Below are 72,089 nucleotides of genomic sequence, written 5' to 3'. Positions count from 1 at the left end.
CTGCCTGAGACTGGATTTCATCAGCGTTCCTGCAGGGGATCCTGCCTGCTTCAGAGGTGGATTGGGACGTACACACACTGATTCCTGCTGGTTTCTGCTGGGTATCAGAAGGGTGCAGAAGCCATCTTGGGCCATGGTATTTCCAGCCGCCTGAGACTGGATTTCATCAGGGTTCCTGCCTGCAATTCTCCCCGCTACAGAGAGTTCTTGGCTGGCTACACCCTCCTGCTGTGCCTTGGATGACCCTGAGGACTTGAAGAGAACTCTTTGCTTTGCTTGTCTGTTTTTCCTGAATACCTGAAGCTCTCCACAGAGGCCTAGGAAGTGCACCCTCCAAAGAAACTGTTATCTAGAGGCTGCAGAAAAGTGCTGCCACTCCGCTTCGCTTCGCAACCACGCACTCTTTCTAACCAATGAACCACACCACAACACACAGGAAAAAAATCACAATACAAGCGTTTGACAATGGGGAAACCTCACAGGCAAACACCATGCACAGAGAATGAAGACAATAACTCAGATGACTCAAAAAATTCCAACCATCTGATTAACCTCTCAGATAAGGAGTTTAGAATAGAAATATGGTAGATGTTCGTTGAACTCAAAGAAAGCATAGATTGATCTGAACAGAACACAAAGACAGAAATCAGAAAACTCCAAACAGATATAACAAATCTGAAAAACACGGTAGCTGAACTGAAAAACTCAGTGGATGGCCTTGCCAGCAGGGTAACAGCGGCTAAGGACAGAATCAATGTGCTGGAAGATGAGATGCAAAAAAACTCAACACAACAGAAGAAATTGGAAAAGAACCTTAAGACAAATGATCAGGCAATGGAAAAAGTACTCAAGGAATGCGAACAGATGAAAATAGAAATATTTGATTAAACTCAACAGAAACAACATAAGAATCATTGGAGTTTCAGAGGCCCAGGTAGGAGATTCCCGGGAAGAATCATCTGTCAAAGACATCATCAAAGAGATACTCTCAGAGTTAAAGATAACATGCAATCAAATCCTGCATGCCCGAAGGGTACCAGCTAAAAGAGACACAAAGAAAAACACCCCAAGACACATCTTCCTTATAATGACAAACCCCACAGATAGAGATAGAATACTGAAAGCAGCTAGATCAAAAAGGGAAATTACATTCAAAGGAGTATCCTTAAGACTTACAGCAGACATGTCACAAGAAACTCTCAAGGCCAGAAGACAGTGGTGGGATATTGTGACAAGGCTGAATGAAATGAATGCCTCACCGAGAAAACTGCACCTAGCCCGAATCACATTCAGGTTTGAAGGAAGGATATATAGCTTTATGGATAAACAACAACTCAGAAACTTCACAGATGAAAAACCAGCCTTAAAAGAAAAACTGAAAGGTCTACTTTAAGACAAGAGAGTTCAACAAACACAGCAAACTTATCTACAAAAATGACATTAAATCCTATGACAATCATCTCCCTCAATGTCAATGGACTAAATTCACCAATTAAAAGACACAGAGTGGCAAAATGGGTCAAAAAGATGAATTCAACCTTCTGCTGCCTACAAGAAACACACCTGAATAATCAGAATACACAAAGACTCATAATCAAAGGCTGGAGGAAAATCATCCAAGCAAATAACACCCTTTAAAAAGCTGGGGAGGGTGGCTGACGAGGTGGCGCTAGAGGTAAGGTGTCTGCCTTGCAAGCACTAGACAAGGAAGGACTGCGGTTCGATTCCCCGGCATCCCATATGGTCCCACCAAGCCAGGGGCAATTTCTGAGCACCTCGCCAGGAGTAACCCTTGAGCATCAAATGGGTGTGGCCTGAAAAAAAACTTAAAAAAAAAGCTGGGTGGCTATATTAATATCTGATGACACCAACTTTATACTCAGAAAAGTGGTAAGGGACAAAGATGGACACTTTGTATTAAACAAGGGATATGTGCAACAGAAAGAAATCAGACTATTAAACATATATACACCCAATAAGAAACCAGCAAACCAGCAAATTATCTAATAATATTATTGACAAATCTCAAATAAGACATTAATAATAACACAATAATTGTGGGAGACCTCAACATGACCTTATCAACACATGATAGGTCAACCAGACTGAAACCTAACAGAAACATAATTGCCCTGAAAAGAGAAATGGAAGAAAAAGGAGCAGTAGACATATATAGGACATTTCACCCCAAAAAACCTGGATACACATTCTTCTCCAATATACATGGGTCATTCTCCAGGATAGACCACATTCTGACACATAAAACATACCTTCATAGAATCAAGAGGATAGAAATCTTGCAGGCTACCTTTGCTGACCACAAGGCTCTAAAATTAGATGTGAACTACAAAGGGACACAGAAGAAAAACTTTAACAATTGGAAATTAAACAACCTGTTACTGAACAACCAGTGGGTCCAGATGAAATCAAAGAGGAAATCAAAACATTCCTGGAAACAAATGATAATGAAGACACAAACTGCCAGAATCTATGGGACACAGCAAAAGCGGTCCTGAAAGGAAAATTTATAGCTCTACAAGCACACATCAGGAAGGAAGAAGGAGCATACCTGAATAACTTAATGACGCAGCTCAAAAAATTAGAAAATGACCAACAAAAGAAACCAAAAATAGGGAGACAGAAGGAAATAACAAAACTGAAAGCAGAAATCAATGAAGTGAAACCCAAAAAACAATCCGAAGTATCAACGAAAGCAGAAGTTGGTTCTTTGAAAAAATAAAAAAGATTAATATACCATTGACAAAATTCACAAAGAAAGAGAGAGAGAAAACTGATAACCTGTATTAGAAATGAAAAGGAAGAGATCACGACAGATATTTCAGAGATCCAAAGGGTAATCAGAGATTACTTTGAGAAACTATGCTACTAAACATGAGAACCTAGAAGAAATGGATTAATTCCTGGACACTTATAACCTTCCACGGTTAAGTAAGGAGGATGTAGCATATCTAAACACCCCCATCACTATGAAGGAAATTGAAACTGTAATCAAACAGCTCTCTAAAAAGAAAAGCCCAAGTCCAGATGGATTTACTAATGAATTCTTTCAAACCTTTCAAGAGGAGCAACTACCAAACCTAGCCAGGCTCTTCCATGAAATTGAAAAAACGGGAACACTCCCAAACAGCTTTTGTGAAGCCAAAATCATCTTGATACCAAAAGCAGACAGAGATACTGCCAAAAAAGAAAATTACAGACCAATATCCTTGATGAATGCAGATGCAAAGAGCTTCAACAAAATCCTGGCAAATAGGATCCAATGCATCATCAAGAAGATCATACACTATGAACAAGTAGGTTTCTTCCCAGGAATGCAAGGATGGTTTAACATCCATAAATCTATCGCCATAATACAAAATATCAACAAAAAAATCACATGATCATATCAATAGACACAGAGAAAGCATTTGATAAGGTCCAACAACCATTCTTGATAAAACTCTCAGCAAGATGGGAATGAAAGGAACCTTTGTCAATCTAGTTGAAGCCAATGGCAAATGTTATCCTCAATGGAGAAAAACTAAAAGCCTTTCCTCTAAATTCTGGTACAAGACAAGGCTGTCAGCTCTCACCACTCTCTTCAACATAATACTGGAATTACTTGCTATAGAGATCAGGCAAGAAAAAAATATCAAGGTTATCCAGATAGGAAAGGAAGAAGTCAAGCTCTCACTTTTTGCAGATGACATGATACTCTACTTAGAAAACCCTAAAGACTCTACCAAAAAGATTCTAGAAACAATAGATGCATATAGCAAGGTGGCAGGCTACAAAATTAACACACAGAAATCAATGGCCTTTTTATACACTAAAAATGATAGGGAAGAAATGTACGTTAAGAAGGCAATCCCATTCACATTAGTGCCACATAAACTCAAATATCTTGGAGTCAACTTGATCAAAGACATGAAGGACCCATACAAAGAAAACTATAAAGCCCTGCTCCAAGAAATAAGAGACGACACATGAAAATGGAAACACATACCCTGCTCATGGATTGGCAGGATTAACATCATTAATATGGCAATATTCCCCAAAGCATTATACAGATTTAATGTGATCCTTCTAAAGACACCCATGACATTCTTTAAAGAAGTGGATCAAACACTTATGAAGTTCATCTGGAACAATAAACACCCTTGAATAGCTAAAGCACTCCTAGAGAAAAGGAGTATGGGAGGCATTACTTTCCCCAACTTTAAACTGTACTACAAAGCAATAGTTATCAAAAACAGCATGATATTGGAATAAAGACAGACCCTCAGATCACTGGAATAGGCTTGAGTTTTCAGAGAATGTTCCCCAGACATACAAGCACCTAATTTTTACAAAGGAGCAAGAAATCCTAAGTGGAGCGGGGAAACCCTCTTCAACAAGTTGTGCTGGCAGAACTGGTTAGCCACTTGAAAAAAAGCGAACATAGACCCCCAGTTAACACCATGTACAAAGGTAAAATCCAAATTGATTAAAGACCTTGATATCAGACCTGATACCATAAGGTATATAGAACAAGACTTAGGTAAAACACACCATGACTTTGAGAGTAAAGGCATCTTCAAGGAGGAAACTGTGCTTTCCAAACAAGTGGAAGCAGAGATAAACAGATGGGAATATAATAAACTGAGAAGCTTCTGAACCTCAAAAGAAATAGTGCCCAGGATACAAGAGCCACCCACTGAGTGGAAGACACTATTCACCCAATACCCATCAGATAAGGAACTAATCTCCAAAATATATAGGGCACTGACAGAACTTTACAAGAAAAAACATCTAATCCCATCAAAAAATAGGGAGAAGAAATGAACAGACACTTTGATAAAAAAAAAATAGAAATGGCCAAAAGGCACATGAAAAAATGCTCCTCATCACTATTCATCAGAGAGATGCAAATAAAAACAATGTTGAGTTACCATCTCACACCACAGAGATTGGCACACATCACAAAGAATGAGAACAATCAGTGCTGGCAGGGATGTGGAGAGAAAGGAACTCTTATCCACTGCTGTGGAATGCCATCTAGTCCAACCTCTGGAAAGCGACATGGAGATTCCTCCAAAAACTGGAAATTGAACTCCCATTCGACCCAGCTATTCCACTCCTAGGGATATAGCCTAGGAACACAAGAATACAATGCAAAAACCTCTTCCTCACACCTATATTTATTGCAGCACTATTCACAATAGCCAGGCTCTGGAAACAACCACGATGCCCTTCAACAGATGAATGGCTAAAGAAACTGTGGTACATATACACAATGGAATATTATGCAGCCATCAGGAGAGATATAGTCATGAAATTTTCCTATACATGGATGTACATGGAATCTATCATGCTGAGTGAAATAAATCAGAGGGAGAGAGAGACGCAGAATAGTCTCATTCATCTATGGGTTTTAAGAAAAATCAAAGTCATTTTTGCAACAATCCTGAGATAATAAGTGGAGGGCTGGAAGTTCCAGCTCACTTCATGAAGCACATCACAAAGAGTGGTGAGTGAAGTTATAGAAATAACTACACTGAGAACTACCATAACCATGTGAATGAATGAGGGAACTGGAAAGCCTGTCTAGAGTACAGGTGGGGGTGTGGTGGGATGGAGGTTGATTTGGGACATTGGTGGTGGGAATGTTGCACTGGTGAAGGGGAGATGTTCTCTACGTGACTGAAACCTAATCTCAATCATATTTGTCATCAAGATTCTTAAAGATATTTTAAATAAAAAATGTTCAAGTTTCTTTGTCCCTTTACATTTGAGACGGCATTTATTCATCTATATTTCTGCCTTTTTAATTATGTGTGTGGCTTTTATGTTCATGAGAGCCATGATTTAAAGATGGTTTACCTAATTATTCTAACATAGAAATATTTTACTGTTTCCTTTTCTTTAATGTAAAAATTCTCATTTTATTTTCTCATTGTATTAAATTAAACATTTTATTCAATAAGAATTATTTTTATATCATAAAGTAACTTTAAACTCTCAAATAACTCTGTAAGGCAAAAAATTGTTTTGTTCCTTTCCCAAGATGACTGAGAAGTTTGACTCAAGAAAAATATGCATTGCTCTTAAAGAGTCCTTAAACTGATATTAATTACTGTTTAGGATTTTATACATACATACATATATGTATATATATATTTGCTCCAGAGCTACTCAATACAATGCTCTGGGTATAATTCGGTGAATTTAGTGACAAGGATCAAATCCAGGGCAATATGTATACACGCACATAAAGTACATCCTCAGAACACTAAAAATGAGTTTAGAACCCATAATATATTTATAATCAAATGTTAACTTCATGTACAAAAGTTAACTGAATAATTTTATTGAAATATTCTGTGGACATTGTATAAGTTCTTAAAACCATTAAGAACTCAAAAATATAAAATAAAATAAAATAAAATAAAAAAGCAAAACCAGTAGGAACTGAAAACATATAAGGTTAAAAGTATTGTGTAACTCAGTTCATTCAAATTCATTAATTCAAATTCAGTTCATGAGAATAAAACAGGTCACTACAGATGAATTAACTCTAATGGAGGAACATTACTAATCAAATTCCAGTACTTTGGGGGATCCGAGAACTTGAACTAATCACGTAACAAAAACAAAAACTAACAAAGCTTTGCATCATGATTATCTTGGCTAGCAAAGTAAAACATCATTAGAAATGAGGCCATTTAACGTGAACAGTATAACCAACGTGTATATTTTATAATAAAGTATTGTTGTTAGTGCCTGAGGGATAGTGCGGGCTTTAAGAGATAAGCTTTGTATGCAGACATGCCAGTTTCAATTCTCTACATCACGTGGTCATCCAAATAGAACTGGAGCATCCTTAAGCCCCTTGGGTACCACCAAGTAGACAAGAGGCAGCCTTATATTCTCCTGCTGTGCATTAAACCTCCTGCCCATTTGGACAGAATCTCTGGAATGAGCCCCCACTAGTCCCTGAGCATCTCTTGAAAAACCCCAAGTGAAGGAAAGACTTGTTAAAAAAAAAAAAAAACTAGCTTAGAAAACTCAGGAGTGGAGGGAGGACAACACGCAGTGGGATTACCCCTCATTTAATGTCATTAAATACCTTAGCTATCACTGTGAAAGATTTGTTATTTACTTTGGCCACAATAAAAATTAAAAACAAACAAAAAAAGAAAACTCTTCATTTTCTAAATGCATTGATAGCAATGGATCTTAGGCAGTTTCTCCTGCAAAGTTGCTCCAATTCTTCTTGTCTCACAGATTTATGATTAGAAATGGAGAAATTCACTTTCCGAAACCTCATTACCGTAATCTCTCTTCGAATTTTAAATTTGCAAGCGCAATGCCCCAGCTGTTTCCCAATTTCAACCTATCCTTTGCAGGGGGTAGCTTCTAGCTCTGCAAGGAAGGCAAGCGATCATCAAGGTTTCACTCCAACTCAGAATGATTTGGGGGTAGCCCATCCTCTCTGAGCTAAAGAAAGAAGTCAGCAGGGAGCTCTGCCCTTGGGGATGCTGGTGCTCTGAGCCAGAGAAAAACTTATTCCTTTCTGTTCATTATGGCTGTGACATTGCTCCAGATGTGCGCTCCCTGATGCGTTTGCCAGATGCCCTGTGCGTCTGGTGACTCCACCTGGTCTCTGATACTCAAGGCATTCCCAGCCCCCTGCTGCTGCAGGTGGACCCCTGGCTGCCTGCCAGCATCCCTCTTCTGGTACTCAAGCTGCCCTCCTGGGAAAAGTGCAGGATGGCTCTCCAGAAACATTTATGATTTCAGTCAAGAACCAGTCCCCAAGATCCAATCCAGGTTTGCTAATTGGGCACGTGAAGGGCATGTTTATTTCCTGGTAAACGAACCCCTTTGCAAAGTTAATATATCACCACAGAATTCCACAAAGGCATTTGCTTCTTGGAAAGTTTCCTTGTGGCCTTTCCAATTTAGAAGAGTGTCCATTTCAATGGAGGTTGTGCAAAACACTGCAAAAATGAATGCATCCTCTCACATCTTTCTTTTTAGATAACTCCTAGTGAAACTTGAGCCACTGACTCGGTATGTTTGTTTTATGTTACACTGTGCAAGAATTAAGGAATCTAAGTACAGCATAAAATTGAATGCAATATATTTTAGACGCCAGGGTTGAACACTTAGTTCTGTAAATGAGAATAGACTGTTTACTATAGTGTATGAAATTATTTGAATGTCTTTATTTATGCAGGTTTAAATCATGAGCAATCAATCATCAGACATTGATTTTCATTGATTTATTTTCTAATAATTCCACTTGCCATTCCTTTCAGCTTTGTTAGAATGAGTAATATGAAATAAAGTTCTTATTTTTCTGCCAAGGGGGCAAGCGTGAGGGTGGAAGGGAATCTGGGGACTTGGTAGAGAGAAGAGAATATTGGCTTTGAAATTGGCATTGAAATTGGAAAACTCTATATCTGGAACAACTCTGTTGTGAACAACTATGTAAAACATGATATTTTAATAAAAATTAAATTAATTTTTGAAAAAAAAGAAATGGGAGTTTCATCATTTTCTTAAGTTATGAAAAATTATATATACACAGTTGTAGGTACATTTAAAAAAAGACTTAGAGTATTCTAAGTTTTCAGAATTAGCTGTCTAAAAAATAATATCTTCAATCGAACTATACTTTCCTGGCTTTTGTGTAAGGGAAAATTTTTCTTTATTAGTTTTAGATTTATTGCATGTGAGGATTATTTAGACAACTGTTTCCCAACTATCCATAACTAGTTAATAAATAATTTCTTACAAACAGAATGTGTGCAGTTAGCATCATAAGTATGGTTTGAATTTAAACAAAAGGAATGTTTATTTGACAACAAATAAATTAATTTTCTGCTTAGAAAAAAATTATGATATCTATTGCATCAATTCTTCCTTATCACTTTGTAAAATTTTATGGAACATAAAACTTTCTTCTGTTAGTTAGAATTCTATTATTATAGTATATATTTTATGTCAATGAAAAAGATGATAAAAATTTACCTAAAAATATTGAAAAATAAAATGCGATGGCACAGACTATTTTATCATGAAAAATAAGCATATTAACATTATCATGTTCTCCTAATTAGCATATTAATTTATATAGGAAACAATAAGATTTACCAAAATTTTAATAATACATTTATTAAAACATTATTGTTGGCTTTAGGTAGCTGTATTAAAAATATAAGAAAGTCAAAAGTTTTCAGTCAATGCCACTAATTATTCTGTTTTAATCAAGGCATAATAAACCTTTCATCCCATAAATACAAATCACTTTTCTCATTTTATCTTGTGAAGAACATTCATGTGCTGTTAGAAAATTGTAGCTTCAACTCACAAACCACCGTATAATTATAGGCTGGGAAAATGTTATAAATGAATAAGAATGTTTATTAAAAATGGATGTAGCTATAAACTTACAAAGAATAAGGCTTTTATATTTCAGATATAGTATAGTTTTAAAGTTATAAAAAGAAATTCAGCTGAATCAATACTTATTAAATCCTTAGTTGTCTTATAATATTTACTTTGTGAAATAAACTGGTTTATTCCACTCTGGAGAAGCCTTGCTGAGCATGTATTCCTCTTTCTTTTTCTTTTTTTTTAATATATATTTTGGGCCACACCATTGGATGCTCAGGGGTTACTCCTGGCTAAGCGCGCAGAAATTGCCCCTGGCTTGGGGGGGACCATATGGGATGCCGGGGGATCGAACCGTAGTCCTTCCTTGGCTAGAGCTTGCAAGGCAGACACCTTACCACCAGCGCCACCTCTCCAGCCCCAGGGTCTCTCTCTCTCTCTCTCTCTCTCTCTCTCTCTCTCTCTCTCTCTCTCTCTCTCTCTCTCTCTCTCTCTCTCTCTCTCTCTCGTTTCTTTTAATAAAAACTGTTTGCTTCACCTAAAAAAATTAAAGAAAAAAAATAAACTAACAGTTATCAAATTTAATTCATTATTCATTTTTTGGAGGGAGGTCACACCCAGTGGTGCTCAGCAGTACTCTTAGCTCTGCACCTCTGCACTCAGAAATTACTCCCTAAAAATAGAGGAGGGAGGAGGAGAAAGAGAGAGGAGAAGAGAAATACATGCCCCAACGACAGAAATGGGAGAAGGTATGGGGAGGGCGAGAGGGAAACTAGGGATATTGGGGGCAGAAAACGTGCACTGGTGAAAGTTGATTCTAATTCAATCATGAATAATTTTATCTGTGAAAAAAGCTGTATTATGTACAACCTTCTAACTATAGGATTTAAATAAAACAATAATTAAACAAAAAAATCACTTCTGACAGGCTCAGGGGGGCCATGGGATGCTGGGGATAAAACCCGAGTCAACCTAGTGCAAGGCAAACAACCCACCACCTACTTTGCTGCCATTCCAGCCCCTCAATTTATTATCCTTAATCACATTTTCAGAGAATTTGCATCACTTTATCAAAAACAATGATTTTATGATTCCTCTTTTTTTCCAAAATAAACTTAAAAGCTTAAAAAACAGAAAATATAAAGTTTAGTGTCTATGATTAATATTTTCCATCCCGTATATTATATTCCCAATATTCCCAGGTCTTTTTTTTTTTTTTTTAGTATTTGGGTCACACCGAGTGGCCCTCAGGGGTTACTCCTGGAAAGCTTGGGGGACTATCCAGGATGCCAGAATTTGAACTACCATTCATCCTGTGTCTGCTGTATGCAAGGCAAATGCCCTACCACTGTGTTATCTCTCCGGCACCCCAAGTCTTATCTTAAAACTAAAACCTTGTACTTTATGGCAACTAAATTTGGGGGGGTCACACCCGGCAGTGCTCAGGGGTTACTCCTGGCTCCATGCTCAGAAATTGCTCCTGGCAGGCTCAGGGGACCATATGGGACGCCAGGATTCAAACCAATGACCTGCTGCATGAAAGGCAAACACCTTACCTCCATGCTATCTCTCTGGCCCTGGTAACTAAATTTTAACTTAGTTTTGAAACTAAGTTTCTCTTAGTTCACCTATTTTATGACATTAAAATTAATTTATATTTTATTATAGTTCTGATTATGTTACAATAGTGTAAACACATAAACAAAACTATAAGTAAAATAACTACATAATAAAATGATATATACACTGTGTATAGCATATATAAAATAAACATATAGAAAGCAAAATAGGCATATAGTAAAATAATAGTAAAAATCATGATCTTGGTAACCAGCACCAAAATATCTCCCCTACCCCCATGTCACTTCCAGTCCTCTCCCTCCCCACCTAGAATTCTTTGTATATACTTCATTATTAGTAAATAATTAGAAAACAGAGAAATTCTAGAATTGCAGCGAAGTTACAAAAATAACTCCTTTGATTCAAAAGTTATTTCAATATTCTTAATTTGTCAAATGTCTCAATCTAAATATCTGAATTACAACTATATTGTCATAGGTTCTATAACATGTAAATTAATTTATACTGGCTGGTGGCAATGCTATTTTTAACTTTTTAAAAATACATATGTAAAGATATATCTACAGACTCACATGTATGTGGATATTTATAAACAGTTGTTTTATTTTGAAAATATTCCAAAGCTCAGAAGTTTGATTGGTTTTTAGTGTACATGACTTTAATAAAAGTATTATTTTTATTTATTCTTTCTCATATATTAGCTATTTCTTTTAGAGTAAAGATTACAAATAGCTCTTCCAATAAAGAATTTATTTAGTAGAATCCATATTTAGGTGATCCAATTTACATGAACTATGACTACTGAATAAGGGTAATGAATAAATTATAGGATTTTAAAAGCATACAATAATTCAGGCTGATAATCTTTGTATATCAAAGTGAAAGTTAAATATTTAAAAACCACAAATGTTGTAAATTAATTACCATTTAAAGGTTTGCTTTAGAAAATTTGTGATCTAGCTGGGGTGATGTTAAGGAACGTAAGTTATATTTTATACAATTTATGCTAAACTATTTTCACTAAATTTCATTAGAAATTGCAATTTTCAGGGGCCAGAGATATAGTACAGTGATAGGGCATTTGCCTTGCACACAGCCGATCCAGGATGAGTGGTAGTTTGAATCCGGCATCCCATATGGTCCTCCATGCCTGTCAGGGGCGATTTCTGAGCGCAGAACCAAGAGTACACCGGGTGTGACCCAAAAACAAACAAAAAGAAAAGAAGTTGCAATTTTCAACAAACTTGAAACCTATAATTCTAATTTGTAATGATTTTTCTTTCATTTTGTTTCTACTTTAATTTTTCAACTTTCTTTTAAAATAAAACTTAAAATCACCTTTTCTTCCTTTGAGTTATTATTAATATCTCAAGTGTTTTTAATTTTATAAACATTTTTCTTCAAAAAAGTTTACATTACACTTGAGTGTTTTAGCCTTGTCATCCTTGTATCAACTTTAGACAATTGAAATAAGAAAATCATTACTGAGTAGATTCTAATCAAAATTCAAAATGTGAAAAACTTGGTTTTTGCTAGCAAAATGAGCACATGTATATGCTCATTTTTTTGCTAATATAGATGATATACAAAACCTAAAATGTATTGATTTTTTTGTGAGTTCCTAGGGCTTATTGACCATCTGCACTTTCACAGTATGCTACATTCAGACACTAAATAAAGATATCTATAAGGGCCTGACTTCAAGTTTCACACAATCTGCTGAGGAATGAAAATTATGAATACATGAGCATAATATAATTAACAAAGAGTCACAGTAGGATTATCTCTACATGCTATGAGCACAGAAAAAATAGTAGGAACATTTCAGAACAAACCTATAGGCAGTACTCAGATAAAAGTGCCTTGACTGAGATTTCCAAGAATAAGTTAGAGTTTAACATTTAATGTATCAATTAGATTCTTAAGTATTCAGGGAGGAATAAAAGGGAATGGGGCCAAGTGTAAACAAGCAGAAACACAAAAATTCTCTGGCAGGAAGAGTTCCACATCATTCCAGGGCACCATGTTCAAAATGTTACCTTGATTTAGGGATGGAGACCAAATGTAAACTTGAGTGACAGCCTAGGCTTGATTTCCTGCATATCACACACACACACACACACACACACACACACACACACACACACACACACACACACTGTATCACTGGTATATGTAAAAGAATGCTTTGAAAATTCAGATCGAAACTTAGATCAATAAGCGTTAATTTGTGAACATTGTTCTCTCCCTCCATGGTTTTAGGTGTTTAAGAATTTACTGGGCTCGGGCCGGAGAGATAGCATGGAGGTAAGGCGTTTGCCTTTCATGCAGGAGGTCATCGGTTCGAATCCCGGTGCCCCATATGGTCCCCCGTGCCTGCCAGGAGCAATTTCTGAGCCTGGAGCCAGAAATAACCCCTGAGCACTGCCGGGTGTGACCCAAAACACACACACACACACACACACACACACAAAGAATTTGCTGTGGTTGGTGCTAGCTGAGCCTCTGTGATCCTATTTAAGCTTGGTGGTCTTCTATGCAACTTTCCAATAAGATCTTACTGGGTTACCACTACTATACAATTTTGGTGGGTGGGAAACTGGAGACAGTGGAAGAAGGTTACAATGGTGGGAGATTCATATTTAAAAATGTAATGCCTGAAACAATTGCATGATGAACAACTCAGTAAATCACAGTGTTATAATAATTTTTAAAGAATTGATGAGATCCTGTTTGCATATGAGAGCAAGGTGACTTAAAAGGTGTAAAAAGATAAACTAAAGATAAGTTACGCATTATCGAAATATTAGTGAAAGAGAGATTGAGTTAAAATTGTAGAGGACATTGGGGCCGGAGTAATGGTGCAGCTGTGAGGCGTTTGCCTTGCACGCAGCTGAGGGACCACAGTTAGATCCCCCCGAGTCCAATATGGTCTCTCAAGCCAGGAGCAATTTCTGAGCATCTAGCCAGGAGTAACCCTTGGCAGTGAGGTCCAAAATTAAAAAAATTATTGTAGAAGACATCAAGAATGACAAATGCATGGAAAGACTATTTTGAAAAAACTTGCTGTATATTACAAGGTTTATTTTTCTCACATTAATAAATGAACTGTGGAAGCGAAACTTAACTCTATGCCATTAACACAGAAACATGCTTTTTAACAAATATTATGGGCATAAAAATTAATTCCCCAGTTTTTATCATAAATCTCCATGATATTATCAGAGAAGGAATGAATCTCAGGGAGAAAGAGAAGCAATTCAGTATCTCCTCTAATGAGACAAACTTTCTGCTGCAACTTGGATTCACTTTGTATAGTTAAACTGGTTTTAGAAGTTCAATTCTCTTGCCACTCAGATAACCCCCATCCCTTGACAAAATTCAGATATCTAAACTTACCTATGACTGAAGTCCTTTCAGAAGGGAATTGAAGAGGAAATGTCTATTGGTCCAACAAAAGCTACTTATATCCATATGCCTGGACATTTAAAGACAACAGTGATTCGCCACACTCACCTATGGTTCTATCGTGGTGTCAGTGTTTGAAAGAGGAAAGATATGCCCCCAATTTTCTATTTTCATGTAGTAACTACAGTGATGTACAGAGAGCTCCAAAGCACATAAGTACAAAAGAGGTGGTGCTGAACCTGTTGTCAGTTCCAAGATTTTTCCATTTTTGATCATTCATGATCATGAACTCAGACTGCCATTAAAAAAAAAAAAGAGGAAAATTGCAAGTCAGCACATTTTAGGATGTCATTTAAAGATTTTTAGAAGCACACACTTGAACTGTTATTTAAGTTATTTAGCAAATAGTCATGTTAATAGATAAGCATTAAAGATAGACATTTCAAATCAGTTTTATACTGTGTTTGTTGATTGATACAGATGATTGTCAAAGAGAGGGCCAGAAGAATATATTATGAAGAATTGGAGAACTAAATAATTGAAGCAAAAAGGATGCTCACAGGCAAGGAACACTTAAGGGTCAGAGTGATCATGGAGAAATTAAGACCTGGAGGAATTAATAATTGCCTTGCATGCAACTTACTATGGGTTCATCCAGACTCCATAAGAACTGCTAAGAGTGAATTCAGCATATAAAGCCAGAATTAACCACTGAACATTGCTGGGTATGACCCAAACTGTCCATCCCTAAAAGAAGAACATTTGAAAAGTAGTCATATATAATGTCAGTTAAATAAATGGAGGATAAAAACTAATCTGGTATAGATAAAAAAGAATGGGGCCTGAACACACAGAGAAATAGAATATTAGAAAATACCTGTTGGCTTAAGTAAAAAAAAAAAAAGTCTTCTCTGACACAAAAGTCTGTCTCTGTGGATGTAAAGTAGAATAGACTTCTATATTTTCTGATATCATAATTAGCATCTATCTGCTTAATGAGATTTTATGCAAAATACTCAAATGATAACAAATTCAACACTCTATGAATCTGTAATATTCTTAATTTATGAGGTACCATCTCCAACAGCAGAACACTCACAGGCTATGTAGGATGAAAGGTATGTGAATAAAAACAAGTTTGCTAACTTCCCCGGTAATCAATTCTGAGAGGTGGTTATGGTAATAATTTTTATAAATCAAAAAATAAATGGAGTAAGCAAGATAACTGGAACTAAGATGAGGGTCTCTGTTGCATTTGATTAACTGCCAGGAAATGACTGATTTCCCAGTAATCAACATGAAAAAGGCAATCAGGTGGGTTTATAATATATACCGCCACAGGTTCTGTGATATGTGTTATTCATCATTTAACATTCTTGGGTATAATTAGCATTGTGAATACTCAGCATATATTAATGGTTTTAAAGTAAGAATTTACAAACAGACTCCAGGTTTAAGTATTACCCAAAATAGGGCAAAGTGAAAATAAAAAGCTCTTGAACTGCTCCAACCTTTGTTTGACTGGACGCAAAGAAAGATAGATCAATAAATGCAAGCTTAGAATAAATGAAAATAGGGAACAATGTTCTCCCCCAGTCTTAAGGAAGGAAAAAGTGTGGATAAAAAATTGTGAATGACAACAATGAAGACCAGTTATGAGAGATGGACTTCATGAAAGCATCTTTTCCTAAAGGGTAGGGGGGTGTGCTGACACCATCACTGGGAAATAAATCAGAATTAATCTACAGAACTCTATTGTGCTCTTCACACTTTAGTGAGAAAAATGTTCAATCACATTATAAATATAAACTCAACACAACACTATTTACAATAGCCAGTATTTAGAAACAACACAGGTGCTGGACAACAGGTGAGTGACTGAAGAAATTTTGGTACATCCACATAATGGAATATTATGCAGCCATTAGAGAAATGAAGTCATAAAATTTGCTTAGACTTGGCTGGACATGGAGATTATTATGCTGAGCTAAATGAGCCAGAGAGAAAGGGATAGATATAGAATAATCTCATTCATTTGTGCTATATAAGAAAAACAAGAGATAGTACGGTAATAATAGTCAGAGACAATAGAAATAAGGGTCAGGAGGTCCAGCCCAGGGTAGAAAGCTTGCCACAAAGAGTGGTGAGTGCAGCTAGAGTAGAGTCTACTGCAACAATGATAGTTGGAACTGAGTACTCTGGGAAGAAAGCAAAATTCATGGCATTCCCTTATTAACAAAGTGCAAACCACAGTGTCAAAAAGAAAATAGAGAGACTGTGAGAGAGAGAAGCAAATTGTCTGCCCTAGAGACAGACAGAGGTGGGAGGGAAGCAGGAGACAGGTGGAGGGAAGGGTGCACTGGCAAAGGATTGTGTACATTGTATGACTGAAACACAGCAATGAACAATTTTTTAATCCTGGTGCTTAAATAGAGCAATTTAAAAAATCTAAGTTTCAGTAATTTCAAAGATCTATACACCTAGTTTTAACATAAATAATTTAATTGATCCTTAAGAAATCACTTTTCCCTTGCTTTTTAAATACTAGATAGGATTTTGTTTATAATTTGGTATTATCAGTAATTTCCATTGAAAAGGTTCAATGGAGCTATGACTTGAGTTTATGCAGGGGATTTCTACATCTGGAGTGTTCAATTTTGATTTTACTGATTATAAACCCAAAGAAACATAGCTTATATTTGGTTCAGCTCACTATCCCTAGAGATACAATAATAATCATTAAACTTTCTGCTTGAGCAAAATGATACACAAAGATATTGGCAAACTGCATAAGTAATTTATCATGAAATTTTACAAGCTTTCTTGTCAGGCTATTTTGATTCTTATCTTCCTCCAATTGAAGACTAGTTAGAAATAACACATTATTAATAAAATCTTCTCTATACATTGTGTTTTCTCTAGCTGTCCAGATTGCCAGAAGACCACTACAGACGTATTTCAGTACTGGGATATTAATAATCTGTTTCTTCATATTGGCACTGAATACATAAATGTGACCCTTGACCCAAAGCTTAAGAGTCTGTCTTGGCACCAAAGCAAGTGACTTGCTGTGTTGCCTGTTTAGGTGAACAGAAGCTGTAGCAGCAGGAACATGCAAAGTTACCCTGAACACGGAGAAACTGACTGGCCAGATCTATCCTGTCAAAACAGAACTTTCTATAAGAGCCTTTTCCCATAGAAAGTCTTCAAATTTAGAGAAAAACCTAGACATCACTTGATGTACAAAACTCTATCTAATGAGGTATCTGGATTAATATTTTTATACGATTTAGATTAAAGCAATGAATGGTGTTTGCCTCTTTGTAAAATGTGAATAATATATATGTGTGTATATGAGTATATGTACATTTGTGTAAATATAAATGATATATATCAATGTGCAGATGTTTGAATACAAACACAAAAGAAAAACATAAACAAGAAGTCAAGCTATAACCACATAGATGTTTGAAGATTTCAAAACAACTTTTTTATATCTCTTCCATTTTACAATATCCTGATGACATCTTTATGAATATTTCTATTTGCCATATTTAGAAACCAAAAGAGAGAAAATATAATTTACTAAAAGCCTTCATGGTTAATAAATAGTAGTATCAGAAATTAGCTTTGATTTTCTAACTTAAAATATGATTAATTCTCTAGGGTTAACTGATGCCAGTTTGTCTTTGGAAGATGGAAACGCTGACCAAAATTAGACTTAGAGAGAAGCAGATCCCTAAATGTATTGCACAAAAGAATAAAATTCCTAGTCAGAGTAACAGAGCAACTAAGAAATGTCAGTCATGTGGGTCTCCTTTTAAGTGAAAAGGCAGGAAGATATTCTTTCCTACCCCTTGATAGTAGCCCAAAACGCATTATCTATAACAATGACTCATTTTAAGCAAAGTTGGGATTTAAAAGGTTTACTTTCCAACTAATGAATAACAGTTTAGATTTTAAATGGTAATTGCAGTTGTTTGGGGAATATACAAAAGCAGGCACAGGCAATCTCAGATAAATGAGCATTATCTGAGAGAAGGATATGGGGCTTGTGTACTATCAGACTTAGAATTACACCAAAGCTTAATGTTTTACTCTTGAGTCTTCTTGACAATATCTGTGGATCATCAGGTAATGCCATCTATAAGTACCAAGAGATACCTATTTCCAGAGGAAGAGTGGGAGATTTCAATGAGACTAAGGGTGTAAAAGGCTTTCTACCTTTATTCTTTAATTATTAATTATGTATGACCAAACAAAATTTTTTAATTTATTTTAAAAAATTCATCATATAGGTGACATATTGATTATAATACTTTTGTTTCTGGATAAGAAAAATCAAAGTGATTGGAAAAAGTAGAAAGATAACAGAAAATAAAGAAAATAAAGTTTATAAAAAGAAATAATGAAAAAAAAAGAAGCACAGTAAGCCCATTTGTGAAAATTATTGCATCTCCAATGAAGTCATTACTTATTCTTAGCTGTCTATTTTGTTAAATTGGGGTATACCTATTGAAATAACAGCAGTAAACAAATAAAATAGTCCAGAAATTCAAAACATTATTACTATGACTTTTTATTATTACTGTAACTTTTTATTCCATGACTTCTAGGGACATGTATTCAGCTGCCAAGTCTCCTGAAAAAAGGAAGATATGGGTGAAGGGTGCCCTTTTGTTCCAAAATCCCTGGTGATATCAGACCAAAAAGGCTGTATACATGAAGTTTGGTCAGAAGGGAATCGTAGAGTGTCGGTAATGAGGCAGAGCCATCGGGGAAAACGGTATATCTGGGTGATGGAAGCAGCTGCTTGGCTTTGGCAGAGCGGGAATTGGACTCCCTCTCCTCCCAAGATGTCCAACTTTCTGCTGTACCCATGATTTTTCGCAGCTCAGTGTACATCTCATTCAAGAAAAGAGTCAGTCTCTAGAGCTAGTCCAGTTCGAACATGGTGATTATGGTCAAACACAATCTGTAGTGCCAGATAGAAAAGTTGAGGTACGCTTGCCATTAGGCACATTAGGTTTACATAACAGTTGAAAATTAGTAATATTTTAAACTTTAAATGCTATTTGTGCAACCACTATACATATTTGGTGTAAAAACTATAGGGTAAAACGTATATAGTTCAGTAACCAGTGTATCAAAGAAACCTCAAAAATTATATATCATTTTAAAATTTGCTAAAGTTGCCACTATTCAGCTGTAGTATAGTGCCCCAAACTATTGTGCAGTGGCTTTTTCATACAGTTCTGTAAAAGGTCAGCTACAAATATTACTTTTGCCACATTATTATAAGATAAAGAATATGTGTTGCTTGAGGGTTTCTATTAAGTCCAGCACCAATATGTAATGGCACTCACACACAAATAAGCTACAGAGATATTCTAGTTCTTCAGCTTCTACGTAGCTCCCTCTCCCCAGCAGTCAGGCGTTCGCAAAAAAGCCAAATTAATGAGAATGAGAACTTAATTATAGCTTCTGTTCACTTTAAAAAAACAGTCTGGATTTAAATTATTTAAATTTTATTTCTATTATTTTTGAGCTCTACATTTTCAGGTCTCTTATGGTCAGGACATAGCATGCAAAAATTAATATTTATTGAACATTTATTAGAAATTAAACTGAATGCATTAGTACTAAATTCTTGCCAGATCACGTAATATTGCTCTAAAAAACAAGTAGATTTCACAACTGAATGAATTCACAATCAGGCATTATTATTTCTTGCAGATGCAAGAGACCTGAGCTATATTTATGGTGGCTGAATACTTCTCCCTCAGGTGATAATTGGGAGAAATCTACGATTCTATTGCCCCTTTATCACGTGACTCCATAATAGAGGGAGATCATCTCCTAGTCATCTCATTATGGTCAGACCTGAAAAGGGCACATGAGACTTCCATTCATGATCTCCTAGAAAAGACATAGTCACACAACCGTACATCATGCAAGGTCTACTATGCATTCAATGGTATACATTGGGCTCTGAGTGTTAACTAATGTATGGTAATGATCAGGAATTGATTAGATATCTTCCAATTCTAAATTCATGTATTTAGCACCTCTCAGATTTTTAAAAGATCTATATGTGGTTCTATTTTTATAACTCAAAAATCCTTGTACTTTCCTTTCTTTCTCTATAGGGTTAAAGAATAAAATCAATTCCAAAATCAATATAATTAGCTAGAAAGGTTACCAATGTAATCATCTGCTTCAAATCTTTTTTGTATATTTTTTATTTGGGGGCCACATCCAGAAGTTCTTAAGGGTTCCTCCTGGCTCTGCACTCAGGAATCACTCCTTGTGGTGCTCAGGGAACCATATGGGATCCTGAGATTTAACCCAGGTCAGCCAGGTACAAGACAAATGTCCTCCCCATTCTACTATTGCTCCAGCCCCATATTATCTTCAAGTTTGATCTTTCATGTATGCAACAGCCAGCTAGAACCCTACTTCTATGTCAGAGATTGACTTGAGATATGCCAAAGGGAAAAGCTCTCTATAGAATTCCTTCCTTATACCAGAAAATCCTAAGCAATCTCTCCACTGAGGAAAAAAAAAATGCAAGCATCCTTACTTTATGTAAGGAATAAATAACTCCCATTTCAATGTTAAATTAGAAATAGAATGTGGTGGAAGCCAGAGAAATGTATGTTGAGTCATGGGGCAGAAACTGAACTAATAGAAGCACCAGTTTGATGGCCTTGAAGTCTATCTCCATCTGAAAAGAAGATGCACCCCTTCTCTCTGACTGCTCCCAGGAATGAACCTGAGGATTAGCCCATCCTGTAGGCTGGCTCATATCTTTGAATAGGATTCTTTGGCTCAGAAACTTTCTGGCATTATAACCAAATCTCTTAGAAATGCGTTGATCTCTAGATCAACTTGCAGCCAAATCTCTCTCTCAGCTACAATTAGTGAAGCACCACTCACTCATTCATCTCTCTTGGCTCTACAGCTCCCATTCCAGCACATATTGTTAATCTAATCTAGTCTAATTTTTTTTATTTTGACTTTCCAAATTACAGAAATTTGCACAATCATTGAGTTGAATTACATAGATTCTAAAAATGCATGTAGTAATACAACGGTGATAGGTGTTAGCCTTGCATGCAGAGGAACTAGTTTGATGCTTAGCACCCTCTTTGGTCCTCCAAGCCTAAAAGAAGTGACCCCAAGAGCTGAGAGGCAGAAGTAAGCCCTGAGCACTTCCTTGTGGGACCCAAACAACAACAAATAAAATAAAATATACTTATATGCATATATGTAATTAGTTATTAAAATATATACATTAAAACAAATATAGAGAGATCAATATCAGATATGAAGAGTCATAAAAATACTCGAATTGCAAAACAAAGACCCAATCTTACTAAATTCTGAAGGAAAAGCATTAGGATTTTATTGTCATCCATTAATGTCAATGAGAAGCTAGGTATGAATCAAATAAAATTAATTTAAATTTTAAATTAATTAATTTTAATCTTAATAATTTAGAATTATTACATTTAGAAGAATCTAAAGAAAAACTGTAAAAGCATCAATATAGCTAATATACTAATATTAGCTGAGAAAATCACTAAAAACAGAAATTTTCTAGAAAATATAATTAATATAATTAAATAATTTGTTTAATTATATTAAATAAATAGCTCATTAGGAAGCCAGAGCAGTGGCACAAGTGGCAGGGCATTTACCTTGTACGCACTGACCTAGGATGGACCGCGTTCGATTCCCCAGCATCCCATATGGTCCCACAAGCCAGGAATGATTTCTGAGCACATAGCCAGGAGTAACCCCTGAGAGGCACTGGGTGTGGCCCAAAAACATAAAAAAAGCTAATTAGATGACATAGTGGAAAGAAAAGCATTATACAAAAATAATAAGAAGCATATAAATATAATAATATCTTTGTAAGACATATATGTGAAGGCTACTGGGAAAAATAATTTTACTAAAAAATAAGACATAACATATTATTAGATAACAGTCAATATTTTCCAAAACTTAATTTTTACCAAATAAATCTGATTATTTGACATGCACTTAAAATGATGCCAAAATTTTGCTTTTCCATTAAATTGATTTAGAAGTTAAGATGAAGAAATAAATCAAGTTTATTTATACATCAATAAATAAATCAAAATACTTGAAAGAAATGAACAATGAAAATCCTTGATTACACTAAACATTAAGATAATTGATAGAGGCAGGATATAAATTACAGGAGTTAAGAAATTTGCCTTGCATATGGTCAAGCCTATTTTTATCTCTGGTACCAAGTACCCTGAGCATACCAGCATTGACCTCTGAGTTTAGAAGAATAAGCCCTGAATGCTGCCCACTTGCTTACTTTCCCCCCAAAAAATGGTTTGCTAAAACAATTAAGAAACATACCCATTAAATATATAATGAGGCAACACCAATAGAGTATTGATTCATAGATCATAAAAAATTATTGAGAATCTATATAATGTTTAAAATAATAATAAAGAGAATAATTTAGTATAAGGTAAAATTATATTAAACTTACAAAGTAATGAGGAAAGGGAAACCATTACGAAATTGGTCAGACCCTCATCTAATACCATGTATTCTATTTATGACTAAAACCCAACTACAAACATGCTTGTAATCATGGTGCTTAAATATTCATAATAAAAAAAATAAAGTTTTAAAAAAAAGTGGTCAGAATTTCTAGCTAGGCCAAGAGAGATAGTATAGGACTATGGTAAATTCGTAGCATGCAACTAACTGTTTTGATCCCTGGGACCACAAGGGCTTCTGAGCACTGCAGGGCACTACATTCTAAGTCTCCTTAACACCATCAGTGTAGCTCAAGTTTATCCCCAGCACCCAGTTCCCAGCAACACTGCATTTTTAGATGCCAATGTTGATCAGCTGGCCAAATTAATCAAGAACTACCAGGAGGGACCCTTAGGCCTCCTGAACTCTTCTTGATAATCCAACAATCCTCCCAAAGGACAACTAGGTAGATAAATATTTGGAAAGATATTTAAATTGGTCCCTTTAACACAATAAACAGTGTGCTGAATGGCCTCAACTCTATACATAAAATAGGCTAACCATTAAACTACTAGAAGAAAACATAGCTGACCCTCCTAACACTGATATGTAAGAAGTCTTTTTAACTAAAATTCAAGATCCAAAGGTCATAAATGAAAGCCAAGAAAAAATTGACTACATAGACATCAGAACTTCCTTAATGTAAGAAGTTTACACCAAAAAGTCAAACTAATTGCTATTAACTGCCAGGGAACTGAGGAACAGCGTTCAAACATGAGAATCAAGCACAAGAATTAATCAATGAATAAGAAATGGACCCAAAACCCAGTAAAAAGAATATGAACAGAGAAGACAGTATATGTGATTTCTAAACATACAAAGAGGTTTGGCTTCATGAATGAGAAATATCATCTAACAAATGTTTCATTGGAAAAAATATAAATTTTATCAATGTCCATATTGTGAGGGCCTAGGCAAACTGGCATTTTTATGTGTTATTTGTCTTATTTAGGTTAGCACCCTTCCTGGAGATAGATTGGTTCTGTCACCATTATTGAATCACACAACAATTCCATTCAGAATTAAACTGTACAAATGTGAAATGACACCAAAATCTTTATAGAAACACATTTTAGATGTGCACAATAGGAAATAACTCCAGTGAACATTAGAAGGAAATGACCCAACTATTTCATCCTTCCTAATGAAATCAAATGCTGCTTACATGAAAAGATGAAATGGAGGGAAATGTGGAACTATTGCCAAGATAGTTAAAAAGCAAGATGGAGAACTCATGTGCAGCAAGTACCTTATGTATGGACACAGAAGAAAGACTATACATGTGCATATGGGAATATGAGTAAAATGAGAGTCCCAAGGAAATGATGAAATATCATTGATGATGGGAGTTGAAGAGAGTAGAATGAATAGGATGCTTAACTTGTACTTGGTTGACCCAACTTGAATTCCTGCACCCCTCTCCATATGGTTCCCAGCATCAGATCAGGAGTCATTTCTGAGCACTAAAGCCAAGAACAATCCCTGAGCACTTCTGAGTGTGACCCAAAAGTGAAATATTAGGAGTTGGAGTGATAATACAGCAGTAGGTGCCTGCCATGCATACAGCTGACCTGGGACCTACCCTGGCATCCCATAAATCCCCAGCCTGCCAAAAGCAATTTTTGAGCACAGAGCCAGGATTTACCCCTGAGTGCCACCTAGTGTGATCTAAAAATCAAAAAAAAAAAATTTAAATAAAAACTATGGACCTTAGTTCCCATGTTTATGTAGGGTGAACAGGGATGGATATGCAAATGGAGGATGGAAAGGTTCAATTTTCTCCTATACATTTTTATCGCTTTTGATTTCACCTTCAATGTTTTTGATTATCTATTCAATGTATTAAATCATCAGGATATTGGAGCTAGCAAAGGTTAAAAATATATATTCATTTATTCCAAGAATATTTATTCAACAACTATAGTGTGTCAGGAGCGGCAGCAGGCAGTGGAAAATAAGCGTTGACAATCCAGTACTTAGGCAGCGCTCGGTCTGGTGGGAAAGCTGACAAGCAATCGTGACCTAGATTTAAAACTCGAGGGCTTGAGGAATGGAAGCAGCACCAAAAGAAGACAAGTCAAAAGGGAAAACCATTTTAAGAAATAAATAGCACTAATACTCTACAATATGATAGAATGAAGGATATATGCAAATAGAAAACTCCACAAGGGACCAGATAGTAGATTAGCATGAAAAGATGTTCTGGATATTGAATGTCCATTGGAGGCTCAAAGAAAGCCTTGAAGAAAAAGCCAAAAGAGAAGGAATCCAGACGGTACCCTAAACAATGTCAACACATATGCGGTTTCAAACATATTTTTGTTTCATTTTCTTCAAAATTCCCATTCAAGATGCTGCTCCTTAAAAGGTAGTCTGGATAAAGGTGAAATAGAAGTATTTTAAACTATTCCTAAAAGGGTCCTTAAAACGTAAAAAGAGTCTCTGGCAAAGCAACTAGCCTGTTTTAATAATAAATATTAAAAAGTCACACAGTAAAGACAAACCCAGACCGACAGGGACACTCTAGTCCTGAAACTGTCTGTCTGCCATCTGCTTAGACATCTGATACCATCTTATGATTTATGATGAAAGAAATTTGAAGGTCCTTCGGTTATGGTATAACTCGGGGAAACTAAAGAAAATAAGGTGCATTCATTTAAATCTATTTTATGTTTGATCACTCAGACAAATCAGTTTATGTGGAATATGGATTCTTCCCAGAGCAGCTGGTCACAGAGAAAGCTAATGAGGCCAAAGTTGCCTCGTGTCTCTCTGCACAGTGACAGGTCCCACACAGGGACACCATTTTTCCCTGCACCTCTAATCACGTCCAGCTGTCTTCCAAGGTTGGCATCAGGCACAAAGGGAGGCATTTGCAAAAAAAGGTGAATTCCTGATGAGAAATAATCAGCCCCCAAATATCGCCCACGTACCTAACCTAGTTCATCGTACATCTCCCAACATGACAGCCTGAGGACTCTTGTCACTTGTGTTTGTCCTTGAGGTGTTCTTTGCCTTTTTTCCCCTGCAAAACGAGACAATTCAAATGAGCAGTTTATGAATGAGTCAGAGAAAATAAAAAAAATCAACCAAGATGAGGTCTACAAGTGCCATCCAATTCTTCCCAGGACTCCCGGGCATTGGCATTCTCAACCCAACCATGTCAGATGTCTTCTGTTTGAAACCTCAGCCTCACTTTACAGGAAAAGAAACGCACACACAGAACTGCACTTGCTGTCTCCATCACAAGCCCTGCCAAACACAGAATTTACAAGTGTAACAACGGCAGCTGTTCCCACTAGCAGGAACAGCTGGGAAAATCAGAAGCAGTGTCGTTCTCACTCAGATTATGATCTGTTGGAACCATGCCCAAAATATCAACTCTGACACTGAGTGATAGCATTTAGCCTCAGATAACCCTGTTCAAGTTTGTGTTTTGGTTTTGAAGAGAGAATTGAACAGTCGCACATCCTCAAAGCAAACAATTGAGCTCAGACTTGATTCTACATTGGAGAAGGAAACTCATTTTCATTTGACTCTTTGGAGTTCCTTGAACTTGAGATAAGAATTAATATTGTTCACACTATTGAAAGATGACAATATAAAGTTGATATATGTTGGGGGAGGGAATTCATAGAACTGATAGACTGCTCAAGTTATCTACAAAAATAGAATCTACAAGGCTAGAAATAGGCACCCCCAATATTTAGATGAGCAAAATGAAGAAACATCTCGTCATCCTTAGTATGATGAGTTGGAAATCTCACATTCAGAAAGTCAGCTATGTTTAAAGGAGTATTGGAAAATTTTGAAAGAAAACAATAAATTGTGTAAAGGAGAGAATGCAACTCAATTGAAAATATCATTCAATTGGGATCAAAATTAGAGAATATTCTATTATCAACATGATATTGGTATCAAAAAGGAAACAAATAAATAATAATTTTTTCTCTTTTGTGTGAATATCATAGAACAAAGATTAATCAAGCTGGACATTGGACAATTGCACGGATTACGTTTCTACCTGGATATTTAGAAAATGTGCTAGAGAATGAAAGAATTTGATATGAAGAGAAATAAAGGCTAGCTGGAAAAGTTAGTTTAAGAATAATTCCACAAGTAGTACCTACAATAATGAATCCTTTTATGCCCTTAGAATCATATGATCTATAGGAAAGATGTACTTCTGAGGTTACATAGACATAGTTGACATAATGACTTACCAAATAATCATGAGTTTTATAATAAAAATAATAAATCAGGTGATAAACAGACTATATTTACTAAAACTTATTTCATGATTTTGATGTCCCAGGAATTTTCTGTAGCTAGAACAGGAATAACTTTCTGAAAAAAAAAAACTTTGGATTTTGTATGATTATTGGTCTCATTTTATTGATGAGAGGAGCCAGTCACAGGGTTGTTCAAGATCACTGAGATAGTAAGAAGCAGATCTAATAAGGAGAACATGCCACTTCCTCAAAATGTCATTAGCTGATATCTCTTGCAAAATCATTATTCTTGCTGTCATCTCAATTTACTCTTCTATATAACACAAAGAAATCTTCATGAAAGAGCACCAAGTGTAGGTATCAAATTTGCTGATTTCTGTAGAATGGTGACAGAAAATGAATTGACATTCTTATGACTGAGGCAGGCAGGTAGAGAAATCGGTATGCAATAGGGGCAGACATAGTAATGAGTTTCAGAAAGTTATAAAATCAAGATATGATCTTAGAAACTTCCTTACTCTTTGCTAGCTCGAAACCTTGAAGGCTGAACCTTATCAAAATGCTGCAACTGAGACCTCAATGACTGACTCAGATAATACTAGGTCCCTTCAGGAAAAGAGAAAGTTGAGAAGGACCAAAAGGCCACATGATAAAACAGAAAGAAGACTAAGAAAAGTTCCACGATCTTTGCCCTTGATAATACCTTAGCATGCATTAACTCCTCTATGGCATTTGCCATTTGTTTTGTCTTTTTTTTTTCAGATGCCTTACCTTCATGCTATCTCTCCAGCCCTACTTTTTTTTGTATAGTTTTTTTAATAATATCTTTATTTAAACATCTTGATTACAAATATGATTGTGATTAGGTTTCAGTCATGTAAAGAACACCCCCCCTTCACCAGTGCAACATTCTCACCACCAATGTCCTAAATCTCCCTCCATCCCACCACACCCACACCTGTACTATAGATATGATTTCCAGTTCCCTCATTCATTCACATTGTTATGGTAGTTCTCAGTGTAGTTATTTCTATAACTGCATTCACCACTCGTTGTGGTGAGCTTCGTGAAGTGAGCTGGAAGTTCCAGCCCTCCTCTCATTGTCTCTGAGGATTGTTGCAAAAATGACTTTGATTTTTCTTAAAACCCATAGATGAGTGAGACTATTCTGCATCTATCTCTCTCCCTCTGACTTATTTCACCCAGCATGATAGATTCCATGTACATCCATGTATAGGAAAATTTTATGAATTCATCTCTCCTGATGGCTGCATAATATTCCATTGTGTATATGTACCACAGTTTCTTTAGCCAATCATCTGTTGAAGGGCATCTTGGTTGTTTCTAGAGCCTGGCTATTGTGAATAGTGCTGCAATAAATATAGGTGTGAGGAAGGGATTTTTGTATTGTATTCTTGTGTTCCTAGGGTATATCCCTAGGAGTGGAGTAGCTGGCTCAAATGGGAGCTCAATTTTCAGTTTTTGGAAGAATCTCCATATCGCTTTCCATAAAGGTTGAACTAGACGGCATTCCCACCAGCAGTGGATAAGAGTTCCTTTCTCTCCACATCCCTGCCAGCACTGATTGTTCTCATTCTTTGTGATGTGTGCCAATCTCTGTGGTGTGAGATGGTATCTCATCATTGTTTTGATTTGCATCTCACTGATGAATAGTGATGAGGAGCATTTTTTCATGTGCCTTTTGGCCATTTGTATTTCGTCTTTGTCAAAGTGTCTGTTCATTTCTTCTCCCCATTTTTTGATGGGATTAGATGTTTTTTCTTATAAAGTTCTGTCAGTGCCCTATATATTTTGGAGATTAGCCCCTTATCTGATGGGTATTGGGTGAATAGTTTCTCCCACTCAATGGGTGGCTCTTGTATCCTGGGCACTATTTCTTTTGAGGTGCAAAGCTAGGATTGGTAGTCGCTCCTCTTGAATGGTTTGAAAAAAATCATTAGTAAATTATTCCAAATACTACATAACTATGAAAAGATATGAAACCTTATAGTGTTCTGCAGCTTGAATGGAATTGAAGGTTGTTGTGCTAAACATAGAGTCAAATAGGAAAAGACTAATGCCTCTAGAGTCAGTCATAAACACAGTAAAGAGAAGCAAACAGGGGTTAGACCTTCAGTGAGGTCTGTCTGTCCAGTAGGGATGGATTAGAGTGTGGAGAGCATTTTTTAATATTGATCCTTTTCTTCCACAAATTGTCCCCCAATTTAGAAAGTCTCTCTGGAACCTCTCCCTGGGAGAAGCTTTCCACTGATTCTACTGGATTGGTTGGACAAAGCAGAGGTTTCTGAACATTTTTGTGCTGATAATGATCCCAAGTCCCTGACTAGACAGAAGTATCCAATGGAAACCTGGTAATTGAATAGTCTTTCGCACCAGGATTCATCATACTAAAGAAACACCCTCTGCTGAGATTTTCCTGCAATGTTCTATATCTGTGATACATGCTCTTGGCATGGTTCTCAATGGCACTTACTAACTCTTTTCTTCATGATTCTGTATGAGTTTCCTACAGAACAACTGGAATACAGAGATGCTTTTTGTTTATTCCAGTGGAACATACAACCAGGTTCTCTATGCCTCTTTAACATTTCTCCAACCTGAGCTGGTGGATCTACTTCCCAACTTTAATTGTCTTGTTAATAGTTTCTTTTCTAGTCAATTGTTCCTGTGACTTTTCTAGGGCAGAAGGAATGGAAAAGATTGGAGATGTTGGAGGCAGAGTCCTGATCCTTTCTTTGCACTACTGGAGATAACACAGTAGTTTCCATTCTACTGTAAATGAGGATACCTCAAGGAAAACTGATTTGGAAAAAAAAAGAAGAAGAAGAAGAACTAAGATCATTATAATCTTCTAAACTGAGGAAGCTTCTTTAATTGCTGTTCACTGACAGGCTGAGCTTCAGTAAAATGACAAATGTGCTGAGCATGGTTTTGAAGAGTGACTAATTGCTTTGTGCTACCAGATATTAGCCTTGAGTGTTGACCCGCCCTTCTTCCCTCTACATTAATAAAGTAAACCGAGCAGTCCCACAAGAGGCACCAAGGGACATAAGGCCATAAATTCCACTGGGAAAAGTCTTACTGGCTAAATATAAAATTATCGATTGATTCTATTCTATTCTGCAGTGAGCAAAGGGACTTTACATTCCCCTGGGCTGGAGGAAACTTTAGTTGTTTTTTTTTTCCCTGTGGGTCATTCCCGCCCTCTCTTTTCTTAGAGCTTCCCTTCAAGAACACTTGCCATTGTAAATTCTTACTCTGCCCCTCTGAGACATAAATTTTCCCTAAGGTTTTTGCCAGTTTTACAACCCTGGAATATCTTTCCCAAGGATCTAGGAGTCAATCTTTTAAAATGTAATCAGAAAAATATATCTCTCAGTTTTATAGGAGAAAAGAATTCAACTTCTATAATTGTCTATTAGCCAACCAAGAAGCCCAAACTCTCCACAACATCCCACAGCATTTTCACTAGTTCATTCCAGCCCTTAAAACTGTGGGCCAGAGGGAAGGTTTAAGGGTTATAAAGCATGATCTGTCATCCCCAGCACCTCCTTGAGTATACAGTTTCTCCAAACAATCTGTCTCTTACCTTTTGTTTCAACAGAGTTCAATATCTCCTATAGTCTTAAACTCTAATGGAATAGCATTATTTTCAAATTGAAATAGTATTTTGTATTAGTACATCATCCAACTTAAACAACTGCATAAGCTACATTTAAGTTCATACTAGAAATTTAATCCTTTTCTTCACCTTACAATGACTCATTTTAACTAATTTGAACTTAAAAAATTAACTAATTTTCCCCATTCTTTTTGATCACTTCAATTTGACCTTAAAAACCAGAAGATTTTTGTTGGTTTTATTTAGTTTGGCCATATGGAAGGTTTCTCTCAAATCTGTGTGAGTGACATCATTATGTTCCCACTTTTGGTGTTTACCTGAAAATACAAAAACATAGATGAAAGAAAACCTTTCACTTCTGTTTAACTATACCTGGAACAATTTTGATGTGACAGAGGTAAAACGAGCAACACTAGGTAGGAAAAGAGAGGAAAAGTACATTATTAGAAGAAAGAACCAAGTTTGGGGCCAGGATGCCATGACGCAAGCTCTTCATGTGAAGACAGATTCAGCTCAGCTCTCTCCTGAGTAGGTCATAAAAGGAGACAGCCCTGAAGAAAGCAGAAATTACAGGAAGAACACAAAAGGGGGGTGCTGAATGGGGAAAAGTAAATGACAGCGTTAGAAAAGAACAATTATAAAATTTATACTCTAAAGGCATAATAATAGACTTTTATGCAAATTAAAATGCATTTGCATGCAAATTAAAGGCATATTTTATGCAAATTCGTGTGTGGCCTTCTCATCTTATTCACATATTTGGGGGTGACCTTGTAAAGACCTTAGCAACAATTCCTACCTCGTATTTGCGAGCATTTTGGGAAAGGAGAACTCTTGCGGATGGGTCTCCAAGCGATGAGGTGAGGGTTGGAAGAAAGAGGTGAAGTCTAATAATCAGAAATACTTTGCAGAAGTAGAGAGAGGAAAGATTCACAGGAGACTCCTCCATGCTTTGATAGATAAGTGTGGGGATCTGAGGTCTAGGGGACCATTAAACCCAAAAATCTGCCCTTCAGCAATAATGAGCTCTGGGAAGAAGACAGACACTATTTGGGACCTAGAGATCTTTGAAAGCACCTGCCAGGTCTTGCAAAAATGATAAGTGCCAATGCTCTTCCTTCAGACATGAGGACTTTTCAAATAAAGTATGTTGAACTGTGAAATCTCCGTTGAATAAAAGACTTCATTTCTACGAGGCTCAGGTTTTCAAAGCCATCAAAAATGCATGTCTTTAACATGTGATGCTTCAGTTGTGATAATACTTAAGTCCTTGTCAAGCACAGAGAAATCTTTAATCAGAAGCAGCTGTTCATGTTTTTATTATTACCATTTTGTGCTTTGCAGCTTTTTGTTCTCAAAAGCCTATGGATGGGCAGCTGACAATTCTCAGGACTCATTCTTGGCTCTGTGATTGAGGATGAGGATCACTCCAGACAGTGTTTGGAGTACTAAATGGGTGTCAGAGATCAAACTGGGTCAGCCACATGCAAGATACGTGTGCTCCCTATCAGTTGTCCTATCCCTCAAGTTCTCCAATTGCCAATCTCAAAAGCCATTCTCTACTTGACACTCTATGTGTAAATACATTGTACTTAGTTAAGTACTAAAATGTACTTACCTGAGAAATTTCAAATAAATTCTGAGTAAATTAATATCTTCTAAAATGTATTATAATGACATGTGCATAAAATGTCCTCAGCAATTATTTTTAACTGAATCTCCCATTCAAACCTGAGAGGTTTACTAGGACTAAAAATAATAAAAAGTGGGGCCAGCGAGGTGGCGCTAGAGGCAAGGTATCTGCCTTGCAAGCGCTAGCCAAGGAAAGGACCACGGTTCGATCCCCCGGTGTCCCATATGGTCCCCCAAGCCAGGGGCAATTTCTGAGCGCTTAGCCAGGAATAACCCCTGAGCAGAGACGGGTGTGGCCAGAAAAACCAAAATAATAATAATAATAATAATAATAATAATAATAATAATAATAATAATAATAAAAAGTACTAGATACTGGGTGATGTAAGCAACAGACATTTGTGTTCCCACAGTTCTGGGGCAGAGTAGTGTAAAATCAATTGACTTTTCTCAATTGAAGTCACTCTCCTTATAGGTAGTTGTCATAGTCTTTCTTGGATGTAGTATGTTTAACAATATGTCTTCCTTGGCTATGTAGACGACCATCTCCCTCGTATTAAGGATTCCAGCCATATTAAAATGGAATCAATCTAATGACTTCATTTTAACATATCTATATTTATAAAAGATCATATATGATCACAGTTGTAGGACTTCAATGAATAATTTTTGTATAGGACATAACTCAGCCCATAACACAGGCCCTGGTTTCATAAACATTTGTGAATCACTTATCCATTGAATATTTACAATATTTCTGTTTTTATATATATTTAATTACTCATATACCTTTTAAATTTAGCCCCATACAGAAAATCCCCAATCCAGGCATCTATTAATTAACCTGAAGTTAATCTAGTTTCTCGCATAGGATAGTCTGGGATGTCTATAAAAATAGATTTAAAAAAAGAATAAAACGATCAATTTCAGAGCATAAAGCCCAACATGGGCCGGTGAACTCAGAATAAAGTCCTGTTATATTAATAAATTAATTAATGAGTGAAAAAGGAACAATCAAAAAGCAAAGTTAATATCATTTTGTTTCTTCTAAGGGCATATGAAGTAATATGTTGCCTTATTGAGGACCCTTTAGAGCTGCTCATTGGGGAAATCTTTAATTTTAACAATGCCTGGGGACTCATATTCATAAAGTACCTTGAACTGCATCTTGAGAATTTCCAATGTTTTCATAGCTCAATGACTGTTGCCCCAGTGGTTATCTCAGAGAAGTAATCTGCCAAGATCTTGAGCTGACTCTAGTGAAAATAAAAAAAAAACCAAGGATATCACACTATTGAAATGATTGAAAGTATGAAATTTAATAATAAAAGTTGTGAGGTCATTTTCTTTCTCCTTTAGGAAAATTCTGTTTGCTTTGAACAAAAATAAAAATTTTAATCGACAAACTGGCAGGTCATTCATTATAATGCAAAAGTTAATGCAAGTAATGAAATAAATCAGTCTTTTTGATAGTGATTATCTGATACAGTGTGAAAGAGAGGATGGAATACGAGTGAATTTAGTTGGTCATGTTATATCTCAACATTAGACAGAGAGCCAGTTAAAATAGAGGATGGGATGGCTGGGGGAATGGTAGCAGATCAAAGGAGGACCCCAGTCCCCTCTCTCAGCATGATCTCTTTCTATTCTCTGTCTCTATGTTCCTGTCTCTCTTTCTATTACAACCGCGTGCATGCACACGCTAAGACTGATGCAAATTTTGGCCCATATATAAGGCCAAAACAGTTTCAGAATATAGGCAGGGCTCAGTTGTCCTGGGAAATTCAGATTCAATCAGGAATTGGATTCCCATGTAGGAACAGCTACTGAGTACAGAAACCTCAATCACCTGTACCAAGGCAGTGGTCAGAGACTAGAAAAGCTGAAACAGGATAACAAGTTTCTGTGTACAGATGAGAGGTCCAGGGACAGTATAGAGCACAAGAATCTTAACTACAAGTATGTGGCAGCATGCTGCAGACTAAGGAAACAGGATAAGACATCAAAAGACCTTGGGGTATAGTCCAGGAAAGTCCTGGGGACACTATTTCGAACCAGAAAAGCAACACAGGATAAGAGTGACATGGCAAAAAAAAAAAACCTGGTCATCTTCTACTAAAAGTGACTAGACCATATTGTTGGAATCCAAACATGACCCATGCCCAACATTCCTTGTGTTCATGAAAAAGCTCCAGAAAATAAGGCAAGGACCTTAGAAACAGCCTTCCCAAAAGGACATGGAGCCTGGCACTCATGCCTACAGAGATCTGATCATTCCCAATATAATTGATACAATAAGGCCAAACTAGGAAAAACAATCTCTTGGTTTTCTTATACTATATCTGATTTCTATTTCTGCAGCAGGCAAATATCTTTAATTTTGCTCCCATTCTTTTGACTTTGTTTCTCCATACTTTTTTTAGCCTTTATAATTAATTACTTTATTTAATATTTACCTGGACTTAGTCAGGTAGACCAAACTATAGGAGTGACTATAAAAAGCATAAAACGTCCTAATAATGTTGCTATTGGCCATTAGTCATTAGTCCATATCATTTTTCCAGCTTCATGTATTAAGATCCCTGTATAGCTAGATGATAAATACATACATGATATAGACACAGTGTCATACATGGAACAGAGCCGTGCCAGACATAACTAGTGATATTGTTTAAGGGTAAAGGAGAAGCCTGGACATTTTGGAGGAACCCAGCCCCAACTATTTAAGCTTTACAATAAAGTCTAGCTTACTAACCTTCTGAATTTGGATGCAAATCTCTCCTATAGTTCTCTAGTATGTACCAGCAGAGGAAAATCCACTTGTTACTAACACATTTATACAATAAATCCAGAGAACTATAGAGCTGTATCATTGTCCATTCCAAAGAAGCAACAATGGTCTAATTTTTTATATGTAGCTTCTCTAACTCTCTAATTTATCTCATGTATAATTTTATGTCCTTGCAATCAAATTTCAGTTTACAAACTCAAGAGTTGAAGTAGATCAAAATAAAAATTGACGCACAATATCATTGAAATGCTAAACACTCTCCAGAAAAGAATATATGTCACCGAATCTATTAGTTTTCTGATTTTGTGTTTTGTTTTGTTTGTTTTTTGCTGTTTTTGTTATTCTGCATACAGACAAACAGCAACTAAGAGAGGAAGAAGAAACTTCAGTATATGTCTAAATATTTTATCAGAGCATAAATTTGGAGGCTGGGTTACAATCCCTTGTGAAAATGTTTTTTCATCACCAACCACCTCACCGTACGAGGCCATTTATCATGATTGTCAGCCCTGGCTCAAGAGAGAGCAGAAATAGAATCCTCCAGGCTCTTTGTTGAGGAACCTGTGTACCCAAGAGCATGTTAAACTTCAATGAAAACGTTGCCTTGACTGAATGCTCACAGCTGCTCATTCTCTCACACATCAACAAGTAGACCGTTTCCCCAGCCTTAGACTCTTAAATTGACTAGAATGCAGATCAAAGTCAAGTGGGATGGGAGGAAAGTTCAAAGGTCTTCTGTCTTGCATGTGCAAGGTTCAGAATTTGATCTGTGGCACCACACAGTATCATGTAGGGCATCACCTCAATGGCCTCTAGTACCACTAAGCCTAAGGTCCTTGCATAAAATAAAATAAAACACAAAGTAAATAAAGGCAAACAAAACATCACCAAGGTGCATGTTTTGTACTTCCCCTAATTCAACAACTGCATTCTGTGTATGCCTTTAATTCTTGATTTTGGCCAGACATTTTATTTTACATTTGGTTCTTTTTTACCCTCTAACTGCTTTGCTGTGCCCCATGAGCTTTTAAATTTGTGTCAGAAATGTTGGCTTAAACCAAGATTTTATCTTCACTTTGAACACAGAGAGAGAGAGGTAATGTCTTCAATAGAAAAAGGAAATGCAGTAAGTTTTCTGCAATTAGCAATACAGAAGCCACTAAGGATGCCTTCTGGAAATCTCTAGTAGAGAGAGGTAAGTTAGAGTGACAGACTGCAGCAGAGGAAATAACACTTGGGCAATTTGGGAATGTTTTTTGGTGATACACTATACAGTAGGCAACTGTTCTGCCTTTTGTAAAACTTAGATAACTTGCTTTTATTATATCTGATTTTGATCATTAGCACAATTGCACATAGAGTTGACAGTTAAGTTAACTTCAGGCCAAATGGATGTCTCTGTTCCTACTTCATTCTTCTTTTAGAAATCTCTTCATCTCTTTCTGGAGCAGCATTGAAAGAAAAAGAATTGGAAACATTCCCATACTTCTCAACTTCTGCTTCCTCCTCCCCACCAATAAACTTCCTGCAGTAAAAGTTTTCTCATTTCATTAAATGGTCAGAGACCACATATGGTATCACCATGTCATTAATTATATTTAACCTGAAATCTATCTCCCCACAGATCTTCCCAAAGATCAAATTCAAGTTTCTGCAGAGAAGTTCATATGGCTAAACATAGGTATATATTCACGTTACTAAATACAAAAACAAGGCATTTTATTCTTAAAATATGCCCTTTGGGGCTATAACAATAGTACAGTGGGTAGAGTAGAGTTTGCTTTAGACACGGTTGAGGTAGGTTTCATCCTGATACCCTTTTGGCCTTCTGAGTCCTGAGCATAGAACTAGCATTAATCCCTAACCACAGCTGTGGTTCGTTATTCTTCTAAAAATGATATAATCATCTACTGAATTGTTACATTCACACACAAAGACCTTAATTATTTCAGTATTTTTAATTAAATTAGGTTTTGAATAAACGACTGGACGTAAAAAGTTCAAAAACCATATTATTTGGACTATTGAAGTTCCTGGTCTTCATATTTGTAAAATATTAGATAGATTCAACCTAGTCCAAATTGAACTTACATTTCTACTTAATCAAAATTGTTTAAAAAAATAAACACAACATAATAAGATTTCTCCACTAATGTGCATCTAATTGAAACTCATGGTTTTCTAATTAGTTTTCTTATAATTAGAAAAGCTATTACCCATACAAATAGCCATTGAGTATGAAAAAGATAGTGCAGAGAGCTCAAATATATTAATTATTCAGAAAAAAAGACATTTTAATGACAAGCAAAAGGAATTTGTTAAAAAAAAATTGGTGTAAGGACTAAAAAGAATAATTTTCAAGAGTAGGAGTTCTCTTTCAATCTGTATTATGACATTTGGGAGCAAACCATTCTTCTTTGCAGGAGTTTTCTGTACAGTATAAAATGTTTAGAAGCATGTGATCACCCCTTTTTCATTTGAACCCCTTCCCTATGTTTTGGCAACCAAAAAGTACATTTGCAAATACCCTCTTCCAACTCTACCAGTTTATATTTCATATGTTGAATGGTGAATAGCCAAGTGGTGATTTATATTTAAAGAAACAAAAGATAAGCATAGTGCAATAATTAAGAAGATAGAATTGTATCATATTTGATGATCCAAGAGAAATAGTTTTAGAAAGATGAATTTGAAGTGAGTGGACTTAAACCTGATCAAAACCTGATGTTTCAAGGATACCCAGATCACTCTGGTCAAATTAGGATACCTCTAGGCCTTTACTACATGATGTGCAGGGGAGCATGTGACTTGGGGACCAAGTTTGGGTAGGTCAAATGCTAGACATGTTCCCAAACCACTATATTATGTCTGGCCACAAAGACAAGTCCTAAAAATTTCAAGAATATGAGTCCAAACTGTGGAGAGAAGTGGGTCTGGGATTACAGTTCCAGCTGTAAATTTTAGGACTATTTTTTGCTCTAGTCTTCCCTTTTTCTTTCAAAACTTGGATACTAATAATCACCACATAAAGTATCAGCCCACAAGGTAAAAGTTGGGCAAAGACCAATGAAGTAAGTCTTATTTGTAAGCACTCCAGTGGTAACTTCAAGTCTTTATTCCATGTAGGCTGCAATGCAGCCTCACAATTCCAGATTTGGGGTTAGCTTGAAGGTTTTTCTCAGACTAGTTTCTGGGAATCAGTATAAACTAATGGTGCAATATCAAATTTTAGAGTCAAAATAGATAAATAACCCATCCTCCTGAATGGTCTTCTCAGTAGTGAAATACATTTTAGAGTTGAAGTTTCATTTTTTTTAAATTTAGTTCTTGTCAATATAGGTTCATTGGCATTTCAATAAAGAAACTGACGATTAAGAAACAATTTTTACTCATAAGAAAGGAAATCATGAAAAGAGAATAAATGAATCTCATGGGGACTCATTTTATGAGACTACCTGATTATCTATCTGCAGCAGCCTGCCCATTTAGAAGATGATTTCTGGGCGATTCTATGAGTGTTTTCTGTGTAAGAGAGACTTCTCCCTAGACTGGGGGAAGCAAACTAATCATACACAAAAGTGGTGGTGGGGGTGGTGGGGCATCTTCCAATCTTTGAAGACCTGAATCGAACAAGACACAGTTGAGAAAATAACAGGATTTTCATTCTGCCTTCTTGTTGGAATAGAAACATTTTATATCATCTTCTGCCCCTGATCAGAGAAATTCTCACTGAATTCTATCACTTTTTTTCTTGAATCTTTCTTCCTATTGCTGACAACAAATTCTGCATCTTCTAAGCCTTCCTCCTTTGAATAACCAAATAATTTCCAATAAATACATATCCTTACACACTCTTGGCTTCCCTCACCTCCCCACCTTTCCCCAAATACAGTGGCAAGTATTGGTTCTGGGGGGTTTTTTGGTGTGGGGGAGGCAGACCTTAACAAGCAAAGAAAAATGCTTTATTTAAGAGAAAATAAGAGGAAATATAAATTGAAGCTCCTGAGATCTGGTACATACCAGATGATATGTCACTATTTCTGCATGAATTCTCTCATTTAATCCTATCATGATGCCATGTTAGCTTTATTTTATGGATCATCACCAGGAGAGTATCATACACAACTCACTTGGGAATATGCACTTAGTATGTAAATAGTAGAAAATTAATCCCTGCAGAGCTCAGGGTGACGCCAGAGTGGGACTCTCTGTCAGTAGAGATATAAGGTACCTTTAAGGTTTTTTTTTTGTTTGTTTGTTTGTTTTTCAGTTTTTGGGTCACACCCAGCAGCGCTCAGGGACCACTCCTGGCTCTATACTCAAAAATCGCCCCTGACAGGCTCGGGGGACCATATGGGATGCCAGGATTCAAACCACTGTTCTTCCGCACTCAAGGCAAATGCCTTACCTCCATGCTATATCTCTCTGGCCCCACCTTTAAGCCTTTTATCTATGAAACTTTTCTGTAGATCCAGCTACAATGACTTTTCACAAGAAAGATATTTGGGCAAATTCTTTCTTGTGTGTGTGGGAGTCACATCTGACAGTGCTCAAGGGTTACTCCTGACACTAAGCTCATGAAACTATATGTAATCCCAGAGATCAAACCAGGTCAGCAGCATACAAGGAAAGCCTATATCAACTATACCAACCAAAATACTCATCTATTATAAATGCTATATTAAACCATTATACCAACCATATACTAAACCACTATACCAACTCTGGACTCCGGGGAAATTCTTCTAAGCAAAGGTCAAAAACTAGGTTTACATGCAGAAATGCTGTCATCTAAGGTAAGTAGCCATGTTGTTCTATGATCCCATCAGTTGAGATATTAGACAGTTGAAATTTATGTGTATGACCCTTTAAGAAAGACTTTTTTAAGTATTATGAGAACTTTTAAAGGCATGTTAAACTCGTAAAACCAAGCTGTTTTTTAAACTAAAGCTATTGCTAATTCTACCTAGGATCAAGGTGTCAGGGCAAAAATGTTACCCTTTTCTTATACACTGATTTCTTGATGTTATTAGTTGGTCTTGATTATATTGTGGAGAATGTATGACATTATTATCTTGTACAAAAAAAAAAAACCGAAATACTCATTCTGTAGCTAATCTATTAATATAAATAAGATATCTAAATTTACCATTCAGGCAAAATGTGCTAACGTGGTGGAATATTAGTTTAAAGCATCGCTCACAATGTCTAATAATATCTCATGGCCATTCTATATCATATATACTAAGCTAATACTTTTGAAGTAAGGCGTGTATGAGAGCCAAAAATGAATGGGAGAGAGAAATAAAAGAATATTTTCTTCTTATATAAAAGCAATTCAAGAAGTTGATTGAAGCTCCTGAGATAAATTTCATGAAAAAGAATTGAATGAATTTTAATAGTAGACCACATCAATATATTTGCATTGTGTGCTATTTATGACATGAAATCAATTAATAAAAGAGTCACAAAATTTGGAACTAACACAAGCTTAGTAATTTGCCTAAAAGCATGCCAAAAAGATGGCTCTAGAAGATGAACTATTTTCACACTAATCCCCTCTAATGTTCACATTTGTTTGATAAATTCACCACCCAAATCCTTGGGTAAAATCTCCCTTAAATACTCTGAATAAATAAAAGTGATCCAAGGTCAAGGAACTAATCAAACTCCTGCTCATTATTTTAAGAGGATGCCACTTACTGACCTGCCTGTGTGTCCCCTACATCAAGCCCTGAGATCTTTAACAGGTTAGTAAGATAAATCATCACTAACTTGCATGCGGCAAAGATATTTTTTTTAAAACCTACCTCCAATAGATTATACTTTTCTCTCCCTGAATGTTCTAGAACACTCAGTAGGAGTAGAGATTGCATGGGGAGATGTAGATCATTGACAATAATGGTATCTATATGCCAGCCACATTTATGATAGTACCTTCCATCTAAAAATCCAATGGGGTATAAAGTGTTGTATAAAATATAACAAGTTCTGGCCTGAGCGATAGCACACAGTGCCTTGAATGGGGTTTGCTTTGCATGTGGCCAACCTGGGTTCAGTACACAGCATTTCATATGATTCCCCCAAACCTGCCAGGAGTGATTTCTGAGCACAGACAGGGGTAACCCCTGAGCACTGCTGGCTGAGACCCAACAAACAAACAAATACAAATGTTAACTGATTTGACTAGACAGAAATGCTATACATGGATTTTTCTGGTGTTAAAAACCATAGTTAAGGGGCCGGAGAGATAGCATGGAAGGTAAGGTGTTTGCCTTTCATGCAGAAGGGTCATCGGTTCAAATCCCAGCATCCCATATGCGTTCCCCCGAGCCTGCCAGGCACGATTTCTGAGTGTGAAGCCAGGAGTAACCCCTGAACGCTGCCGGGTGTGACCCCCCCCCAAAAAAAAAAACACTAGTTACAAGAGTTCTTCTTAAAAGCATGGTCCCATAGTTGCTGGAATAAATGTTTTGCTGTTGAAAAATGTAACCTTTATTGCATCTGGGTTCCTCTAGAATTTTTTTAGGTCCATAATATAGCAGAGGTGATGTTCTCACTCTCTCTTCCTCTCCTCTTCTCTCTCTGTCTCTCTTCTCTCTCTGTCTCTCTGTCTCTGTCTCTGTCTCTCTCTCTGTCTCTCTCTGTCTCTCTCTCTCTCCTTTGTCCTCAGGAATAACTCCTGGTGGACCTTTCAGGACTACATATGTTTCTGGGGATGGAACCTGGGTCAGCTGAGTGCAAGGCAAATTCCTTACCGTGATATTCTTTAGCCTTCTATTTTATTCTTGCTAATATGTATACAATGCCCTAAAGAAATAGCAAATAATTCACCACAATATATTTGATTACTCTGGTTTGGTATATATTTGAGTTGCTCCCATATTTTAAAATTAAATAAAGCATGAAATTTGGTATTTCATACACCCTTATTTGTACCTGTGTGCCCATGTTTCTGTATTCTCAGAAGAAAAGCTTATTTTGATAGGGAAAATTTGTGTTTCAAAGATGCTGCTAAATTGTGTGCATAAAGGGGTTTTTTTGGGGGGGAGGTTGGGGCCACACTTGGTGATGCTCAGGGGTTACTCCTGGCTATGCGATCAGAAATCACTCCTGGCTTGGGGGACCATATGGGATGCTGGGAGAACAAACCGCAGTCAGTCCTAGGTTAGCGCATGCAGAGGAAGCGCCTTACCACTTGCACCACCTCTCCGGCCCTGAATAAAGATCTTACCATTCATGTTTCTACCAATAGAAATTAAGTATTTATTTCCAAAACATTTACAAGTAATAGACACAATACAATAACAAATCATCAATCTGAGAAGCAGAAAGGGACAATTCTCTTTACTCAATTATTTAAAATTGATCTTATTAAAGGTGTCTGTGACTTTTCTTTTTTGTAGACCTATTACAAGATGTGTGTTGCCTTTTCTTTATTTTTATTTTTATTTTATTTTTCTTTTAGCAATACACCTGTGATGCTCAGAAATGGCTCCTGGCTTGGGAACCATACGGGACACCGGGGATAGAACAGAGGTCCCTCCTAGGTCAGCCACACACAAGGCTAAAGTCCTACTGCTACGTCACCATTTCAGCCCCTACGTTGCCTTTACTTATTAGTTTTATTCATTTTACTTTTGCCGTACCTATCATTTCTTCCTTTTCCTCCGCTGTCATCTCTAACAGGAAGGTGAAAGAAAAAGCAAGTTAGTGCTTTCCACTGCCTCACACCTGCCAGATTTCCCTGTAACATAAGGTGTGGTAACAGAGTAATATCTAAGCAGAGACATAGCAGGCCTACCTGTGAGGGCCAAGATCCAGTTTTGCTTGGCCCTTTGGTGCCAGGGGCTCCAGGGCTCATCACAGGGATGCTGGGCAGTGACCCGACTCATGACAGGTGCTTCTCAAAGGCCTCGGGCTATTCTCAGCCTGTCTCGGGGGACCATGCAGTGCTGAGGATTGAACCATATGTACGACATATGGTGGGACATATGTATGACACGCATCATAACCCCTGCACTCCCTCTCCAGCTTTCCATGCTGACATTTTCAGCAGAAAGGAAGCATTGTTTTACCTTGGAACTCTGTGCGGGTTTGGAGTTTATGCACACACGTTACTGGATCCATGTAAAATGCAAGCCATGCTTTGAATTCTGGAGACATTGCAGCACCATGAATACTTCATGTGGGCAGAATCTAGGAGGAAAATTTAAAATTCCCTTGATGTTGACCTCAGAGTTTGGTAACGACTTCTATTCTTCTGCAAATAATGGCTCAGTACATCTGCAGACTTCCTATGTTGGGATCAGTCTAAGTGTCCCTGGGAATGAGATATCTCTGCAATTACATCCAAGATAGCAGTGTACATTCAGGTGGTTGCAAACCAGCACCTTTGATTGGATTGTGTTGGTTGGTTGGAATATTTTGTGGCCGATGGAGCCTGCTGGGGCAGATGCTCATGGGGTGGATGGGGAGTGACCTAAACCCTAGAGATTTCTCTTGAATGTCTGACTGTTGGGCCATCCTCCACCTGCCTACAACTGCCATCCTGTCCTCTGCTCACACAAGGCAATTCTTAGATTGAAAACAAAGCAAAGTCTGATCCCAGAAGCTTCTCTCTCTCTCTCTCTCTCTCTCTCTCTCTCTCTCTCTCTCTCTCTCTCTCTCTCTCTCTCTCTCTCTCTCTGTCTCTCTGTCTCTCTTTCTCTCTCATATAATGGGTAAGATACTTGCCTTAGAGAAAAAAAGAAGAAAGAAAGAAAAAAGAAAGACAGAGAAGAAAGAAGAAAGAAGAAAGAAGAAAGAAAGAAAGAAAGAAAGAAAGAAAAGAAAGAAGAAAGAAAGAAAGAAAGAAAAGAAAGAAAGAAAGAAAGAAAGAAAGAAAGAAAAAAAGAAACAAAGAAGAAAGAAAGAAAGAAAAAAGAGAAAGAAAGAAAGAAAGAAAGAAAGAAGAAAGAAAGAAAGAAAGAAAAAGAAAGAAAGAAGAAAGAAAGAAAGAAAAAAGAGAAAGAAAGAAAGAAAGAAAGAAAGAAAGAAAGAAAGAAGAAAGAAAGAAAGAAAGAAAGAAAGAAAGAAAGAAAGAAAGAAGAAGAAGAAGAAAGAAAGAAAGAAGAAAAGAGAAAGAAAGAAGAAAGAGAAGAAGAAAGAAAGAAAGAAAGAAAAGAAAGAAGAAGAAAGAAAGAAAGAAAGAAAGAAAGAAAGAAAAGAAAGAAGAAAGAAAGAAAGAAAGAAGAAAGAAAGAAAGAAAGAAAGAAAGAAAGAAAGAGAAAGAAAAAGAAAGAGAAAGAAAGAAAGAAAGAAAAGAAGAAAGAAAAAAGAGAGAAACAGAGACGGAAACAAAGAAAGAATAAAAAAGAAAGAAAAAAAGAAAGAAAGAAAGAAAGAAAAAATGAGAGAAACAAAGAGAGAAGAACAAAGAAAGAAAGAAAGAAAGAAAGAAAGAAAGAAAAGAAAGAAAGAAAGAAAGAAAGAAAGAAAGAAAGAAAGAGGAAAGAAAGAAAGAATAAAGAGAAAGGAAGAAAGAAAAAATAAGGAGAGAAAGAAAAAGAAAGAAAGAAAGAAAAAGAAAGAAGAGAAAGAAAGAAAAGAAACAAAAATAGAAAGAAAGAAAGAAAGGAAGGAAGGAAAAGAAAGAAGGAAGGAGGAATGATAGAGGAAGAGGGTGAGAGAGTAGAAAGGGTGAGAACATAAGAGGGGAAAGGAGGGAGGGAGGGAATAATGGAGGGAGGAAGAGAGGGCTGTACTGAGGGTGGGAGGAAGGAAAGAAAAGAAGAAAGGAACATTTTAATGATTATAATAGCAAGTAAGTAAAAGAATCAGAAACATTCCATGATTCAACGTTGTCATGCTATGTGTCTGAAAGTCTTCTGGTTCTAGTCAATGTTCTGAAAATGATTTGTTTATGGATTAAGTCACACTAAATGAGCTTTAACAAGTTTATATTTGCAAATGCTCAATTTGTGGGATGCACTTTCTGATACTCTCCAATGTATAACTATATTCTAATTTTCTACAAATATGACAAACCTAAATAGGTTCTTCCATGACTTTAAGTAAGTTTGAGTTTACTAGAGACAAATAATTACTGACATTTAAAAGGAAATGTTTTCCTCCTTATTAAAAAATTGTTTTTCTGAGGCTGGAGAGAGAGTGGAGGTGGTTCTGTTTTGCACGCAGCCAACCTAGGTTTGATCCCTGGAATCCCATATGTTCCTCCAAGCCTGCCAGGAGTAATCTGCACACAGAGCCAGGACTAATCTCTGAACACCACCAGGTGTGTCCCCCCAAAAAAATATTTTTTGTGCACTTATTAAGCATTAAAAATGAATCTAGGTCCACAGGAGATAGTAAAGGTAAAAACAAAAAAATTATAACTATCATTCTTTAGGTGCCATGTTGTCCAGGAGAAACATGCAGTGCAAAGTATAAAATTCAATTATAATATTTTCAATCATTTTGTATATGAGAAGAAAATAAATGTGACTAGAATGTGTGGCAAGAGAAAGCAAATATTGGTATCTTTAACCCGTAGTGGGCACTGTGGAGTTTTGGTTGATCAATGGGATGCAGTGTGGATGAAGTTAAGTTCACAAAGGAGTTGGCATTGGAGAAACTTGACCCAAAATCTACAGGTGTCAATAAGGAAAAAAAAGGCTCCTTTGAAAAAGGCCAGGTGGCCATTGAAACACACTTGCATCAAACATCCTGGAGATGTTAACTAAAAAAACATGCAGAAGGGAAAAATCAGAGTTGGAAAGTGTAAGATCAGAAACATGACTAGTAGCTTCCAAATTCGAGTTGGCTGTGTTTCTCATCAAATTATTTTTGTGAGTGTTAGGAAATACTTTTGACAACAGCCACTAAAGAGTATATTGAAAACACAAATAGCTTCCCTAAAAATAATAATAGATAATGATCTATAATATCTTGAGATTTTATTTTCTAATAGGTGGGAAATGTGCCTACATCCCTTCCTAAGGATATCGGAGCTAATTTTCAACTTATGAATCCTCATGACTATGGATGCTGCTACCATCATCCTTTCTCCATAGAATATATTTATAAATGAAAACAGCAGTAAGAGAACTTGTTTCCCAACGCTGGGTTTCAGAGCTCCCAGATTGCATGACTGTTGAAAATCGATTTTCCCTCACCTTGAGGTCTGAACATGCAGTTTTTATTTTCCAAGGGGAAACACCTGCAATCAATTGATGAACTGCTGTTTGTGGCTCCAACTGTCACCGCAGACATATAGTGGCAAAAGTCTCATTAACATGACAGCAATGTGCCTTCAAATCCATCATGGAGATGCAAACTGTGAGCCCATAGATTTAGTTTTGGCAGAGTCTTCTTTTAAATAAAAAGCCAAACTCTTCATATGACATCCTCTGAGCTTGATCAGAGGATATGACCCTTTGGTAGTATGTGAATATCTAGCACACTCTCTGATATCCCTCTTTTTCCAGCTAGCAGTAATTTTCCAATTCCTTCTGCCACAAAATAAGAATGAAAAAAAGAAGAAAACTTCACTGAATCTCACAAAAGGTGTAGAATCAGAGGGTTTGTTTCATTTAGTTTGTGCTTTTTATAATATTCTGCCACGTTCACAGCTGACAGGTGCCCTTAGAAGCAATTTATTTTAAAAAATAAGAAAGGGAAATTTATCTTGTCGAGTTAGGGCAAACTCTATAATTGTTTGCAGTTGCTGTTTGTGCAAAGATGCCTGATATAGCTTTATATTAAAACATCTCTGCTTCCTGGTGCATCTTCCTATTACTGGCATGGGTGAAAGAATAGAATTTTGTTCATGCTGAAAGTAAATTGAGACACCACTCGGTTTCATTTGCTTTAAGAAGAGGATGTGAGGTTCTCAGGTCATACAAATTGCTGAATTGCATTTAGCTAATTAGTGACCATTGTAACTTGAATATAGTTTCTTTTTTAAAAAATTGAATAGAGACTGAAATTACACTTTGAATCATTTATTTGATGCAATGGCCATAAAAGCAGATAAGCTGATTAGATGTCAATTTTTCTAATTATGTCTATTTGAAAAGGATATAACTATCATAAAGAAGCATTCCTTAAAAGACCCAGTAACCATTTATATGACATTGAAAGAATTTTTCTCAATTAACACACCTTTTTCATTTGTTTTGGTATTCTCCCATGGTACTCAGGACTTACTCCTGGCTCTGTAGTCAGTGATCGCTCTTGGTGGGTCTCAGGAAACCATACAGATGTAGTACAAGGGTAGAATCTGGATCAGCCATTTGCAAGGCAAACACCTAAAGCACTGTATTATGGCTTCAGTCCCTGATTAAACTTTTAGAAAGAAACTTGAAAGAAGGGTTGAGGCGTTTGCCTTGCATACAGCTAGGTGCAGTTCTATCCCTAGCACTGTCAATGATCCCTTGAACATTATCATGAGTGATCTTTAAGCACGGTGGCAGTAGGAAGTTCTGAGCACTGCAAGGTATGACCCAATAACCAAAAAAAGAGAAAAACAAAACAAGAAAAGGAACAAAATTTTGTTTTTGGGGGGATCAGACCCTGCAGTACACAGGATTTTCTCCTGTACTCAGGGATCACTCCTGAAAGGCTTAGGAGGGCATATGGAGTTCTGGGGATTGTAGCAAGATCAGACACATGCAAGGCAAGTTACTATATCTGTAGACCCAAGGAAAAAAACTATTTTTGAAGCACTGGCCTACTCTAGTATCTGGTATGCAGATAACCTACTATCTCACTCAATACTAAGTATACAGTTAATACAGTCTTTACTGTATTACTTTACTCAAGAATTTGGAGACAGAGTTGGAAATGTGTATAAAAACATGTCTTTATAAGAGAATGCAAGAGAGATTCAAATGAAATGATAGAATAAGTACTCTAGGCTGGAACTGATGGTCAGTCCCAAGCTGACCAGTTTGGGAACCACAGTTAGGTAAAGTCCCTAATGCTATTAGCCAAGGATCAGGAAATTCAAGAGCACTTCTAAGGAGCATCTGTGAGACGTGCCTTTTTCCTTTTTGGTTTTTGGGTCACATCTGGCAGTGCTCAGTGGTTATTCCTGGCTCTGCACTCAGAAATTACTCCTGGCAGGCTCTGAGACCCAGTAGGATGATAGGGATTGAACCTGGGCTAACAGTATGCAAGGCAAATGCCCTCCCTTCTACGTCAACCCTCCGGCATCAGGCATGTGACTTTTATCTAGCTAGAAACAGACATTGACACCATGCACAGAAATAATATTTAGGTTCAAGTGCAGCAAGGATTTTGTAAGTTAAGGAAATATAATCATGGCTTGATTAAGGGAAGCTGGATGTGCTCATTTCCCTGAAATCAGGTCTTGTAGTTTTGCAATTTATAGTATGAACAACTTCGAAATCACACATTATAATGGGTATATGTATAGATGCAAGGTCATAATCATATGCATATATTCAAGAATATACTACTCATATGCATGCATTTATATGCATATGTGAGTGCATAAGATAGGTGGATAAGTGAATAGATAAAAAATCAAACTAGTTCAATACTTTGTAAATGTCATTCTACTTATTGATTTTTCTAGTTCAGTTCATCATGACCAATCCCATCACAGGAATTATCTCTACTGATCTAGAGTTAGTAATCAGTTCACTACAGGCTCTTCTGCATGACACTGTACACCTCATTAGACTTATTATTCTTTTATCTGACATTGAAAGGTTCTTAATGGATGTGATAGTTAACTTCTTCTTTGTCTAATATTTCTTGGACTATCTCTTAACAAGTGCTTGGTAAGTTCTGCAAACTAAAGTTAATCATACCAAAAAGAAATAGTCAAGGGATGAGTGAATCAATAAAAATAAATTCCTTAGACAAGGCTCATAATAAACATGATGAGATATTCAAGATGAATTCAATAGGCAGAAGATATTTGAGTTTCTAGTTGAAGTGCCTCTGGTAATGAATGTCAACTGAGCACTTGGATCCTGAGTCTTCTTGAGTCTTCCTTCAGTGCCTGAAGGATTCATGGAAGGAGCAAAGAGAACAAAAGAATTGAATTTGGAGTCTGACATGAGAGAGCACAATATGCCAAATAAATGTATTCCTTGGTTTTCATTGTTTCATGTACTTTTCTTTGCTTTATACTCAGATTGGGAAAGTCCAGTACATATGCAACTACCTAAATTCTGGGTCTTCTCACATCCCCTAAAGAGACGAATTGCTTCATGTCTTCTGCAATATTAAAGTGGAAATTGGCAGCCAGAAAAGCCAGTACTTCATTGGACAACATTCAAGCTACTCCTCCCATTTATGACTTCATTTATCTGTTGTGATAAAAATGACAAATAACCATGTTCAAAGCTCCTGTTGACAACACCCAATGTGAAGACTATTCTGTAGTCCTCACAGGCTCACAGAGACTCAAGAGTGGCCCTTGTCCTTACAAGGGTTGGCATTACCCACAGTCCTTACTCTTATTCTACACAGGAGGGCAGTAAAAATTCCTAATTGATTTTGAGATAGTTGCTTTACAAACACAAAACATCTGAGAGCTATTCTGTTGCCAGGGACCCCTGTGGGGAGGGAAGAGGTAAAGTGGTTAAGGATATCAACAAGAAAAGTTTTTTCTCAAATCAGATGCTTTTGTAAGATACATGAGCTGACACAACTTTCCTATTCTGCTCATTTTAGTGGAAGTGAAAATGAATGTACATTTGTAGGTGAGAATTGTCTTGAGTTTTGATTTACTTCTTCATCTTTGTCTCCAACTCATAGTTCAATGCACAGAGGACAGAAAGGAGCACTAGGGTTGAAGCCACAAGGTCTATTTCTAGTTCTCAACTATGTGATCTGGACCCATGGCAGGTTTCACAGAACCTTCTATCTAACTCTGAGAAAAATGAGAAAATGATCTGCATAGAAATCCATCATTCTGTTCATGCAGATCTCTATTAGTAGATGTGTGCATGTTTAATATCGGTAGACCACTTATTTATATACCTTAGTATACAAATATATATTAGTACTTTAATATTTCCTATGTGTTGAAGAAAGTAGAAATATTCAGCAGATATTAGGAAAATAAATCACGTTACAGAACTTTTATATCATCCCCATCTCAGATGTTCTGTGGGACATCAGGACTCACTCTGGAAACAGTGCTCCAAAATAAGAGTGCTCATATTTCTCTATGTATGTCCATTTCCTTAGAGTCCTGATATGCAAAGTTTAGCCCATGGAACATCATTATCATCATCACTTAGAATGTCTTAGAAATGCAAATGTTCAGGCCTACTGGGGAGTTCCTGCATCATAATCTACTTTTTAATAAAATCTTCAAGTCATGGTTATCCACAAGCATGGAACCTCTTTCTGAAATAAGTTGCCTGCCTTTGAGATGTTGATGTGAATTTGCTCACTCACCTTCCAAGACTCCAAGAGTCCACAGATGCTGAATAATCTTCACCTGCTCACTTCATGCTCAGTAGAGTTGATGTATTCACAATCTCAAGTGCATGTATTTCTAAGAGCCCTGGCCAGGTGACGAGCCTTAAGATGTTCTCTAGATACTAAGCACTAACAGCTGAGATGTGATTCTGAGTGAATGTGCCAATCTTCTTGTCAGAGTTCAAGGATTCCCTTTTTAAAAAATATTTATTGATTAATTGATTGATTGGTTGTTGGGTCACACTCAGTGGTGCTCAGGGGTCACTCCTGGCTCTGCACTCAGAAATCATCCCTGGCAGGCAGGAGGATAATATGGGTGCCAGGAATTGAACTGGGTCCCTCCTGGTTCAACCTCATGAAAGGCAAATGCTCTACCACTGTGCCCTCTCTCCAGCCCCTCACTGATCTTCTTAACTGAAATAAAAATTCAAAGGATTCTCTAAATCAGAAGAGGACTGGAGAGATGAGAGATAGCTCAACAGATTTGGCAAGCAGATTCTATCTCCATCACCACAAGTCTTCCAGAGCAATGCTTGGCAGGATCCCTGAGCACAGCCTGAGCCCTGATCACTACCGGATGTGACCCCCCAAAATACAAAAGATTGAAAGGAAAGGGTTTGTGTTTGGAAAGACTAATATTATATATTCATTTATACAAGAAACATTTCTTATCCAGATGTTTGGAACATCTCCACATGTGCCAAAGGAAGAAGACAAGGCTCCATCCCCTACCTTTGGGAGGTCAAGGTCTAAAGAAATCACAATTTTTTAAAGTCATGATTCTCAGCCTCTTTCTGTTGTGACTGTGGCTGTTGCTTTGGCCCCAGGTGTCCTAGAGTCATTATCATTCCATGGGAACTCAGGTGTTCACTCTTGGGATGGAATTTGTACTGGAATATCATGGCATCTTGTCCAGGAAAACCAACCTTTGCATTTTCTTAGGACCCCAGCATATCGCTTCATGCCCCAGACCTGGTACCCCCCTGGGGTTTACTCTGATCTTGACTGAACAATTTCCAGATGCAAAACAAAGGGCAGTGAATTTGCATTTTCAACGCAGAACCTACAAAACATCCCCTTAAAGAATGACTAAATAAGATTTTTAAACAATGTTGGAAGAGAGAGGCCACTGCAAAATATTATCATTCTTTCACTGATAGATTCTTCTTACGTTAACCCTTATCCCAGACTTCAATGTAACAGCTTTCAATTATAACACCAGAAAATGCTCAAAGTAAATTCTGCACTACAACCAAAATGTGAATTTTCAGAGTACTGGATAGGATGCCTTAAATGTAAAAACAAGCAACTGAAAAATTATGGTCTAAAATATAGATCACACCATCTTTGATAAAGAATACATTTTAGGATAGGAGACTAATCTCTAAATAAACAGTTCTAGCTAATTCCAACTACTCAGAGCTTAGAGGCAGCTCAACAATGGCCCAACTTCAACTAGAAATATCTCTACTTGCAGGATACAAATCGTAGGAGAGAATCTTAGTTGGAAAGAGTTTTTGTGAAGACTTTCCTTGAGATGAGGTGTGAACTTTTATGCCTTGGGTCACTAATTGCTATAACAACACAATTTATTTGTGTGGGGGTGTGTGTTCTGTTCTGTTTTGTGTTTTTTTCTGGGAATCAAACCGAGGTCCATCCTGGGTCAGCTGCGTGTGAAAGGGACAAGAAGTTTTGGCTTTTCATAAATACGTATAGTTTAAGTTTGAAGTTTCCCTAAGCTTACAAGGCGTCCTGTTTCATGACCTTCAGAGTCACAGGCTAGCATTGGCTGAAGGACATAAGAATCTGGCTCTACTCAAGGAGGGCAGTATCCGCCCAATTTGCTCATGCTTTCTGTTATCTTTACTTGCAAAACTTTTAGTAAGGTGGAGTAAGGTGGCCACCCCCACCTCCAGCCTTTAAGGTAAAGAAATGTGACCTTAAGTTTAATATTTTTCTGTAGGATCAAAATGTAAGTTTAATATTTTTCTGTAGGATCAAAATGTAGCTTTTAGTGGTGGTCTGTGAAGTTTTAGCAATTGTCTCTGTGTAACTTTTAGTGGTGGTCTGTTAGGTTTAAACAATTGTTTCTTGTTTGCTAAATATCTCTTTCTCTTAGTTGAGTTGTGCTGTATTCCTAAGTAATATGTAGCAAACGGAATACTACTTCCCTGACATGTGCTGTCCCTTTGGAAAAGTGCTCTATAAAAACACTGCTTAGGACAGTCCTCAAGCTATGGCCCGCGGGCCACATATTGTATTTGTATCTGTTTTGTTTCTTCATTGCAAAATAAGATATATGCAGTGTGCATAAGAATTCGTTCATAAGTTTTGTTTTTACTATAGTCAGACCCTCCAATGGTCTGAGGGACAGTGAACTGGCCCCCTGTTTAAAAAGTTTGAAGACCCCTGGTAGTAATGGTTCGGGGTCTTTGCTCTGGGGTTCATCCCTGAACACTGACCCTGGTGTCACCCTGGCACCAGAAAAATAAATCACCCTTTACAAATTTACATGGCTTCCGACTCTCCTTGAAATGCTCGAGATGCTTCGAGAGAGGGGGACTGATCCCCGCACCCAACACATGGAAGGCAAATGCCTTACCACTGCACTACCACTCTGGCCCCTAATATCACAATTTAAAAGCCTCTATTCACTGGATCTGATAATAACTAGTGCTTATGATGTTCTTAAGATTTTTTCCTCTCATCTAAAATTTAATGTAATAATTCAAAAGATTTTATTCATTAATTAATATTTAGCCTATAATAATTGTAGATTATTCCCTTTACTACAAAAATTTGCTGTTTCATTTTTGTTTGTTTGGGTTTTGCTTTTGGTAGGGTGGGTGAGGGGGAGGGTTGGGATCATATCTCCGGATACTCACTATTGGCTCTGTGCTCAGAGTCATTTCTGGGAGTACTTTAGGGACCATAAGGCCAGCACCTCATCTGTTGCCATCTTTCAGGTCCTGTAAGTTACCTAATGGCCCATAGACATGCTCATGCCCTGTTCTGCATGAATGACTTCTCCTGCATTTGTTCAATGCACAGCTTGTGCTATGCTATTGCGGCATATTGTGGCCTATTGTTACTTCTTTTTCTCATTTTATTCTCAAGCTAAAATTTCATATTGTTTTATATAGCTTCAAAATCTGAGCCCTTTTTTTATAGGTTAAAATATTCATCTCAGAAGAAAGACTGATTTTCGGACAGAAATGCTTCCCCGTCTCGGTCTGAATGTGTCAGTGTAATTACCATTTAGAGAAGGGGGGGCAGAGAGTGGGGCAGAGGTGGAATCATTAATTTCTCTGCTCCTAACCACCAAGATTCAAATCCAGCTCAAGAGTGAGGTCAAAAGCCAGATCAATCTGCTCCCCGAATGTTTAGCAGAGTGAAATGGAATGTCACGGGCAAAGGAAGACACAGGCTGCTGCCTGCCACTGTTGACCTTGAAGCAACAAAATAGAAATGTTAATTACCATTTGGATTATCATTCTGTAATGATGTCTTTATTATGGTAATCATTAACTTTTAAATAGAATTAAACACATTAAATCAGATTCTCAGCAAACTCTTCCCCAGGAGTTTGTAAAAATATCTGTTCCAAATGTGTCTTGTCTTAAGAGTGAGACGTACACAGAGATTTCAGTTTTGATTTGCTTATAAGTGAGTATTGCACAATAAGAAATCTAAAAGTTGATGTATAGATAGCATAATTGTAGTGCCTTTTTAAATAGTATTTTTTAAAACCTCATGCTATACAGCTTCTCTTAATGCCCAACTTTTACATGAAAATAAAAGAAGCATACATAGGAGGAATGACAGTTGATTTTTCACTGGACTCTGATTCAAGTCATTTATTATATCCTACAAATGGCATGTTTTTTATTTTTGAGAAGTGGATACATGAAAAGTGATTGAATAAAACATTTCAGTTGTTTCTATCAGATTTATAATATTTTAAACAACAGTTGTCAACAGAATTGGGATCCAATTGACTATTATCCATGTTTTCTTAAATTTTCATTTCACAAACGAAACAATGGAATTACATTACGTAATTAATAACCATGTCTCTATATTTACATTATGTGCATTTTCCTTCTTTACATGTATCCTAAATTAGACACTGGTAATATGCACTAAATTGTGAATTTTCTAATAAAATTTTATGATTTGAATATGTATCCTACAAATTCATAGTTATATGCTCTAGGGCAAATTTCAGTCTCAGTTTCTTTAGCTGTAAAATGTGCATAATGAAATCTACCTCCTGAGAGAGGGGTTGAACATATTTCTCTCTGCATGTGATCTTGGCCTAGCTTGGAGGGTGGAGGCCTGAGCAATAGAAGCAAACAATCTGTTTTTACATCAGTTTCCCACAGATTTTCAGTCTGTGCTTCTCTCTTGCTCTGTTCCTGGATTTAATTCTTCTGGTGCTGTGGACATGCATAGCTCTGTCTTAAAAATTTCCAACTTGGGTTTTTGGCTATAGAGAGTGAAAATGAGGTAATCCTAGAGCTGGCTTTACTCTGAAGGTAGATTGATCTAGTCAATAGAGATATTAATTAATATACCTCTGAGTGGCTTTCTGAATGGGTGTTCGGGCCACTTTAATAAGCTGTGTTTGAAAGTCACTCTCTTCACTTGGAACTTTGGGATCAGACAGACAGGATTCAGCTACACACAGGCTTTTTCTATTGTTGCACAAAATTCTCATATTCAGCCAAGTTTGAATTTGTGTGTACCATATTAACATTCTTTTTCAATTTTTTAATTGGATTAAACACATACAAATAAATGAAATCATCGTCTCAGCTATTCAGTCACATTAATTGGGCAACCCACTGTCAGAATTCTATTTATCTTTACTGTGAACAAATTAATCAATTTGCTGTATTTTGGGCAGAGCTTTCAGATCTCATGTTAAAGGAATGAAGGTCAGAAGATGAAGGGAAAAAAACAGGATGACCTCACTAATCTGTGGTATATAGACTAACTGAAGGAGGGAAGACAAGGTATTAAATAAGGGGATAATCTTCACTCCAAATATAGGAAGGAGCTTAGAGAGGGAAAGAAATTGAGGAGGATAGGAAGTTGAAGCAGAAGGAAACTAAATGAGAACAGAGATTAAGGGTATTGGGTGGTCAGAAGTGTTATGACTCCATATGTTATGACTCCATCTCCAAACTACCGAAACAACAACACTGAAAGCAGAAGACATAAACCATGACAAGCAAACTTCAAAAAGTGTCTGACAATGGGACAGGTTGGGACATGAAATGGGGTTGTGGACAGAGGTGGAAGAACTTTGACAAGTCTGATGGTTGACTATGTAGCGCTGGATGCCTCAAACTCAACTGAATAAGTCTGAAAAACATGGCGTATTAATAAAACGTTAATGAGTTATTTTTATTAATGTTAACAATATTAAATTGATACGCCTATTATAACATATTAACATCTTCAAATTCTGCCAGAGTCTATCATATCTAAAAAGATTTCATTTGACTTAAGACAACAAAGTAGTAGGAGGCTCAAAGCAAATAACTGGAATGCCACATCAACACTGTCTTTTGCTGACATGTATATTATTTCATTGAACACTCAGTATTCGCAAATACTAATACTCAGTCTTTTTGTTTCAAGATTCTGTCAAATACAATCACTATTTTTGCAGCTATGACTTTAATGATTAGTAGTTGGAATTTTCTCTCAGATATAGACATTGGCTTTCTATGTTTTCATTACTTCATCCTGTGCATTTTATTACTTGGATTCTGGAACCAAAGCTCTTCAACCTACTCCTCTATGCACCTGAAGAGATTTATATCAGAAATAAACCTGTCCAAGTACTTTCTGCCCATAAATTTATAAGGACACCCAGAATCTTAAATGTATAAATAAATAAATAAATAAATAAATTTCCCTTTTTCTTTCCATTTTAGTAAGATACAATTGATACACAAAGTGCAGTACATGGAATAGATACACATATTGATGAGTGGACTTATGCATATCTTTGTAAAGCTATCATCCTAATTAATAATTTAAACATTCTTATTCCTCCCTTCACATTTCTACCTCATCTTCAGGCATTTATTAATGAATTAATACTATGAATTACTTTGTCTTTACTAAAATTTTATACCAATAACAAAAACCACAAAGCAGCAACTTTTGTTTTCTGGCTTCTCTCCCTAAACACAATAATGTATGATCCATTTTTATGATTAGTCTCTCAACAGTAGTACACTTTTTGTTACTGAGTAATATCCCGCTGACAGTAGATAAACTTCTTTATTCATTCATTGGCACACATTTCACTGGTTTGTTTTTGTTTGTTTGTTTGTTTGGAGCTATTGCAAACAAATAAACTATGAACAATTTTGTGTAAGTTCTAGTATAAACATATATTTCATCTCCCCACATCAAATAATCTGGGCGTAGAATAGCTGATTCATATGATAGATATTTATTGAATTTTTGAGTAAGAGTAAAACTGGTTACCAGTCATAAAATATTTCTACTGCAACATTATACTACTACCTATCACTCTGTATCCTTAACAGGGCTTGGTATGAAGAATTCTTTCTTACAATGTGTAGCCAAGCAAAATGTATGCTGTGCAATCCTGTGGTTTAAATATACATTCCTTTAATGACTCATGATGATGCTGAACTTCATGTTGAGAGAACTTAGTTAATGTTTGTATATATATGTTTATATCTATATAATTGATGAAGTATATGGTCTAATTTTTTGCCATTTAGAAAATGAAAGAAAGAACACCGTTTTTGGCCCAGGGTACATTGTCTATCTATCTTCTTTTATCTATAATTAATATCAAATACAATTCAACGTTATCTACTTTTCTCCTCAGGCCTGTGGTCTGGCGAGATCCTTGCATCTGGCTACCTAGGGTCACAGAGGTGTTGGAGATGGTCACTTTGGACAAGAACTGGGTTAAGGAGATAAAGTAATATATGTATGATTACTTCTTTAGTGGCAATATTGCAAAGTACAGTATCAAAAAAGGAAGAGAGAAAATGAGAGAGAAGAAAAATGTTTGCCACAGAGGTAGGCAGTGAGGAAGGCTGAGGAAAGGGGGAAGTAAAATGGGGACATTGGTGGAAGGAAATGTGCATTGGTGAAGGGATGAGTGTTGTTGGACATTGTATGACTGAAACTCAATCATAAACAACTTTGTTACTGTATATCATTGTGATTCAATTGAAAAAAATTAAAAAAAAAATACCGACAGTAGACAACCTGGTGTAGTCAATAGACAATAATCATTGGTTGCAGCAAGAAGACAGAATCCATTTGTGCAAAGGCACACTACCTTGGCCCAAGTGAGTCCCAAGCATCAGAAACAAGATGGACCACACGTCCGCCCATGAACTCAATAAAAAAGGTCAGAGGACAAACCTTTGACCACACCTACCATTACTGGGACTGGTTCTCATCATGTGCCCCAAACACATGGCTTCCAGGAGGAAGAATTAGAGCAGGGCCATGCACTCCCCCAACCCACACCTACTACCACAGCTAATGTCCCTTAACGTCCCAGTGACCTCATGACTCACAAAAAGCGAATGCCCTGATGACTTCACCCTCCATTACCAAGTGGCCAGAGGTGGTGTGGATGCCAGCGGTACCCAAAATTAAAGCCATAGCGCCACCTACTGGAAAAAGGAAGAGATCCCTAATTACTAAATTTAAGAAAACAGTGAAAGGTTAAAATAATAAATACCAGTGCCTAAATCACAAAGGAATATAGCATAGAACAACTTAATAGTTTAAGGTCATAAATATATCACATAATATCACCAAGAGACAATAGCAGCTCCTCAGAACTAAATTCAAAACACAAGAGACTACCATCAATGAAGAGTAAATTCAGACCAGTTATCAGGTAGAAAATGAAAGGTGCAAAAAACTTAGAAGGAAATTAAATGAATTCAGAGATTGAAAAAAAAAATGACTAGAGGGAGTACTTTTAAAGGAATGACTACTATTAAAAAAACTGACTATGATTCGGGATTGAAGAATTTAACACAGAAGAAAAAGAATGCCATGGAAAGAAAAAGAAATAAAACAGATGGAAACAAAGAATTAGCAAACTTGAAGATAAAATATACAAATCATTCTGGTGGAAGAATAAAGAGAAGCTATAAAAACTAAATGTTTTTAAGTTCTCTACAATTCCACTAGGAAAGTGAACGTAAGAATAGTTAGTATTTCCGATGGTAAAGAAACTAGGAAACGTGTTTGTGTGTAGTCATAAGTGAGATATCCCCAAAACTGAGGAAGAAACTGATTGTATGAGTCAGTATAAGTAAAAGAACACTTAATAATCTAAACACATAAATCTAATGTCATGACAACATTATACAAGAATTGCCAGAAGTCATTAACCAAGAAAGACTATTAAAATAGGCTAGGGAGGGAAATACATGACTCATAAAGATACTCCCATTGGGTTATTACTTTCAGTCTTTTTAGAAAAGGTGAAAATTGAAAACCAATAGCTGGCTAAGTAGTTGATGATAGACTTCATGTCTATTGTATGTGGGCCCTAGCCCAACACTGAAATAATAAATATTAAAATATTTTTAAATATTAGCTATAAAGCTAATCTTTGATGCATAGGTGAAATAAAGCTTTCTCAGACAGAGTTAAAGGGTTTCACCATAATCAGACTTCACTCTCAAAAATGTGTTCCATTATATTCTATATAAAACAAAACAATAAATCTACACAGAAAGTTAAGAAAATGATAGACAATCAAATTAGTGACTATCTCAGAACAAGGTACTTAGCACTGAATTATAGAACAAAGGTTAATTAGAAAGAATATTTAAAACAGATAGTTGATGTCTTAAATTAGTCAAGATCCCATAATATTGTTAAGATAATAAGTGGGAGCAAATATTAAAGTGGAGACTGCAAAGGATGGGGCCGATATAGCCAAAAGAAGAAAAGCTATGTCAGCATTTAAAAAGGCTATTTAAAACATGAGATTATCTATGCAAATTTCCAAGGGATCCCCAAACAAAATTCTGGATCACAACACAAAGCACAAAGAAAGGGAAAGTTGAGATAATGTTAGCATCTAAGATTTAAAATTAACTGTAACCTAAATGTTGATGTTGGAATATGGTGTGCCTTTGCTTAGAAATAAATAATATTAGAAATAACATTGCTTTGGTTTCTGTACTCTGATTGCTCAGTAACTGGCTTTGTTATGAACCTAAGTGAGGCCATGACAGGCTGCAGTTTTAAGGTAGAAAGACTAGGCCAAAAGAACAGCCAGTTCCTCAAACTGATCCTATGGGCAAGTGCCAGGAATTACACCCATATAAGGCTAAACAGAAGCTGACAAGTGGCCAGATGACATCACACCTGGATCTACTTCTGGTGGGCCAGATGATACTGCATCCTGGATCTGACCCTTTAAATTTGACATGTGAGTCATTCTCAGGGTCTTTATTTCTTAGGACATGTTGGACCTGGGTATGATGGACTAAACTCCCTTGAATTTATATTACTGCCTGTCTCCCTAGTAGGTCTTTTGGGTGGCAGTTCCTGAGTTCTGAACTCTAACACCATAGAAACTCACCAAAGTCAGGGACCAGAGAGATAATACAGAAGGAGGGGGGAGTGCTTTCTTCATACATGGATAACCCAGGTTTGAACTTGGTACCAAATATCATCTTCCAAACCCCTTTCCCCAGAAGTGATCCCTAAGCACAGAGCCAAGAGTAGGCCTGAGCACCTCCTTGTTCAACCTCAAATCCAAAAAAGTAAAGAAATTCAACAAAATAAGGTGTAGGTAGAACACAATTAAGAACAAATAGGACAAGGCAGAAGCCAGCAGTCAGACATCAAGAAGCTTCCCTAGGTAAGTGAATTTAACATAGAAATGGAAAACCAGAGTGTGACCACCTGCACAGACTGATAAGCAAACCCAACTTTAGAAAAGCCTGGAAGATTGCTCAAGTGGTACATACCCGCTAACATACCCTCGCTTCAATCCCTAGTTCAGTAGAGACTCAGCCCCTTAGCAAAGTATCACTGTGTCACTATAGTTCATAGTCTTGGTGACCTCAAGTTCCATGGGCCTGAACCCCAGAACCAATCAGTAGGCTACAAACATCCTAATCTTCTGGAAGTACCCCAAGGACAATTCAGCAACTCTTGGGGTGAACTTTATAAACAGAAAATAAATCTTCACCTTGGAACTTCTCAAAGATGTAAGGGCCTAAAATCCCTAGGGGAGGAATATTGTGGGTAGATAGACAATGAGCTTTAAGAAAATAACAAATCAGAACATGGAGTGGAAATAAAAAATGATCAGACTTAAACACCAAACCCAAAGTCAGCGACAACAGAATTGATACCCAATCTACAACAAGCTATAACACAGAGGGGATGAGTTACATTAGTAATCAAGGGGGCAAATGAGGGAGACAAGGGATGCATGCTGGGAACAGGGGTGGAGGGAGTACAGCACTGGTGATGGGAATGGCCCTGATTCATTGTCACTGTGTACCTTAAATATTACTGTGAACATTTTATAATTCACTTTGGTCACAATAAAAATTATTTTATAAAGAAGAAAACTAATGCAAGCATAAAATGTAATTGTATTCAGTGATAAAAATTAAATGAAACACATTCTGTAGGGAAAAAAAGAAAATAACAAATCATAAAAAGAAATTTCCAGATCTAAAGTAGCCCCTAAGGCTTGAAGAATTCCCTTTGAGATGCAAATCCTGAGCTTTTTGGAGATGGTGACTAGAAGGGAAACCCTCAGAAAAGGAAACTAAAGATTCTGATCAGAATATAAATGGACCAGTGTCCAAGGCTTTCCCAGTGTCAAAGTCCAAATTAACCCTGACAAAGGCTGAGATACTAGGCTCAAATAATTAGAAGTTGTAATTTCTCTCAAAAGCCATTCTTTGTTTCTTCTCACTCTGAAGAAATCCATATATTTTTAAGTCTCTGGTTCTCTTGTAATAAAAACCATTTTTGCTTCACACACACACACACACACACACACACACACACACACACACACAAACCAACCACATACTAAATGCAAGACCCACTTCAACTATAAATAAAATACAATAAAAGGATGAAAATGATTTTTCAAACAAATAACAAACTTTTAAAACTAGTCTAGCCATACTTCTTTTTTTTTTGTTTTGTTTTTGTTTTTGGGTCACACCCAGCAGTGCTCAAGAGTTACTCCTGGTTCTACACTCAGAAATTGCTCCTGGCAGGTGCAGAGGGACCATATGGGATTCTGGGATTCGAACCACCATCCTTCTGCATGCAAGGCAAACACCTTATCTCCATTCTATCTCTCAGGCCCCAAGGTGTAGCCATACTTCTATCAGATAAATATATCCCCAAGTAGTAAGAAACACAAATATTCATAAGAGTATTATAAATACCTACATTGCAACCAATTTGACAATCAAATGAATGCATTCTTTGAAGGCTAGCATGTAACAAGATGGCATTTAAACAAAATAGAATGTTTGGGGGCAATAAAAATCATGAGTAGCTGGAGCCCAGGTTTGACATGCACAGGAACAACTCTGAATTTGAACACTATTATGTCAGGACTTCCTGAGCACTGCCTCATCTCAATATGCCTGGTAGTCCTGGTGGCCTCAAATTCTAATAAGGAGGCTGAAAATAAGAAAGAAAAAAAATGAGAATCTAAACTGTTAACTAAATTCTAAGATTTAGAATTAACTGTAACCTAAATGTTGATGTTAGACTATGATGTGCCTTTGCTTAGAAATAATATTAGAAATAACATTGCTTTGGTTTTTATACTCTGCTTGCTTAAGGAAGTTAACTGCTGTAAACCTGCTTTTGCTGTGAGCTTACATGCAGCCATGACAGGCTGCAGTTTGAAGGTAGAAAGATTAGGCCAGAAGAACAGCCAATTCCTGGAACCAGACGCTAGGGATAAATGCCAGGAAATACATCCATATAAAGCTAAATAGAAGCTGACAGATAGCCAGATGACACCACATCCTGGATCTGGCCTAAGTAGCCTTTTGAATTTGGCATGTGAGCAATTCTTGAAGTCTTCATTTCTTAGGAGATGTTGGACCCCAGCATGCTGGAATCAACTCCCATGCCTTTACATTACTGCCTCTCTCCCTGGTGGATGGATGGTGGATCCTGAGTTTTGGACTCTAACATAAACAACCAATCAAGGTAAGGACAATGAAATAGTATTCGACCAAAGCCCTACTCAGTAAAAAGTACCAGTGAGTTCAATCCAACTTTCAAAAACTTTCTAAGACCTCCTCTTCTCACTCAAACTCTTTCAGAACACCAGGAAGAGAAAGCTTCCCAGTACATTTTGTTTTATATGATCAACATTCTCCTGACACAACATCAGACAAGGATGTTATCAGCAGAAGATACTCTAGAACAATATCTCTGAAGAACACTTACAGAGCAAATTAAGCCACACATTCAATGGATCATAGGCTGTGATCAAGTGGGATTTATTTCAAGAACTTAAGTATATGCAAATCAAATAACATACCACATTCTATAATGAAGAATGAAACCATGTAATTATCTTAATGGAGGCAGAAAAAGAAAACGTTTGAAAAGATTCAAGATGTATTTATGATTTTTAAAAAAGCACTGTAAAGTGGGAATAGAAAAAAGCATACCTCAATAATAGGAGTGGCATATAAAACAAACACAGCTTACATCATCCGCAGTGGTCAGAATCTTACTGTTGACCTAAGATGAGAATTCAGAGAAGGAGGTTTGTTCATTAGTTTTATTCCACATAATATTCAAAATTCTAGCCAGAGCAATTCAACAAAATACAAAAATGGAAAGAAAAGAAAAATTTAAATAAGCATTATTCATGTATGGAAATCAAAAATAAGATGATCACTGTTTGAACATGAAATACATAGAATATATATCCACATATATAATCAATCCTAAAGACTCCATTAAATGTTGTTTAAAACTATAAATTAATTATAACAATTTAAATAAGAGCTAAATATAGAAAATAATAGATATGAAAATAAATAAATAATAAAATTAATAAATAATAAAAATAATAAACAAGCTGAAATAAATTTTCAAAAATCTGTTGTATTTTTAGATGCCAAGACTAGCTGTAAAGGAGTTTATGATGGCCTCAAAATAATAAAATAAATAGGAATAAGTTTAACCAAAATGGTGAAAATCCTATATACTGAAAACTATTAGACATTGTAGAAAGTAACAAAAGAAGAAAGGCTGGAAGGACATTTGTGTTGCATGCAACAGACCTTGGTGTGGTCCCCAGCACTACAGAGCCCCTTGAGAAGCTCTGTCAGTAATCACCAAATTCTAGAAGGATTGATAATTGTGCACAGAGCAAAGGGCTGCCCCCAGCTGTATTAGATCCCAATCCTCTCCAGCTGTATTAGATTCCAATCCTCTCCTCCTTTTCAAATAAATAGAAGGAAAAAATGAAAATAAAATTAAAAAGTTATATATTGGAATAATTAACATCTTAAAATAAGATCATTACTATGGCACTGTACATATTCGAAGCAAACTTTAAAATATTTCAAAGAAATTCTTGGGGCTGGAGAGATAGCATGGAGGTAAGGTGTTTGCCTTGCATGCAGAAGATCGGTGGTTCGAATCCTGGCATTCCATATGGTCCCCTGAGCCTGCCAGGAGCGATTTCTAAGCATAGAGCCAGGAGTAACCCCTGAGCACTGCCAGGTATGACCCAAAAAACAAAAACAAACAAACAAAAATTTCAAAGACATTCTTGATAGATATAGAAAAAACTAGAAAATTTCTTTAAAAACACACACACACACACACACACACACACACAAAAGAAATTAAATAGTCAATACTTAGCATAAGGACAAAGAAGAATGGGAGTTTAGAAAATCCAAACTTCAAAGTGAACCACAAAATAGTAGTAAACAAAATGCTTTAAGATAAAAATAAAAAACAAGTCCGGAAACCAATGAAATAGAATGCAGAATGCAGAAATGAATACAAATACCTTCTCAACAGATTGACAACACAGGCACCTTATTCAAATAACTTTGAACTTTTCCTTTACAATATGGTTCATTTTGTTCCTTTCTTTGCTGTACGATGACCATTAACCATCACTATAATATTGATGTGGACTGTAGGAGAAGGTGTCCTTGTCTTATCTCCAAGCTGAGGCATAAACTCTGTCCATTCCATATGATGACAGCTACAGTTTTTCACTGTTCTTTAATGATCTTGTCCTGATCACCCTGGATTCTTATTTGAAGCTTATAAATATCTTATTTTCTAATGTTTTGTAGCCCTTTAAATCTTCTCATTGACCACTCTAAGCTCCATGCTCATCTTCTCAGCCTGCTGAAAACCTTGGTGTCCTCTGGCACAGCAGCATTAGGGTCCTGTGGTTTTGTCTCTCTGGGATGATCTCAAATATTTGCCTAATAGGCACAATGCAAATTTGCTGTTTTATTATTTATTATTATTATTAATTATTTATTATTATTATTAATTTTTCCTACTTTCCAGCATTTTCATACTGGAGAACAAAGCTCCACCCTGTTATTTCATCAAAGACAAATATCAAGACCATCTCTAATCTATCTCCACACTGACCAGTTTCCTCCTCAAGACTAGTTTTCACCCGAAAGCTAACAATGCTCTTTCTCTGGGCTTGCCTTGACCCTCCTACTATTTGTAGATGCCAAGTAACAATAATCTCATTACCCTTCTCAATATAATCTTTTATCCTAACATATTCCCAGAAGTAGAAAAAGACTCTATTACTCCTGGATTTTCCATAGGAATCTTAAATTATTAAATGGTCTCCATTGCTCACTGCCAGATGTACCTATACTCACCCCATTCTGTTCTTTGCAAATAAAAAAAAAATATGACTGTAATCAATGCTCAGTTCTTCTAATGCTTCACTTTTTTTAAAATACATTAAAATGATAGCTTTTCCACCTTTCTACTTGATGCCTACCATTTTTTTCTCTCAGAGCAAAAAAAAAAAAAAAGGAGGCATAAAAGCATTGTCAGAAAAATCACTTCAACTGCCTTATTTCAAATGAAGTACAAGACACAGAATAAATTAGCCAAAGTCTCACCAAGTTGAGAAAAGGGCAGTTTAATAAAATATACGCGGGTAAATTATTGTTTGAGTTCTTCTGGAATTATGACTTCTCAAGTTCACCTTTCTACTGCTGCCTCATGGAAGGGAAGTGTTAGAGCAGAATATAAAAGGAGTCAGTCTAGGCCCTTGATAAGTTAAAGAATAATTTTATTTACTTTTTTTTTCTTTTGGGCCAACACCTAGTGGTGCTCAAGGCTTACTTCTGGCAGTACTTGGGAAACCAGGCAGTGTACTATGGCTTAAACAGGGTCGGTCATATGCAAGGCAAGAGCCTTGCCCCCTGTAATCATTCTGGTCCCTGGAACAATCTCAGATATTCCTCATCATAACCCCATGGTAGGTTCAGAAGATGGGTTGGGAGAAATGAAATAAGTTACCCAAAGTTAGAGAAAGAATACTCTCAAGGGTGAAAATTGGGCTCTGGCCCATTGGACTCCAAATATAAAGCAAAACTTCCCCAATGTCTTTATGGCTAAGGAGGAGGAGGAAGAGGAGTAGAGGGAGGAGAAGATTCAGGGAGAAAGAAATAAGAACAAGAGGAACAGGTAGGTAGAGGAAGATAGGAACAAGTAATTGCAATCTGTTTAACCTACAGGTCATTTTTGTAGTTTTTTTTTTATTTTGGTGTCATCTTTCTCAGTAAAAACTGAGTCTCACAAGGATAAAGATTGCTATGTAAAATCTCGAGAGTTCTCTCTGTTGAGTAGAGCAAAGCATGGATCCTAGCAATGTTCAATGTATATTCATGTAATTAATAAGCATCAAAGGTGAATCAAGTCATTATCAAAGTGTATTTCAATTGTGTACTTACAATTAAAAATTGTATCCTAAAATGAGATGACATCATTTTGCTTTTTCAAGAGGTTTAAATCATTAAGCCCATCTCTGATCATACCTCTGTACTATACTGCTATAATACTATAATTGATCCTATGGTACCCTAAGATCAGTTGGTACTTGTGAAAATTCTACAACTGTTATTATGCACCCGTAGACAAGGCTTTTTCTCACAAGACTGTTCTTAGTTAGGGTCACAGTTGACTTCATCTTTGCCCATTTATTACTGCAGATGAGAGCTAAAGCCAACCACCTTTCTATCTGTGCTTGAAAGAAATGCCTAATGACATCATCTAGAACATTCTATCGTCCAAGTTAACATGTTTGTCATTAGATACCTACTGTCCATACAAAAATAGCACATTTATGTGTAACTAAGATATTTTAATTAAAAACATAATTATAATTGTATAGTTTTTGTGAGAGTTTCATAATACAAGCCAAACTTTTTCTTCATAAATTGTGACCATTTTAAGAACCATACACAGGTCATGGTAGAAAGCCAATGACCCATGACCCATGCTCACCTCACAATGTATTTAGCAGCAAATAGATTTGCAAGTTTAGCTCTGCACATCAGTCTTTGAAGAAGGAAAATTCAAATATAAAGTGGTTAGACATATTATAAAAGCCTCAATATATATTGGCTGCAAAACTGAATAGTAGAAAATGCATATAAGCAATTCAAAGAGGACTTAGAAATTTTGAACGCCTTTCTCTCTTCATGAAATTGACTCACACATGATTCTCAAATGGTTTTCATATCCAGTTGGAAACTGAGAGCTGGTTTGGGGTCAAATTCAGTTTGGTATTTCATGGTCCTGAAAAAGAAAATGAACTTTTAAAACAGAATAGGATTCCAGTCTCCGTTGTTGGTATGCCAAATGCCAGTATGCACGGATTTTACATAAAATTGAAAAGATAAATTTAGCTGATGGGTTTTCCAGTTAAATATTAGCTTTACAGTGTAGTATAAGACTTACATTCCAGGAGGGCAAATGTGTAACTAAGACATACAGTTTTCAAAACAGGTGGAAAGTGTGCATAGCTACCATGAAAGTTTAATTCCATAGCAAATAATTAAATGGAATTTATTGGGCAAATAAGAAAAGCCAAGTTAAGTTTATGTTTGCTGATGATTACTATATGAGAGACTTTTTAGTGGCTTTTGTTATCCATTATAATTAAGATCACAGTTATACTATTTTAAAAATAGGTTTTCCTCCATTAAAGATCTTTTGTATGAAAGCATATGGAAGATCAGAGAGCAAATATGGCATACAAACTGACTATTCCAAAGTCATGGGATCATCATTTATACCAAACATGCTTTAAAATTAGATTCTAGTCCAATCCAAAGTTTTTATGTAGAGTTGAAACTTCTTCATCAGAAATCCTATATCTACTTTACTGAATACAATGGCCTCTTTTATTTGCTTTCTTCAGCAAAGTGACCATGGCCTTTCAAGACACACAATCAGAAATCTTAAGGTTAAGGAATAAGTTGATGCAGTAAGACTGGGAGAAAGCCAAAGAACATGAATTGGTGCTGATAGCATCTAGATCTCCGTCCCGAATACCACAACTCACAGTACTTCATTTTTCACTGTCATTATTGCCCATGAATGATGATATTCTCAGGGTACAGACAGGCAAATATTGGTTTCAATGCTTGTCTTCTTTTTCTTCCTTTATCTATTGAGTCCTTAGATAAATAGCACAAGAGGAAGGTGAATCCAAGATGGCAGGAATCCCATTGGTGTGTGAAAATCAGGGGGTTGTTTTCTCTAAGTAAGGGAAAGTGAAAATAGTGCAGGACCTTGGCTTAAAAGAGAAAGGATGAATTCAGAAATCAGCTGAAAAGCCTCTTCAAAGTTCTGGTCAACCTCAGCTTCCCAATGTGATAATCTAGGTCCCAGAAATGGGTTGCAGAGATTTCTCCCTGGAGCACATTCTCAATAACCCCTTAGAGAGACAGTATTTAGATATTTTAGTGTACTTTAAGAAAGCGAATCATAATTTTAAAAATTATATATATGATAACTAAAACATATTTCCTGTCCTTACATTCACTCGATATTACTCCCAAGAGCCCCACATTTGTCCTATTCACACAGCTCCCTCTGGAGCTAGAACTTGGTGGCCGAACAGTTGACTTTATTTGTCATCCTCTCTTTACAAAATTCCCAGTTGTTCCTATTTGCACAGGAAAACTGTGGGTGTGCCCCTCAAAGATAGAGTGTCCTTTCCATCTCTCCTATGGAGACTCTATTATTTAAAAATATTATTTTATTTAAATACCAGGTTGTTAAGTACAAGGTTGTTCATAATACAGTTTTCTCTTCACAGTGACGAAGTTGTTTATGATTAATTTTCAGTCATATAGTGTACAATATGCTTTATCAGTACAGCTTTCACTAAGGTGAGAAAGAGACACTGATTTTGCTTCCTGTGCTTTTTATCCCATTTCACTTTTGTGAAAGAAAAAAATTTTACCTTAACCAAAATAGGAAACAATGGGTTATGTTTTCTTGTTTTATGTATAATAATTTTTATTGTGACCAAAGAGTGAATAACAAATCTTTCACAATAGTATTTAAGGTACATAGTGACAATAAATCAAGGTCATTCCCACCACCAAGGTTGTCCTTCTCCCTCCACCCCTATTCCCATCATGTGTCCCATATCTCCCCTTTGTCCCCGGAGTGCTAATGAAATTGTTCCCCTCTCTGTATAGCTTGTTGTAGATAGGGTATTGATTCTGTTGTTGACTTTAGGTTTGATGTTTAAGTCGGATCATTTTTTAATTCCACTCAGTGTTCATATGGCTATTTGGTCTTGGTACCATTCATTCTTATTTTCCCCTCAATTCATGATGCAGAACAAGATGATTCACATTGTGTGGTTCTGCTGGAAGAGGACAAAGAAAAAATAAAGATAGCAGCTATCAAAAAAAATAAAAAGCACCCAGCAGCAAACGAAACACCAAATAATAATCACAAGAGTGAAAAATAAGGAAAAGAAAGAAAAAAACTTAAGAAAAAAGAGAAGGAAAAAAGAAAAAGAGGAAAAAAAGGGGCTTGTTGGTGTGGCAAGGTTTTGTACCCCCCCCCCCATTTTTTTTGCATAGGCACAGTAAGTATTGGGGTAGTAAGAAAAGGAATTCCCTTGCCCTAAGAGATTCAGGGTTTCTCTGCCCTTGAAGCATACTGTCATGGGAATAACTACTGGCTCTGTACATGCTCATTTTCACACCCCAGGGTCATTTTTGTCATGCCAGGAAACTTTCAGCTCAGTTGTAGATGATAAAATCAGGCCTCTGTAGCTAGAGATCTTGGTATTTGCACTGGTCATAGGACAAGGTCTAGGATAGAGTCTTTATGGTTCTAGAAGTTCTGTTCCATCATTGTTGTTATAATCAAGTCTTCTGAATTGAGTGATCTTGGTTTTTGCTCAGATCCTAGGCTGAAGCCTAGGAGAGAGTCTTCTTTATGATTCCAAAAGTTCTGCTCAGTCTCCGTTGTCAAAGTCGAGCCTCTGTAATTAGAGATCTTGATTTTTGTACAAGTCCAAGGCTATAGTCTGGGGTAAGTTTATCCTTATTGGTCCCAGGATAAGGTTTTTTTTATTACTTACTTGACTTGTTTTCAGCATTGTATAAAGCTCTCTTTATACAGCCCTCTTTATACAATATTTTTATATAATTTGGGGTACATCCAGTAAAGCACCAAGAAAATACTTCTGGTGGGCTTGGGGAACCATATAAGATGCCAGAATAAGACACATGCAAGATAAATTCCCCACCCACTGTGACTCCTAGTCTTAATTTGAGAAATATAATCTCTAGTTTTATCTGATGTATGATCTTGGCAATCTTTTTGTCTCTCTGGAACAGCATAGTTCCTTATAGCTAAACACACAGAGCAAACACCTTGCTTTCCCCTAAACAAAGACTTTGCTCAGCTTTCTCTTCCCTTCTCAATACCACTTCTTAAATGTAAAGATCCTTGGGGCTCAAGCAATAGCACAGAGGGTAGGGCATTTGCAGCTGATCCAGGTTTGATCCCCCACATCCCATATGTTCTTCTGCATCCCATATGATCCCCCAAGCGTGCCAGGAGTAAGCACTGAGCACCACTGGGTATGGCCCAAATCCTCCTCAAAGAAGAACTGTAAAGACCCATCTAAACTTAATTAGCATGGGATAGTACTTTTGTCTATTAACAACATTTGCCTCTAGCTCCATGTGGATTGACTCTAAAAAATAAAGATCATAAAGCAAGCAGTCGGTGCTCAATCCAGGAGGCTGAAAACACCCTGACCCCATGCTTTTCTCTCTTACTACTGTTTTGTTTTCTTAATCCTCAAGATACCCCTCTTCAGACCCATTCACCCCGAGATTGATTCCTGCAATTGACACCTCTACAGTTCCTTTTCATCCCTCCTACCCCTTCTCTTACTCTTACCAATATTTCTCTTCTTCTTTCTCTCTCCTTATTCTTCTTGATCTTAAAAATAAACTTTACTGTCTTAATGTAGCTTCTTGATTATTTACTCTTTGGATGGTCTCATATATGTTTTTAAATATCTTAAGCCAGACCACGCTTCAAAGATCCATGTTGCAATTTTTTTTTAGTTTCCTCCCTGGCCAGCCCTACTTAAAATTGAACTCCTAAGTTCTCCTAAATGCTGGTCAATTTTCTGTATCTCTCCTCAACCCAGTTTCATACACCCCACAAATTAAGAAACTTTGTTTGTTCCATATTCTTTATCACCCAGTCTTTGGAGAATCTACTTTGCATATTTCTCTAACCTAACAACTTCTCTGTACCTCTATTTTGCGATCTAGTCCAGGATATATGATTCTTTCTGAAAAGAGAAAAATATAAAAGATATATATAATCCTAAAAATGGCATTCCTGGCCTAAAATAGCTCATCAGCTTGCACTGCATTTCAGAAAAAAAAATCAAAATCAAAATTTAATGTTGACTTACATTTTTCACAAAATTAACTTTCTGATTCCTCCTGTTTCATATTCCATCTCATGTTTCAAGGACTTCTCATGTAATAATTTCCCTCTCCGGAAATCTTTCTGTCTCCTTTTTATGAAAATCTGCTTATACTATATGGCAACTCTTGCTAGTTTTGGACATGTGTTTTTTGGGTTTGCATATCTAAATAGCAGAAAACAGTATTGTCTTTCGAGGCCATTGAGGTAGATCTTACTCTGGATCTTCCAGTTACTGAGAACTTTAGTTCATTCCACCTATGTGCCAAGAAATGCAGATGACACCGTAATCAAATCACCTCATCTACTGCCAGAACTGCCATCAAGCCCT

This window comes from Suncus etruscus, chromosome 8 (assembly GCF_024139225.1).
Source record: "Suncus etruscus isolate mSunEtr1 chromosome 8, mSunEtr1.pri.cur, whole genome shotgun sequence".
In the NCBI taxonomy this organism is placed as follows: domain Eukaryota; kingdom Metazoa; phylum Chordata; class Mammalia; order Eulipotyphla; family Soricidae; genus Suncus; species Suncus etruscus.
The sequence above is the reverse complement of the archived record's forward strand: the minus strand, read 5'-3'. Positions refer to the sequence as shown.